Consider the following 71221-nt stretch of genomic DNA (forward strand, 5'->3'; position numbering starts at 1 on the left):
ACAAATCAAGAATATTGTTATTAAGAGAATGTTAAGCAAAAAAATGTCAACAATATCAAGAATATTGTTATTCTCACACAGTAGTTGCTGAAGTGATTGGAATCGTGATTCCACTCATACAAAACCATTTGAGCTTCAAATAGTTCCACTTGTAAATTTTCATTTCCAATTTTGCATGACCTGACTTCTTACAACTTCAACAAATTTCTTTACCTTGAACGTTCTTATTTAATTGATTCATATATAATTACAAAAAATGAATCAAAATATATATATACACCATCAACATAGTTGCTGGCACTTAATGGTTAGATTAGTAGCAAAGATAAATGGGATGATTTTGAAAACACAGTCAAACTTGGTGGATCAAATAAAAGTCTCAAACTCAAGGTAACAAAATGAAAATAACCTCAAACTTAATTAGTAGGAGGTCCAATGTCTAATTTAATCCAAATAATATTTTCTATTCTTTAGCTTACATGAAAGTCATTGATTTATTTTTGAATATCTAATAATTTAATGAACAAAAGCTTTTATTTATGAAATCAGATCCTAAGAGCATCCGCAGCTGAAAATCCCATCCTATCCTATTTTACCATTTCAAAAAGCAACTTTATCAATTATACCATATAATTTTACAACATTCCCAACATCCCAACTTCTATTTTCCTCTTCTACACTTTAAAATAATATATCTACCCAATAAAATAATATATCCCAAATCCATATCTATTCTCTCCCTTCTCTCTCCTCTCTTTGATTTTTAATTCTCTTCCTCCGTCTCTCTTCCACTGAAACCACCACCACCTCCACCGTCCAAAAAGGCCTTTGTCTCTCTTCCATTGAAACCACCACCACCTCCACCGTCCAAAAAGGCTACAAAACTCAAACAAACTGCCCCTGCTTCACTGGCCATCATCCCACCACCGCCAAAACAAAACCCACAAATGACCAACAAAAACCCAGCAAAATCAGACCCATAAATGAACAACTCGCACCATAAATGAACAAACCCATAAGCCGATCTCTGCGCCGATCTCCACACCCAACGCCCAACGCCAATCTCCACATCCCACGACCTCCATGCCCAACGGCGATGTCCACATCCCACGCCCAACGCCTATCTCTACACCCAACGCCGATCTCCACACCACACCCAAACACCGATCACTGCGCCAAACCCCAAATGTCGATCTCCACACCACCACACTGATCTACAATGAGAGGGAGAAGAGAAATAATGACTAGGTGGTGGCTTGCCATGGCCGGTGACAGTGGGTCAGGCCATGGTGTGGTGGCTATGGGATTGAGTCTGAAGAGAGGAAAGCTGAATGAGAGAGAAGGAAGATAGAGAAAAGAAAAGGAAATAATGAGAGAGAGAGAGAGGAGAGAGACAATTAAAAAATAATTTTTAGAAATAAGATTGTGCTACAGTAGCATCTTACTAATAAGATTCTACTGTAGCACAATTGTAAAAATTTTTATAATTCTGAATGTTTACAAGTCCAAATGCTGGGTGTTTTTGAGGTTTTTATGCTAAACCCATCTTACATTTGGCATATCCATGCCCAGGTGCGGATGCTCTAAACGATAAAAAAAAAATATTATATACTTTTGGGTTATTTGGAATCTCAAATGAGAATACAAATCTTAAATTCAGAATCAATACAAAAAATTAATGGAAAAACAACTTACTTAAGCAAAACTTGTTATTTTGAAAAAAAAAGTTACTAATGATCAGTCAACAACGTTTAATTATTTCAGTCTTTGATAGCAATTTCACCCGTGCAATAATCTCTTATGGTTTTTTTTTTTAAATTAAATAAAATTAAATAAAAAAACTTGAATATATCAAGTCATAAAAAAATTGCAAATATATAAAATTTTACAACTTATATGAGTTTTCATATTTCTAAATCATATATTACATTATAGTGATCATTATTAGTTTTTATTATTTATTGTCAATGTAGCTAGATGTGACCATTTTATTTTGTTAAATTTGTATAATATTTATTTATTTTTATGTAGTTGTCATTATTAAAAAAAAAATTAAACTAAAATGACAAAATGCAACCCACTGATACTATATTATTTATTAACCCACACTTTTATATTCATCTATACATAAATATTATACTAATTAAGTGTCTACTTAACCAATCAAATATATCAACAACTGCTAAATTTGCTTTTTTTTTTTTCTTCAAATACATACTAACATAAATAATATACACTAAATGTCTAATTGTTGTTTAGTTTTAGGTTGTACTAATTTATGATTAGGGTGTGCAAGATTTTGGCCAATATATGCAAAAATGTTTTTAAGCATAAAATAAACTAATAAAAATTTATTTTATAAATATATATAGATATATATATATATAATCTCAATGCCTATACTTTTTGAACCCCTGAATACTAAATGCGGCCGCCCCTGATTGCAATAATCTCAATGCCTATACCTTGATGTTTATTTATTTATTTTTTTTTTTTTTTGGAGAAATAAACACACTTTATTTTATATTATACGTCAAATGCATCTGTCATGTGAGTAATAGCGCTGCCAGTGAAATTTAGGCTTTTATTTTGGGCTTGGTCAATGAGATTTGGGCTATGATCTCGTAAATATAGGCATCCACTTGAAGCTAAACTTCTCTAGGATGAGACAAAACCCAAATCGCTTTTTCACTAGAGAACTTTTGATGTAAATATGTAATAGAATAGAATTAAGGTGCAATATCCTTCTTATTCTTCGATTAGCTAGAAAACTGTGAAATGCTTAGCTAATCATCAAATTTTGAACAAACAATTGGCTACAATCCAAACCACTCATAATTTGGCTCCTAGTTCTTGTCCAGAATTTTGTCTCCATAATATAATTTTCTTAGGATCTTTTTCAAGAAATAGGACAAAGGAACCACGATATCTAGACCAAGTAGCACCTAGATTCACATTTATAGACCAAGTTGCACTACAATCATATTATTAATATTAGTATAAATTATGGCAAGTTGGCAACCTATCTTTTCCCTCAGCTATATTTACATTAACACTTAATTTTTTATTTTATTTTTCCTTTGTAATGGTTCTAGATTAACTTAATTGGGTACCCATGCTTCTAAATTACTTTCAAGTGTATCTAGCATGAATCCCTCTTCAGATTTAACCAAATAGAAGGCCCTTCCAATCTGCAACCATCCCTTAAAATTAAATTTATTTCCAAGTATAGCTGCATTAGGTAGTATATAGAATGTAATCAGTGACAACAAAATCTTATTCTATATAATCACCTTAATTAAGATACAAAGTGTTCCGCTGCTTCCCATTAAGACCATCTAATTAACCCATTTAATATTGCACATTACATAATCATGGAACCCTTCTTTAAATTCCATTTAACTAGAATAGAATTGATTGTTATTACCCCTAAGTCATGACATTTTATATATTTTTTTCCCTTATTATTGGTTGGAGTAACTCACCTTGCCTTTTTAAATTGACATCTTGACTTGCAAATGAAGGCATCATGTCAGCATGAAATCTTTCCAATAGATTAGCTCAAATCAAGATTACATTGAAGTGCAAAGAGGAATCAACATGACATTTACATTACGTTTCTTGTGTAGTAACAGGATGAACTTGCAAAGAAGAGTGAAAGAAGAGACATATAGCTGAAATATCATCCATTGCAATTCCCTGCCTCTTGCGCTTCCATGCGTGTGCAGCACACTCAACCAGATGTTTAGCTGACTTGGCTCTGTCTGGTGTTGAAGATACAATTTGTACAGCTTCTTCGTTGGAGATAACATCCCATACCTAAATAAGAGAAGCAATGAAATTTCTTAAGTGTATTTTTAGCAATACCATTGTTCGTGTTGCAAGTCTCTCAGAAACTGAAGTAAACACATTCAGAAATAACAATATGTTTTCATTTGTAATGAAATGTAGATCGGTAGCATATATTGGAGTAATTTCCTTTTTAAGTTTGTACAAAAAGGCTGCTTTTCTTGTTACTTCATCAGCAATAGTCATTAACTTGAACTTTCATGAAACATACATCACAATGATACTTAGTGATCTATCATAATTTTCCTTTTAAGAAATAGAATCACAAAATTAACTCCTCCTTAATAACAGCAATCTCAGTATAGGACTTCATTAAAGCTATATTAAGGTCGACAAGAATGTTAACTTTAAGATGATCCTTTTACAGCAATCACTGAGGGTCAAAAATTTATATTCTTCTGATTGCATAAAGCTTAACTCTATTAAAGTATGTTTATAATACATACCCCATCAGTTGCAAGCACGACGAATTGGTCTCTGCTAGTTATATTCCTCTGTGTCACCTCTGGCACAGAAATTAGTCCAAAGCCCTTTACACAGTAATCACCAAAGGCTCTAGACATTGCCAGTCCTGGTGATTCTTCATCTGGCAGCCAGACCCTGTGCACCCCTGGCTCATCATTTAGACAGAACACTCGCCCTTTGCACTGAACTATCCTCTCAGCCTCCTCTGCAAACAAAATCAACAGAGATGTCAGACCACATTAGATTTCTTCTTCAGAGAGATAGAGAGAAGGCAAGGCAAAGAGGGAGACTGACGAGGCAAATTGGGCTTGAAATCAACAGTGAGCTGAACTGGTACCAAGCTTCCATCATCTGAAGTGGTACCCAATACAGCACGAGAGTCGCCAACATTTGCAACAATAATGAGGTCACCCTGATAGAAATATAAATGAAAAATCAATCCTGAGCAAAGTGTATTAATACCAGTAATCATTCTTTATAGGTACATTCAGTTTTGTCATTTAAGTAATTGGCCTCCCCCTATCCTCTTTTTGCCCAATCTTCGGGTAGTCTATACTGTCCTCATATGGTATCTCCAGAGGAACAGAGGATATAAAGAGCATCAGACTAATCCCTGGGTGAGTGTGGTCCTTCGACCCACACACACTGGGTAATTACATGGAGGAATCTCTTTGGAGTAGTCCCTATGTGTTAGCTAAGAGACTTGAACCCACAACCTCATGCATTACATGAAGATTGGAAAGCACAAGACCAGCCCCGTGGTCCAAATAAAGTAATCCCTGATTAGAAATAAAGGTTACCTAATTTGCATTTTCAATTGACTAATGGAGAACCAATTTTTCACTGATACATTATTCTCAGAATTTGGAATCTTAATTACCTGTCTGACAATTGAGAGGGCAGTTGTCCCGCTGTTGAATGAATCGATTTTACGATGCTGCTCAAGTTCTTTATCGATGGCTGCACAAGTTTGTACGTAGGAATGCTTCCATATATTGAACTGATGATGCTTTTTATCAGATTCCAAGTCACATTCTGGGTCAAGAGAAGTTTGAGCGAGTGTCTCCTGCCAATTGGATAGTAAAGATGGTGGCATCAATTCTCTGACTGTTTTTGCCACAAAATGGCCCCATGCTCCATGCCCATCAAAAACCCCACAAAACATCATGTCTTCTTGGCATCCAAATTCCTACACCACCGACACAAAAATTATTTACATTTATCAATAACATAAGTGAGGATGCTTAATTTGATTGCGAAGATAGGAAATGAAATTGTAAAATGGACCTTAATATGTCTTTTCTTTTAAGTTATTGTATCCAATAAAAGTAAACAAAAATGTAATTTTTCCTTGCTTTTTAGTTCTACAATGTCTAGGCAATGAAAAATGGAACATAAGGTAAGAAATCTGCCAACATTTTAAGCATACCTCCCACACAATGCAGCAATCCTGGTTCACTCCTTTCCTGCCTCTCTTAGAGAAAACTGAGGCAAAATTGTTAGAACCATCAACATTTACAACACCAGAACTACGTAAAATCAATTCATTCTTCTTTGCCTCCTTTACCATTGTCTCTACAGCATCTCTTCCACTACAAATCCCAGAGTTCTTCCCTCTTTTGAAGGGAAACGACCTCGCCAGCCCATTGAACATGGAGGATAAGTGCCCCATCAGCTCCACGATTCAATTTCCACCACACAATGATATGAGGCGTGGTGTGATGCTTCCTTTTTGTAGACTCAGAAACCTGAACATTAAAAATTCATTATAATCACATACGGTACATAGGGATCTTGTAAATAATGAGTTCAAAGAAAAAGAAAATGCTTAAATATTCTTAAGGAAGGAAGCCTTCTCTATATTTTTCTCCGACATTCTTTCTTGAGAAGCAAACAGAAGCATATTGAATTGAGTGTTACTGTAACTAAAGGACATGATCTGACTCAGAAAGCTAAGAACCACGGAATTTATTAACCAGAAAAAAACAAAAAAAAAAAAAAAAATTGCATCTGAAGGACATTACAGAGAGCATTCATATTCTTACATGGAATTCCATCATTGCATCTAGTATTTGTTTAATCAGCAGCCTAGAATTTTCACTAAAATAAGAGGGGAAAAAACTAAAATTTCAAATTTATTTCTTTTAGAGTTTTCTTTTCTTCCATCCTTTGCAAACCAGAAGAATGAGACAAAGCAAACATCTAATTCAATACTTCATGTTTGTTCATTTGCTCGTCTACCAAAGAAGGGTTACCATTTCTTTTCTTTTCTTTCCTTCATTTCCTCAGAATCCAAGCAACACAGAATTCTCTGATTGGTTGCTGTGAAAATGTACAAAAATTTGGAAACAAAAATATTTGAAGCTTCAACCATTTGGAACTCAGACTCTTTTGGAAAAAACTTTTTCATTCTTGAAAAACCACAACAAAAAAGATTAAGAAAATATCATAAGTTTCATTTTCCTCCTGTTCTTCCTAAACTTTCTAGAAAACCAAACAGTTCACAAAGAAAACTTTGATAATTTTTTTTTATTTTTTTTTAAAAGGTTATCTTGAGTTTGCCATCCATCACTGACCACACAAAACAGAATGCACAGTTCATCAAAACTTTCTTTCCCATCCCAATTTTCTAACCAGACAAACAATACCCAGAAGAAAATTCATACAGAAAACACACAAAGCTGAGTTGAACTACGCTCTCATCCATCAAAAAGGCAAACTAAAACAACAACAAAACCCAGAACCTTCTCTTATTTTCTTTCATCTTCACACCAAACAAAAACAGAACACAATCCAAGAGTTTCAAACCCAAAAAAAAAAAAAGAAAAAAAAGAAAAAAAAGAAAGACTAATCAAACATGCAAAAGACCTTGAATTGGTCAAAAAATGAGGGACTAGAGCTCCAGAATCTGACACACTAGCCGGGAAATGGGGTTTCCTCGCCGGAAAGTGACGAAATTCAGAGCAACAGAGCAGAGACTTGGAGTAAACGAAGCTACAGAGCCATGACAATCCATACTAGAGTCTAGGTGTATTGCTTGGCTGTGGTTTTATCTGAGGAGTAGAAAACAATGACAGAGAGAGAAAGAAAGAGATACCCTTTGCGGCATACAAAGTTACAAACATCAGGTTTCTCAAAAAAAAAAAAAAAAAAAAAAGTTACAAACATCAATCACTGTGTACGTAACCTCTCTAAACTCTGTATGAATCTATTAGCTTGTGTAACTAAAAAAAGACTTTGCTTTTAAGGGTTCAAACTTCAAAGATTGTGTTGTGTGTTTTCCTGTTTAACATGTGTATGTGCCTTTTTTTTCCTTTTTCTTTTTTTAAATAAACAGTCAGACTAATTTTGTGTATTACTTTTTTTTTTGGGGATAATTTTGTTTATTATTTTGTTATAAATGTTTTGTTAATTTTGTGTCACAGAAAAATTTTAAAATTATATATATGAATGATGATGAGTTTTCAATGATGCATATCACTTTATTTATTTCTTTTTTCTTATCTTTCTTGACCATGTCTATATAGGATAACTTAAATTAATTGGTTTATTTGGCTTTAAAAATAAGTCATCTAACCCCCCCCCCCCCAAAAAAAAATAAAAATAAAAATAAAATAAGTCATCTAAAAGTTAAGGTTTTAGTGTGCCTTTTCCCTACAGAGACTTAAAATGTAAACTAAAATATATTTTTATCCTTTAAAGGTTGGAATTGTTTTTAATTTAATCATTTTACATTTCAATATTTTCATTTTAACCATTTATATTTGATTTTATTTTCATATTAGTTATATCATCTATTTTCTAAAATAATTAGATCATCTCGAACATATTTTTTTACCTACAATAATATCATTTTTACATTCCATAACACTTTAGAGTTAATATTTTAATAAAATAGTTAAATATTAAGAGTATTTAATCTTCATATTACTAACAAAAATGGTCGGCATAATCAATATAAATAACTAATTAAACATGAGAAGTCAAAATAAAAATATTGAAACATAAATCACCAAAATAAAAAAAAACAATCTCAAATGGTCAAAAGCGTATTTTAGTAAAATTTAAATTATTTTCAGTCGAAGTTTATTTATAGTTTTTTAGAACTTTTTTTTTTCTCGATACAATTTTTTTTTTTTTTTTTTTTTTTAAAAGCTCTCCCCAAATGAATCCTTAAAAAGCTATAAAATGTTGGCCTAAAAATAAAGTCAGCTTTTAAATTTAATCAAGCTAGCTCTTAATGGCTTATCAATGCAGATAGGAAAAATGGGATTTCCATAGTTTCATTGTTGATCAGTATAGGGTCAACTAAGGGTAGTTTTGGGAGATTTTAATTAATCAATAGAAAATTTAACTTCTACGGCTCTAGGTATCATATTGATAATTGGAAGATCGATTCGTATGTAGTTTTATGCCATTGTGTCATTGAGGACAAATAAAAAAGAAAGAAAAAACATGGAAGAATATATTGTTAGGTACCAATTCTAGTCAACTACAGTTTGCCAAATTATGGGATTTACTCAATTAAACACAAATTTTTCAATAGGTTTCTCTATATCATATGTATCATATTGACCAATGCGTTTTAACAATGACCATCTTTTTCAAAACTTTATTCAAGAATTTCATTAGAAACTAAAAAAATTTCAAACTTGTTCAGCTAAACTTCAAATCAAGTTTTGAAAACTGTCTATTTTTTAAAATTTAGTTCTTTGGTTTCAAAGAATGTCCATGCATGCTGACGGACCTTTTATGAAATGTAATTTTCTAAATTAAAATATGACATTGTTTTAGTTAATTTGCAGAATATTAGGGTAATTAAAGTTTCTTCTCAAATGCCGTACCCATATGTTCAACATGTTACTTTAAATAGCCATGACAATATTAAATAGCTAAGCATGTTAAAAGAAGAAAAAAAACCATATATAGTATGACAATATTTTAGTTCCTAGATTTTTTTCATTTTAAATTTTGTTTATACATTAAAGTATTTGGTTGAAGACTTGAAGGTTCTTCTTTCTTCTTTTTTTTCTTTTTCTTTTAAAATTGTTTAGACCTCTCTTCTCTGGTATCCAGTGAGCATTAATGGCTGGTTGTATTTGGTACTTGGCAGACAATTTGGACTTGGAATTCTGGTGATGACATGCAATAATTTTGTGACTTTAGATATTTTGGAGATATTTTGGACTTCGTGGGAACCGCTTTCAATTTTATACCGTACTATTTTAATGAAAGAAATAAGTAGGGCACATATATAATATGAAGAATAACACCTATTATAAAAATTAAAAAAATTAAAAAAAAAAAAAAAAAACCACACAGGTGTGGCATGATGGTAAAAGCGACAACCCAGTAAGGTTCGTGTGGTATACAAGGTATTACCTATTGCCGTCACATGGCATAGGGTCAATAAGCCCACATCGAAGACCTCCTTTTTAATTCAGCTCTAGAGCACGAAAAAATTGTGATCTTTCCTTTCACATTTTTAGTGGATCCTATCATGAATTTAATGAGTGAACCCCTACTATAAATGTGAGAAAAGAGAGTATAATTTTTCGTACTCTGAAAATACCTAAAAATTACTCTAATAAGGAGTGAAACGAGGGAAAAAAAACAAAAACAAAAACAGGGGGTGGAATTAATAACCCACTAAATGACTAAATAGAATGTCGACACCTTAGAATGTTGTTTAATTATAAAATAATTAAATGGGTGATTCTCAAAATAATAATAATAAATAATAATGATAATGATAATAATAATTAAATGGGGGAGATTACGATGCTATACCTTTGTATTATTTTAAATGTATACAGTATACAATTGCAGTACACTTGTAGCAACTTGTTTGCCCAAAATGATTAACTGCTCCTTCTTGCGGACCAACAATGCGAATTCAAGTTTATTAAACAACAATGGCCGTTGGATTAATTTGTATTAGAAAAATAGTACACATTATATATGAATGAATATTTAGCTGGTAACGTATAATAATAATTATTTTAGTAGGCCATGCTAATAAGGTGACGATAATATTCTTCTAAAAAAAAAAAAGAAATAACAATAATGAAGCAAATCATATGAAAACAACTAAGCAGGAGAAAAACGAATTAATGACTTTAAAATTGTGAACATTTTTTAAAAAAAAAAAATTGGAGAAGGATAGCAGAAAAATTAGACGTTATTGAGTATGTGCCTGATTATTGTGACATAATTAAACTCTTTTAATACATATTACAGTGGCAAGGTTATTGCTTTTTTCCCCCCAAATTAATCAACCTCATTGATAGTTTTTGTTAGACATATTATAGTTCAATTATGTAACATAAATTAATTGTAGGCCCATGTATTTATAAAACAAACAAATTAACTTTGGGTTAGTCTATGATTAATTTAAGGTTGCTCAAGTACTCTTTAGTATATAAATTTATATTAGGTTTATTGTAACACAAAAATTTAATAGATATATATATGTAGTCGTCACCGTATATTTAAGTCGTCAAGTCGAGCTACCTAAACTTTTGTGCATACTCTTTTTTCATGCTTTCGTTCCTCATTCAATCATTACTCAATCACACAACAACTTTAACATCACACATTTTTGAATGTTTATCATTTGGCTTAAGTAATTAGAAAAACAAAAACAAAAAAAAGAAAGAAAAAAGAAATACAAGACCTATATAAAGGGCCTAAAATGCATGGCTCTTAGATTTTGTAAATAATTAATTAATCGTTTAATGCATTATTGATCATCCAAAGTACTTTTATAAGCCACAATGGGGGAAATAATTTTTCTTGAGAAAAATAAAATAATGGCAAAAAGGTCTTATAGGCACACCACAAATGGGGAATCTTTATCCCTAGCTCTTTATCATATTCATGCATGGGCGGCCATCTTTACATGCAAAATTGGAACTGAAATGCTGTTTAATTAATTTAGCACACTGTTCAAGGTGAAGGAGATAATAATATCAACTTTCAACAAATATTTTGTGCTATCAGATACTCATACGTGTGCGTCTAGATTAGTGTTTTTTTTAAAAAAAAAATTTATTTAATAATTTAGTTGTTCATGTAAAATTTAATATTTTTTTATTTTCAACTTCCAACAAATAAGTAAGTTTTTTTTAGTATAAAGCTGATCAAAAGGCACGCTAACTAGTCCTCTTAAGTCTTACGTGTTGCTTTGTGTTTAACATGGTATGTTATATTGTATATATTTAAGTTTGGTGAAAAGTGGAGAAGAATAAAAAGAGTGCACTCTAGTGACTCTATAGTCTTAAGATAACCTTACTTCTCTGTTTGTTAGTATGGCCAAAATCAATGACATTCCTATGCTCCATGAATGAAATTCGTACCATCTCTCTGAATCCTTGCAATCAGGCACGTATATAGAAGTTGCATCTTAGAAAGTACGGACACTTTATTTAGAGTGTCATATTCATGTCATATATGTGTTGTACTTGTGTCATACTGATGTTGAACCGAGCATTTCTTACTATAATTTTTATGAAATATTTGTGTTATTGTGTCATACCATATCCATATTCATTCTCATGTTCGTGATTCCTAAGTTGCAACATGAATCGTTTTAGGAATTAGTCACAAAACTTTCAAATATCTCTATTTTCTTTCCCTTTCCTGATATTCCATGCACGTTTTCATGAAAGCTATGGCTTTAATGTATTCACCATGAAATTCAATATCAGTGATGGGAATAAACCCATAAAGGCCAAGAAAGAAATATAAGTATAGTGTACAAGTATTTTGTAGATCATATAGTATTAGTGGATTACCAAGAAAGAACAACTCCTTTACCTAAAGCCACTATCACACACAGTAGCACAAGAAATTTGAGGTCCTTATTGAGTTCTTCAAAAGTTTGAGGAACAACCGTGTCTATGGAGCTAATCGGATAATGATCATAGGGTCCCACTCCCACCAATAATACCATGTCTGACCAGTGTTATGTCTTGGTCTGTGCCAGAGGATCCTGGTATAGATTTTAACTTTCAAGACCCATATTTTTGTGGGTCTATGACTTAGAGAAAGTCTTGGATCCTATAGTCGGCAACACATTAATTACATCATGAGAAACTCATGGCGTGTGTGTATGTTACACACCTTTGCTTTCAAGGTGGTCCATTTGTGAATGATCTCTAACATTGAATTCCAGCACTAGAGGTAGAGGTCCCATTTCAAAAGTGGGAACGTTTCAACTACCTTACAAACAAATTTTCATTAGATGCTCACATTATAAAGTCAGTTTGGATGGACAAAGAGGGAGTGTGAGTAGAGTAAAGGTAATCGAAAGTTAGTTGATCGGAAATTAGTTAATTTTTTTATCAACTCTACTTTACTTTTCTTCCGTTTAAATTGGTTTTATAGATTTTTATGAAGTGCTTATTATATGATCAAATATTGCTAAGTATTTAATTAGGAGATAATCAATTTGTAACTATAAATTAGCTAAATATAATAGAATTAAAAATTCAATTAAGAGAATTCAGATTTAATATTCAAATAGAAAAAATATGGTGATTTTTGGTTACTTTTAACCAATAACTTTCAAGGACTTTCAAGTTACAAGTAACTAGATAAACCCAATTTGGCCAAAAATATTATGGAAATTTAATAGAAAAAGAAATCTTACTAGAAAAATTCTTCTATATATATATATATGTATATATATATATTTTTTTTTATATATACAGTAGAATTTCAATTTATCATACTAAGATACCAATTAATTTTTCTTGATTATTGTTTATAATCATCAGACTAAGACATCAATTAATTTTTTAGTATAGATGAGGATCGAACTCTAGATTTTTTATTTAACGACAAGCAACTTTACAATTTAAATTACTAGAACCCATAATTAATTTTGAGTGTCGGTGAGATTTGATTCCAAATCTCATATTATAAGACAAGAGAGTTAAATAGTTTGATCTAACAATAACCTAAAAAATTTCTTTCAACTTTTTTAAAAGTAAGACACACCTTATGATGAACACCACGTGTCAAGTTATACACAAACTTGAAAAGCTTTAGGCATTGGACATGAGGCACCAAATGTGATCAAATCTCAAAATTTTTATTTGACGACAAGCAACTTTACCAGTTAAACTACTAAATTCCATATTTAATTTTGAGTGTTGGTAAGATTTGAACCCAAATCTCATATTATAAGACGAGAATTAAATAGTTGATCTAACAAGAACTTACAAAAAAATCTGAATTTTTTAAAATTAAAATACACCTTATGATGATCACCACTTGCCAAGCTATAAATGAACTTGATCAACATTAGGCGTTAGGCTTGAGGCACCAAATGTGATTGAACCTCAGATATTTTATTTGACGACAAGCGACTTTATTAAGTAAGTTACTAAAACTTATTATTAATTTTGAGTGTCGGTAAAATTTGAACTCAAATCTCATATTATAAGACAAGAGAGTTAAATAGTTTGATCAAACAAGAACCTAAAAAAAATCTACTTTTTTAAAGTAAAACACACCTTATGATGATCACCACGTGTCAAGCTAAGTATACACAATGTAGAATAGCTTTAGGCATTGGGGCATGAGGCACAAAATGCAAGTGATCCTCCATATTTAGTGTTATATAAAACACATGTTATGCACGTATCTTTTACTCCCAACACTGCGAAGACCACATGATGAGAGTCGGTGCAAAGGTAGAGGGTGTGACTGGTGACTAGTAAGTCCGTGTATGGGTCAGTTTTTGGGGTCCACTAACGTCTATAAACTTTTGGCCAATCAAATGCTGCCATGCAATGGAAAAACAATCACATGTGGGTCGGCGCACTGGATAACGACCTCCAAGGCTTCCAGAGAATGCGTCAAATATACTAAAATGTTCTCTTTTCTTTTCCCATTGGTAGGTATGGACTTGGCCTCGATAAATATCTGACCCTAATTATTCTTATGAAGATTATGTGTAGTTTATTATCAAACTAAGACACCAATCGATTTTTAGTACAGAACAAAATTGAACTCAGATATATTATTTAACTATAAGAAATTTTACCAGTTGAGAACCCACAATTAATTTTAGAAGGCTTAAAGAAATTCACAATTTTTTCCCCTTATAAAGGTGGAAGTAACATAATTTTAAAGTTTTTGAAAAGTTTTGTATTTAATAGATTTATTGATGAATAGTTATCTCCATCCAAAATAAGTTTCCAAAAAAAAAAACCTTATCTACTGTGTAGTGCTTTTTTTTAATTGGGAGGTTTAGACTATAGGCTTTAGGATAAAGAGTGATTATTAGGATAATGAATCCACTATAGTATTTGGGGTGTGCTTGGAGCAACGTCAAATATGATTGACCAATGCACAAATGCCATTTTTATTTAACAAAGTATGAGCAATTAGTCATGGAAGATTGGGTCCCATAAATCTTGACTCATCACGCCCATAGAAAAATTCTCTCTCCTTTCAAGGGCATCCTAAAAGTGACTTTGAATAAGAGATGAGACCTATTTTGGACACAATAGGGTTAGATACATGTTTAGCCAAAAAGAAAAAAAGTTTTTGATGTGGTTTTCTTTCTTAACAAACACGCTTAAAAGACAGAGCTTCTTTATTCTTTTTAAGCCCAAAGGCACGGGTCAATCAATGAGTAAGGAAGAACTTTATATAAATATATATATATATATATATATATATATTTTTTTTTAATAATAATGATAGAATTTGAAATTTATGACTTCTATTTTATAATGATTAGTATTTATCATTAAACAAAAGCACTAATGAGTTTGTTTGTTTGTGATTTTTTTATAATTTTTTTTTCTAAGTCTGCATTTTAGTCCTTTATTCAATGATAAAAAAAAAAAAATAAAAAAAAAATTAAAAAAAAAAAAAAAATTTAAAAGTAGAACCATACATAAGAACTAATCTTAAAGTTAGAATATGCAATTTGACAAATTCTAAAGAGGAATACTGCTAGTAATGGACATTGGCCAAGGGCATCATAATTACTGTGATAGTCTTATTTTGACTTGTTCATATGCGTAAGCTCCACTACTTTTCGTGCTACAAGAATAAATAGATAGATGAGGTGGAGTCCAAAAAACACAATTATGGGAGTAATTAGTGTACAATGATATAACTGTGGTAAGATGCCTAGCATTTCATAAAAAACAAAAACACAGAAAAAAAAAAAAGGTGCCTAGCATTTCACTCTAAGTAGGTACAACACAAGAAGACAAAGCAAATGACAGTAAAAGATAGTTCTAGACTCATAAACATAAAGTGATCATTATTGTAAGGAAAAATATATATTGTCTCAAAGTTTTGTACTTGACCCATCTCCACCAAAAGGCAATGGATTGAATATTCTAACTCTCTCTATCTTGGTGACATAGATAGAAGAGAGACCAAGCCCTAAAATATCAATTTAGTATCCATTACTTTTTTTGGCAAGTCCAATGAACTGATGACTTGTTTTTCTGTGAACAAAAGGAAAATAAACTTTACCTACCCATTAGAACTTTGCAGCATGTGAATGCTTTATTATGATTTTACAATGCTACTATAATTGTAGTTTTGCTTTGCCTAAAGAGGCATTTTCTCCCTATCTTTAAATGCCCTTGCATAAGTTATATAGGTGGACCAATATTATTTGTGACAAACTGTAATTTTCCTTTTTAAGTGAAAGAGGTCCAACCACTGCTATGTGGTGTGTCCCCTTAACCCATGAGCTTGTGGGTAGGTTGGGCTACTTGATATTTTGCAATTTGGACTCAAATAGAGAGAGGAAGTCTTCTTAGGAATGGTTTTTTGACTTTTTCTAACCAATAAAGATTATTAGTTTTATTTTATTTATTATGCTCCCTTTCTTCAATAAAGGAATAAAAAATAAAATGGTACATTACTTTTTAAATGTTATTAAATTTTCAGGCGTGCTTCATTAAAACCTTAAACTTTAAAAATGTTTTATTTAAACCCTCTCTTATTTTTTCTATAAACCTCGTTAACATTATGTCATCAAATGGTTTAATTTATTTTAAAATTTGAGGTCTAAAGAAAACTTCCCAGAAGGTTTAAATAAAATTATGTGAAACTAAGTGTGTAATGGTATTTTGAGTAGTTTGTTTCTCAAAAAAAAAAAAAAATATATATATATATATTATGTGAAACTATAAAGTTTAAATGAACATTTAAAAAAAAAAAAAAAAACTTTAAGGATTGAAAAACACATTTTGAAAGTTGAAGATTTAGATTTAAATGAAATATACGGTACCCAAAAGTCTAAGGTGGGGGAAATGCTGAAGAAAATTTCCTTATCACTATTTCAGTAGAATGAAATTGTAGTGGATGTTTACAAATTTACTAGTTGCTCCAATCAAACTAATAGTGGGTAATGAATGGTTCAAGATAGCTGATGGCTCACGCATGTGGAAGAATGGAGGGCAGTTCCAGCATGTCTTGTGTGGTGTATTTGGAGGGAACGTAATTGACGCACATTTGATGGAAAGGGACTTTCACTGACTAATCTTAAGTTTCTCTTCCTGAAGACTTTTTTCGAATGGGCATCCCAGTCTCTCACACTTTCTATGCACCCCTTAATTGAGTTTCTAGATTCTTTATGCCTTTGATGTTGATACAAAGGCTTTGATATTTTTTGTTTATGTTTTTGTCTTTATTTTTTTTGATACTGGTGTACTCCTGAATACGTTTTTTTTTTTTAAAAGTATTTCAATGAAGTTCAATTACATAAAAAAATTTAAATTAAAATTAAAATTAAAAAAAAGGGGGTTGAGGTTCAAACTTCAAACATACCATGAGATGAAATTTCTTTTATCATGTGAAACTGGAAATTTTATCCTTTTAACCTTAAAAATAATTGTTCAAAAGTACCCCCTTAACACACCTAGCATCACTTTTGTCTTGAGCAGAGGCAACACTGCGATACCCAGATGAGCTTTCTAGTCTCATCTCCTATCATAACAACCCCGCATGATGGGATAAATGATTGGTAAGTTACACGTTAATAGGTAAGTTTTGTAGCCAAGACCGAAGTGTTATTTGAACTAGAGCTCATTGGCAAATTAAGACATTAAAAAAAGGGGAAAATCAATACAGTAACATTACTAGTTCTAAAAATTTTATTTGTTTATGGGAAAAAGAAACTTTTTATGAGAAAAGAAAAAAAGTAATTAATGTTTTTTACGGCTTTCTATATTCTCCATGAAAGTTGTACCAAAACTTTCCTAAAATGATTTATTAACAATTACTCTAAGGGCATCTATTAACATTACTCTTTTGTTTATTTCCATCTTCTATGTGAGATAAGCCAGAAAAGCAAAACAAACTCTACATAATTTTGATGAACAATATTAAAGATCAGCTTAAACGGAAAATTAACTTCCAGATCACAACATAGCACACAAAATAAACCATCTAACTTTTGACAGGATGAATATGGGTTCTAGTTAGATTGCTATGATACCTTTCTTGGTGAAATCTCCAGTTGTATCTTTACAGAACTAAAACTGGGTTAAGTTGTACTCAAGTGATCAGCTTGAAACTGTCTTAACAGCTGTAGAGACTGATGATAGAGATTTAAATCGATGCCATCAACATTCCTACCCACACGTGCCTGCAATATTGCCTGAAAAGAAACAGCTAGTTAGACCTTACAGCTTACTATCTATATATTTGACCGTGTATGAATGTGAAGAGAGAGAGCTGCCATAAGCCTACAACCAATGATGCAAGCATCCTACCTCATCATCAGGTTGGATAAGGAGTTCACCAATGAATTGGTAGATAGAACCGACTCGAAAGCTGAGGTCCCTCAAATGCTGAGTGTTGATCTTCAGCTTGGCATTTCCATCAACAACTATGGCTATGGCTGTCTCAACAGAATACTCTTGCAACCTGTTGGGATACAAGTTATACCAAGAAATCCAATGACATTATATTATTTAAAAGCAATCAATAATAAAGATGATACATATATATGTTGCAATCATCCAGCCACCGATACAATCACAACCAATGAATAATTGCAAAGGTATTACAGAATTATATGAATCAGTTGACCTTTTCCAATAATTAACATCTGTAAGAATATGAGTCCTATATTTAAGAAATTAGCATCAACAAATGGAATAACCATTATATGCAAGCACATGGAGATTGAAGACACCCGTAATTGCTAGCACAGACCAACTAGATCCCTCAATCATAAAGCACACTGATTGGATGGTAATGAGTTACTATGCTGAGAAATCTGTAATTGATTTTCTGATAATTAAAGATCTTACAATCACAATACAAATGACACTACTGCCAAGGATCTTTTTTTTTTTTTAATGGTAATTACACATGCATCCAATAGGCCATGAACCCATGATCCCACCCTCACCTTGCTCTTAAACAGAGATGAGGTGTCATTCGGGCTAGAGTTCGTTGGCAATACTGACAAGGATTTTCAATGCAAAAGAAAACTTCAAAATAAGATCTACTGAGGGATAAGATCTATGATGATGAATCTCCAATTGTACTAGCTTATTTGTTGATGCAGAAGCTCATAGTGTGAAGAATCCCAGATCACCTCAAAAACAGGCGACAATCCACTGTGTGCTGAAGGCAGCGACTGTGTAGAAGGTCCTGATGACTGCTCAGGTTGTTGCTGATGTAATTGATCCGGTGGAGGACCAAGTTGTTCCCTATCTACCTCAAGCTGAAGCGCTTTGATAACGAGATCCTCAAGCCATCAACAGGGCCTCATACTATGCCTTCAGTCACTCAACAACAGCATTCCTAGCCACTGTCTCCTCTCTCAACTGGATCTCCAAAATGACAATACGAGCTTGAGCCTGCTCTAACTGAGTCCAAAGCATGTCACATTCCCTCAACCACCAAAATTACTTTGGTGGGCATAATAGTTTGAGCTATTGGACTGTAATGACATCATCCCTCAGAATAAACTACTGGCAAGTTCAAAAAATCCCAATGCACAAGTTTAGAAAATCGAATTTAACATAATAATGTGATAAAGCTTTCCCTCTGGGTACAAATTTAAAATAATATCACAAATGACTAGTCTGAACCCAAATGGAAACAAACTATAAATACACCGTGAAGAATGTGAGTCATAGATCTTTTAAAGGATGTGAGTTATGACCAAGAGAACCAAAGAACTCCTGGTGGCTGGCTTTGTAAGCTGTTGCTCTATTGCTGCAACATGCTACATTTAGAACCCCAAACAGACTGGAATCATTAGTTGTAAGAAGATCATAGAAATAGTACCCATCTTTTTTTTGTAATATAAGTAAAAACTTTATCAAGAAGCATCAAAAAGGCTAAACCCAATCAAATAATGCCTTCAGAAAGCCTACTTTGATCTTCCCCAGGGACTTCTCTTTGTCTTAAACCCCTCTTGCTTCCCTCCAATCAGATGCTCAATCTTTTGATAATTGCAACTTGCAAGAAAATATTTCCAGCCTAATCCACCTATACAAATAATATACTATTCTACGTAGATCCCTTTTTTTTCCACTATGAATAAAGGCCTAAATGGCTAAATTTCAAAACCCTGGTATCACTTAAGCCTTTGCAAACAATATACCATTTTAGTTAACTCCTTCAGTAATATATAACTGTCACAGCCACCAACACCTTTACCATGTCGAAGCTGCCCCTTCCAGTGATATTGTTGTAATGTCCACCTTGCCACCAACAACAATGCCATTACTGCCACCGTGCTATCTCATCCATCACTATTATAACCACCATCCAACTACCACCATGCCATAACTATCTAGTCTACTGCCACCATGTCGGTCACAAGACAATCTGCTAGGCCACTTCTCCCAAGTCCAATCCCACCTCACCTCAACCATCTCTACACTTATAACACCACAACTAAACCAATACCAGCACCATCACCGTCTCCTCTAATGCCACAACCAACATCTCTCCAAAATCTCTATTATCACTCCAGTTCCATTTCACCTTTTTCTATAAAACCACTGCTACCAACCTCATCACCTTTATGAACACCTCCTCAATCAATGCACAACTTCTCCTGAACCAATATTGCCATCCTCCACACATTAAAAATTTTCATTACCTAATTTACCATCATCTCTCAATTGTTTTATTTGTAAGTTCACATGCACAAGGTCCGCTTTGTTCTTACAAGGGGAGGAGGACCAAGAGCTGCCATTTCAGCTAGAGCTCTTTGGCCTCAATTTTCCTTTCTTTTCATTTCACAAATCCAATAAAGAAAACAATAGAAGAACACCAAAATTTAAATTTTGTATTCCATAAAACAACAATCCACAGAATTTAAAAGCCCCTAAGAAAACCTCAGGTAGATCCTGATTCCTGTTACTAATGCTTATGAAACTTGGAAAAGAATATACCACAGGAACAAGATACATATGGAAAGGAAACACTAGATGAAGAAGATACATATAAAATTTCAGACAGATAACATACACAACCCTCTAATATAGCACTTACTTTCCAGTAACTCTAAGTGATGCCCCTTGCTTGAAGAATGGAGAAGACTGGTGTAAGTCTTGTAGTGACACTAAAGCCCCAGATTTTATGGCAGATGATTCCATTAAGCCAGACCCTTGGTTAAAAAAGCATTAAATCCTCCCTGCAAGTTGAAGACATGCAATAACACATCAAAATGTACAAATTAACATTTAACATTGATATATTATCCATAATGAGCAACACACACGCGTGCCCGCATAGAGAACATTTAAAGATTTCTTTTGGCGAAAGATATGCAATCAAGAAAAAGCAAGGTAGACACAATAATGCCAAAATCACATGTTAGAAGTCACATCTAAATGGTTCATTCTAAACATGTAGAGAATTTCTTTGAAAACTGAATTACAGTTCATGAGAGGAAAACATAACTAATATTCATTTTTAAAATAATCAAGCAGTGGAAAATCAGATTTGAGCATCTCTCCCTTTTCACACTTCCAAATATAAATCCAGTACATAATTCTAATATAGGATTCCTGCTAAAAATCCTATCAACCATATTTCTCAAATATACAGGTCTAATGCATAGCTAGTCTACAATGACAGCCGTTAAGCTCTAAATCCCAAAGTCATGTTTATGAAATCAAACACCCTTCTCCACTCACCTAGAAGTCTGGGAATATTATCTACTGATCCAAAGTGCCACAAAAAACCTATATCCATTCATTCAAAAAATAAATAAAAATCTCTATCCATGATCAAGAGTAAGCTTCCAGTGATTCAAACAAACTATAAATATCCTCATGTTCCTCTTTCATCTCTCCCCAAAGCCCAGATACAACACTTTATGCATCAATTTTCAGCTGTGACAATGTAGGAAAAAGAAAAGAAACCAACTTTTAACTCTTTAGATATTCAAAATTTGCACTTTCTTTTCCTGCCTCTTTCTGAGTCTCTCTCAGCAACCAAAGGAAGTGTTGAAGGCCTCATAAAATCACATGCAATGTGTACTCAAACCAAGCATCTCAAAAGTTGTAAAATGCACAAAACAACAATGGACAACAACAGCAAAAAAGAAAAAAAAATCTAGTAATAAAGCACCCAATCTCCAAAAAAGCATGAGATACAGAAACAGGTACCAACAACAACTTTTTAGCTTCAAACCCATATTTTGAGCTTACATCTCAGACTGAACACTAATCATAAAGCACCAATTTTTTTTACTTAGAACCAATCACCCAATTCAAAATACCATGAAATGCAAACATAGGTGGGCATAAAATTGACAAGGCCCAAATGCCCAGATGCTAAAATCCTAAGTATACAAAGAAATTTCAAAGTTACGTGAAGTATGTACCTCTGTCTCAGTTTGGTCGGATGTGGGAGGGATTACTCTGTGAGTGTCGCTTAATTGGGATTACTCTCTTTTTTCTTTTCTTTTCTTTTATTTGTTTATGAACAATCTTGGGGATCTCATTAGATACTCTCTCCCGCCAAAGATATTGTGCCAACAGATCAATTTGATCGAATTGGGCCTAACAATGGGGTTGGCTTGGTTTGTTGGGCCTTTTTAATCAACCCCCTTGCTACAAGTTTCATATTCAGATGACTCAGATCCATCATCTTTTAGACCAAAGTGTGTGTTCTGAATATCTTAGTTATACTTACAGACAAGTTATGAAGTTACAGTCCTAGAGAGGGAGAAAGAGTTTTAGAATAAAAAATAATATTAAAGAATGAGTATTTACTGTTGATGTGTTTGGAGTTTGGATCCCGTTTTTTGTATCAAGCCACGTTAAGTGTTTATTTGGATGGCTTATTTTTTGCCAGTATATTTTGCTATTTATCTTATTTTTATTATTATTTATGGACTCCACTACATTTTTCAATATAATTTATGAATCTCACTGTACTATTTCAGCTAACTTTTACATTTATCTATAATACTTTCAGCAAAAGTTTTCAATTTTAACAAAATAAGCAGATCTCAAACATCCTCTAAATTGAAAACAAGCCCACACAATGAGTAAGCCCAAATCATGAGGGCCCGAGAGAAAATCAGAAGCCTAAGTCGAAGTATTGGCATAAAAGATCTCAGTACATGCAAGGGGGCTATCGCATAAAATGATATACACAGCCAGTGAGTCTAATTGGCAACCCAGGCCTGTAAAGGAGCCCAGTTCATTACTAATGAACCCAGGGAGGTAAAGTAAAGGTAGGAAAGGGAAGAAAAATTTTTGCCAGTCATTGTGGCCAATTCATTGGTAGCCACCTCCAGTAGTTGATGGCAATTTGTTTCTTATTAGTCAGTTTTTTACTTTTTAGAAGAACCCTACTGCTCTTGGCAATACTTAGCATTAGATCATCAACAAAAAAAGTTTCTTTAAAAAAAAAAAAAAAAATTCTTACCTTGAAGAATCAAATTAATAAGTTAGCTCCGTTAATAATCCTGAGTTTTTTTTTTTTTTTTTAAAGAGATAATTACAACATGTTGTTAACCCTGCAACTTGAATCCTTTCTCCCCTAAACTCCCAAGCATTTTGTACATGGGGAGGTGCCAATTCAGCTATAAATTAACAAGTTAGTAATCCCGAGTTAGTATAACAAGTTAACAACCATCCAATCATACTTGATTCTAAAGTATGATTGAGTGGTTGTTTTAGGAAGATTTTCTTTAATGTTATATAGTTTTACTTAAGTTCTTAACCATATCTTATACTTAGGTTCTATTACAAACAGAAAGCTTACCAACATTTACCAAACCAAAATGACAATCTTCTTATGAGCACTAACCAATAAAATTCAAGAACACATTAGTACTATAGGAAGTTTGAAGTTCACATAAAATAAATAAATAAAAAGAAGTTTGGAGTTTGATGGATCATTTCGCAGAGTGATAACTCTAGCACAAGTACGTAGAATAATAAAAAATGAAAAAAACTTATATATGATTGAATATCTTACAAAGAATATGTTCACTCTTCAAGAATGAAAAAAAGAATGTATGTACATTTTCTTTTTCTACAACTAGTAGTTGTAGCTGTACAGAGATAGCCAATGTGGCATTTGAGTAACTTTACATGACACTCACACATTTCTAGAAATATTATCAGTGCCATCAATTTTCTGTTAGTGGTTTCTGTTAGTGCGTACATGTTTTCTCTCCCATAAAGGAATTATCTACAATGGTAGCTGATTTTTTTTTTTGTTGCTAACGAGAGTTTCCAGAGCTCTTTGAGCACTTGATTATTCTTCTGAATGTGTGCAGTACCCTCACCCCACATACACCATGTACTTACAGGGAGGAATCCCTTGGGGTTCGCCCCCTTATACTTAATGAAATACTTGAGGAGCTGCATAAAACTCACTCTCATTGAATACTGGTCTCATGTTGTTTTCTTGACACATGAAATCTAAAGGGAAGGAAACAAGAAATCCCCTTATAGACTTCAATCTCTCCAATGGATCTGTTAACTTGAGTTCTCCATGCTCATAGGATTCCAGCTTCTCAGGGGCTATTCCTAAATCAATAGTGGTATGGCCAAGTTTCTCCTTCCAATGGGCCATGCTTTGCCTGAGAGCAGCTCTGTGTTTGATAGCAAAATTATACAAAGTTATAAACATATGAGAGAGCAGATGGTGCAGTAAAAAGGAAAGAACAATCATGGTTGTATCTTACCTGGAGTGTATGTGATCATTGGGAATGCAAGAAAAGACATCTTGGTAGATAATGGTATTTTCCTGTCAAATATTATAGCATGTTCATTAGGTGCATGAGAAGCAACATAAAGCAATGATTGAGACTGCCTAGTGTCCCACATAAAGATTTCTTACAGTACATATAGCACAAAAGAAACATATCTTGCAATAGAAACTACACTGTAAAGCTAGAAGTCTTATTTCTTCCATGAGTTGCATGGTGAATAAAGTAGTCATTCAACCTAGAAAATGGCTTTTGCTCCTTAGAAAATATGAAAGTTCCTACCACGTCAAGGTCAAATTCTGCCAGAAATTTTCAAATAAAATATTTATGTAAAGCTGTACACATGTGCCTTTGCCTGCACACGTGTGTATATGAGTATGATTACAATTCACACATGCACATCAGCATTAATATAATAATGGATGGTTACAAATACAACACAAAATACAACAAACACCCCAAAGAAACTAACAGAATCTTTTTCCCAAAATCTGGCCAATCTCACCTTTGCAGTTGCTAGCCACAGATCCTTGTATGTTGAGTCTGCTACAGGATCACAGATTTGACTGGTCTGAAAAAAGAGAGCATATAGTGTCAGTGCACCATATAACATCACAATGTAATTGATGAATTATAAATATATGCATAAACTACAAATGATAATAGAGTTATTTATAGTGTAAAGGATAAAGAATCCGGTTCAGTTTTATCCGCAATTAGGCCTTCAAATATTGCGTACAAAGTTTTGTGGAATCAAGGGAGTGTAGAAACAGTCATATTTGGTCAATGTTACTAACCTCTCCAGCCGGGATACCAAGGTGCTCAGACCACAGGGAGCACCGAAGACTATATGCAAATTTTCCAGCCTGCCAAGGCTCTCCATTCATAGATGAATCAAGAAATTCTTTATCCTCAATAACCACCCCAATCTGAAATGGCAATGTTAGAGTCAAATTTCCTTTCCTTTTCTTTCTGACAAAATGAGGAAGTAATCAAAGGATTACGTTGACACCTTCATATAAAAGAATTGATGAGACTTAACTTCTTGTTTTAGAGATTATTGAAGTATTATTTTCTCCAAATTGTATCTAACAAAACAATATTCCTGATAGCATTTTTTAATTCATGCTGCATATAGAAGAAGATATCTTCCCACCCCACCCCCCTAATTTTTCCAATAAATGAGGCAATGGTATCGGCTGCATAATCCAAAAGAAAGTTACTTCTATATAAAATAAACCAGATAGATTGCTAGGAGAAACATATTCCTTCTCTAAAAAGAACTCAAAAAAAAAAAAAAAAAAAAATCCTTTTACTATATTATTCTGACAAAAAACCAGTGATATCACCAATGCTATTTTTTTCCACAGTTATATCTATTATTTGGATTTTAAAATTTTAAAATGATAAAAATAAAAAAACTTGCATTTTTGTTTAATGATTTGAGTTAACAGATGAATGAAGCATCACAGCTATCTGGAATTTCTATATCTAGAGTAACAGCTTTATTCTTGTCATAAGTCAACAAGGAATAACTCTAGCAAAGACATTTCAAATATGCACTCCTTTATATGATCAGAAAAGTAGTCCTTGAGTCTAAATAATACCTCAGAGTCTCTTGATCCTAACAAACTCCTATCATTTATATTGGACGATCCAATCAAGGCCAGGCGGTCATCTATTATCATCAATTTGCTGTGCACATAAACCTGCATAAGAATGAGAATCTGCAATGAAAAACAAGCTAAATATTTGTGGGAATCATAACTGTTTGAAAAAGAAAAATGAAAAAAAAAATCTTGATTTGAGTATTAATCAATCTAGGCCTTATTTGTTAAGTATAGAGGAGCAGTTTTGGGATGAGACAAAACCTCAACCCATTACAAGGATCATAGGGACAGAGTCTGGAGGTTCTATAATTGATTGGTGGTTCAGTTGTAAAGCATCCTACACCACTGGCCTTTTGGTCCAGTTGCATCTATACTGCGCTTAATTGTGGGAGGTTTTGGAATCCAAATAAAGAGGTTATCTTGCCTCAGTTGGTCTGTGGTAACCTTTCAAAAAAATAATATATGCATGTAGCATTGCCAATGGGCTAGACCAGGAGACAAAAGGCTTCATAAAATGGAGGCATGTGATGCTAGACATTACCTGACTTGTAGCCACAGGACCACCATCGAAAAGTCTACCATATGATCTAAGACCACAGAAAGAAATATAATCATGGGTTTTAGGACCAAGCAAAACGTTTAGATGATGCAGTATTGAGTGCTTTTCTCTAGAAATAGTACGATATTGCCAATGCATTAAAGCTCTAACAGTTGCTGCATCACTATCATCCAGACCCCCCTGTAATGAAAATTCACGACAGAAGAAAAGGCATAAGTATCTAAATTTATTATTAAATTTTAGGAAATAAAACCAAGAAGAAGTACCTGGAAGCCAGGTAAGAGTGGTGTGACGACAATGACCCTGAAACACTCTTGTTCTTTGTGTGCTTTCGCAATGCGCTTGTATAATGCTTCCAGGACACGGTTTTGAATTATCTCATCTCCTGAAAGACCTGATATGAAAAATTGATTCTGGAAGCAAGAACAGGAATGATTGTCAAATGCTGTCTGTAAAAGATGATCAAAGGGTTCCACTGACTACCATTTTTCCCAATATTCCACCGGTTACCATATCAACATGCTGTGTGCAACTTAAAATTTTAAGCAGGACCAAGTTGTATATCTTAGGTAGGATCATGGGAGATACAATTCATTATTAACTCAGTCATAATTAAAAAAAAGAAGGTGGTCAATATTAGACAAAGTTTTGTTACCTCAATGTAGATAAAATGCTTTGCTTTCTCAATGAGAGAACAATAAGCACTATGAATGCTATCTTCAGGTTGACTTGTTCCAGCAGACCATTGGCTGACACTTCTGATAACCTGTAGCCAACATATTCATTCAATAAGAAAAAAGATTAAAAAAAATATATGTGTTGGGGGGGGGGGGGGGGGTGATTGAGATACATCAGGATGAAAGTAGAAAATAAAAATACACAGGCATATGCTTTGACTTCCTATCACGAGACGGTCTTCTATTCCTGTTTTGTAGGTTATGGTGTTTTGGTGGTGGTACAAAATGCTATGCATATAGTGCGACATTTTATAATATCTATCATTACCTTGCATTGACAATGTTGATATTACTACAAACAGGATACAGATTTGACTAGTCTGCATGAAGGAAAAATATTTTGATGCTTGGTGCTTTGCAGAAGTGGATGGCTAAGACTATCCATGAAATATAATCTGATCTCCTACTTCCTAGAAAAATTCACTTATACATAGAATCCATGAGGCAAAGCTAACCTGAGCACAGCATGCAGTACGTGGACCAATACAGTCATCATGATCACCTTCATTGGGACTTTCCAACCCCTCATCTGACATGTTCATGCTATATTGTGCCACCACATCTGAATCCATTTCACTTTGAAGATGCATAGAGTCAAGGTCATCTGCACTTTGTGAATCTGGAACCAATGCTTCAAATTTTGGCTGATCAAGAAGATTCTGATTCATGTCCGGGCCATTTAACTTTGAGTCTACATTAGAAGCTGCTAGTCCATCAGCTTCCTGAGGTAAAAGCAATGGAATATCTTGCACTGGTGAGGTAAAAGAATCCTCCCTTTTGATGCCTTTCAGGTTTTCTTCTGAGTTCTTGTGTTTGATATCTATATTTCTACTTCCCATGTAATGAGGGAGGACCATGTGGTGGTGAGGCATGAGTAGTGGAATTGTTTGTTCATTTGGAGCTTTGTTTCTCTGGATAATTGCTTTACCATGTCATTTATACCCAAAAAAAAAAAAAAAGACAGCAAAAATAAATAGCAGAAGATTAACCTTAGCATGGTTCCAGCGCTGGACAAAGTGCCTAGCAACATCACGACAAGGTGGTCCCCAAAGGGCACAATGGACATCATGCCATGGCATACGAGGATATTTTTTACGATCCAATTCATCTCTCATTGTGTCTTCCCAAGAATTTGGTTCAGATTCTCTACACCCACCCACCAAAAAGGGAAAAAAAAAAAAAAAAAAAAAAAAAACCCCGAAAAGAGAAATGAACATGATTAATAACTTATAAATCACTGACCAAAATCTGTAGCTTCTTAGTATTGGATTTCTCTAATTACTTTAGCCAATGAAAATTTCCTCCCTTCACTATTTTAAAAAAAAAAATTACAATAACAATAACAATAACCAAACCTTAGTCCCAACATAGTTTAGAAGACACACTAATCTGTACAAATTATAGGTCATGTTGAAAGTTTAATATATCACTGGCACAATTGTGAAGATACTTAGAAAATCTACAAAGAGCTACTGCATAATATTTGTACCATTAAATGGGTTTAGTTATTTCATTACAACACATTTTATTCCCAATAATAAAGATTATCATTCTTGTCGTAATCCTCATTTGGTGTACCAAACGTGCCCTAAGTATAATTAGTATTAAAACTTCAACAACAAAATGTTATGAATCATTTTAAAGGTAAGCAGAGAGATAAAATACCTTGGGTTATAGTAGTCCTTTCCAGGCCATATAAGAGGAGGGCAATCACCTACTTTGTGTTCATTTGTGTCGTAACGGCCAAAGCATAAATCTAATCCTCCAATAAAGCAAAGCTGGTAATCAACAATAACAAGTTTCTCATGATGTGACCTGTATGTAACCAGAAATTCTTTATGAGCATCAGCAAGAAACTGAACTAATTCTAATTGCTAGGTATAGGAAGAAACATATATGTCAATAAGAATGCTTAGTGAGTTCAATCCATTCACAGCATACCAATAATAAACGCCAGTGGTGATATGGTCTGGATAACGCAGTACTCTCACATTCTCATGAATGTTGAGGAGCCTTTTCTTACTGTACATACTATTGATTTTTAAAGCAATAGGTACCTCCTTGTAAAGAAGAATGTAAATCTGAATAGACATAACTTAGAGTTAGCTCTTAATTATGCTTAAATCCACACAAAATAGGCAGAATGTATTACGGAATTAGGAAGAAAAAATAATAAAAATATAACAAAAAAGGGAAAATAGGATGAATTGAAAAAAATAATAGAGAAAGATATCAAACATTGAAGTTCAGCTTATTAAAGTTGAATCATAAGTGATAAACTATTTGTCTCAAAAGCTTAAGCTATTAGAAGGGTGAATTTAATCATGTAACCATTATTTTAACACTCCTCCTCATGTGTGGGTCCAAACCATCCCTTGGTAAGTGGGGCCCAAAACTTGAGAGTTTTTAACTTTTTAAATGGGAGAGAGTGGAGATAGGATTCTAACTCAGGACCACTTGTTCTAATACTATGATGAGCTACTGCTTGTCCCAAAAGTTGTTAGAAGACGGTAAATTTAATCACTTAACCATTATCCTAACAATGATGAACCTCAAATAGTCATGGTTGCAAGCATTTGCAACTCATAGTCAATGAAGAAAATCAGTGTATAACACATGAATGCACTAAATTGGAGAGGATAGATGACTACAAAAAGAGTTTGTTCTAATACCATTTATACATAGTAAAATGGCAATAAAACCAAATACTAAAATGCACATAACAACTGAATGTTATCAACTCTAATATGAAATTAATGACCGGACAAGATTACATCCAACCATCATCCCTTCATAACAAAAGCAGATACTGACTGATGCAAAAATGCTTTCTTTTACAAAATTCATCCTACTTTTAAGTACTTTTCTCAAGAACAATATTTACACACACACAAGCACTATAAGTTACATCATCCTGAGATGCAGCTTTTCAAATAAAATGGCCTGGGTCTGCAGTTTGATTGTATAACTAAAGCATAATTTAAAACCCTAATATATATTTAGTTTATATTGATTAAAAATTTATGAGAACCATGATACAATCAATGCTAATTTGTTCCAGAAATTTTTTTGGCTTTATATGGGACTATAGCAAAATTATATGTATTAGGAGAAAAAAGAACAAAATTATATTTCCAGGTCCTAAAAGTAGACATAAACATCAAGAACACCCCAATACCAAAATACTACATTATCAAGAATAAGGAAGAATTATTTGTGTTTGCACCTGAACCCCTTGCTTAGCTTTTTCTTCTAGTAATGCATCAAGCCGGGAGGAAGGATGACTAGGGAAAGGGCGTTTTAGATACAGTTCTGGGCAAAGCCACCAGCCAGTAATGAATATCTGCATACAATTTTAAATTCTGTATAAAGAAATAGACACTAGAATGAATTGAATGCATTCTGTGTTAATACAGAGGAAAAATAAAATAAACCTCTGATTTTGCATTCTCTATCGAAGAAGCAATTGCTTTAAAGGCTGCTTGCCCATCTATGAACCATTGAGCTTGGCTCCCATCTTCTGTCAAGCCTCTTTGAGGAGCAAAGGAAACATAACGGTGAAAATGACACCAACCCTCCAGAGGCCTTAGACCAGCATCATTGATTGATGTAACCCATTCTTTAACTTTAGCACTGCTTGAGGTTCTTAACTCTGTACTCCGACCTCCACAAGTAACCTTCAATATTTCAAATGTTTATTAGAATCGATTTCTTTAAGGTCAATTGAAACTAACTGTTATCAACAAAATATGTTTCTATATTGTTTATGACACTTCTAAAGACATAATTTAAGAGAAAACAATCAGAAAAATAATGTACATTCAAAACCACATAACCTTATAGATATGAAATTGGCCTCATACTGGTTCAATTTCTTATACTATCTAAATTTGTTGCAGCACAAAGTTCAATTGCTTGAGAAATAGATTACCACAACTATCAGAAAGCATTTTTCATTAGACTAAATAAAAATGTTCAAAAGAAGTAAACCAGAAGCAAATACTGTATCAACCCAAAAGTAACATCATAATTAGAGACTTTAAGAGTTGGAAAAGTAACGATAAAAAAAGCTCACTCACCTTAAATGAATAACGTAAAGGATTACGTTCCTTTATATGATTTGCTAAATGTACTTGGGTTCTCACATTTTCACTGGAGGCTGGCAGTACATCAAAAACAATTATGTCTAAGAGTTTGGTGTCAAAAGGATCATCCAGCAAAGCCAGGAATCCAGGCTTTAAAATAGCCCACACCTGCATGCAGATAAAGCATGTAATAATCTAAATTATAGTTTAATAAGTAACCAGAAATGACATAGGTTGCAGGAAACAAAATTTGATATTATTCTAAGCGGGCTTTATTGCATTGTAAAATTCTTTACATTTTTGGCAAATAGTGTAAACAAATTAATTACTGGAAGCCAAGATCAAGAAAAATATGTATGATTGAGCTGGTACATTGTGCATATAAACTAACCAAGTGAGCTATTTGAAAGCAATTAAGGCTTCAATGTGTAGAGGACTGAAAATATTTGAAAGATCAAATGAGAGGGCGCTGATGGCCCAAATTTTCCATTCTAAACCTAAAGGAACCATTCACCAAATAGGGGAGACTGTTGAAGGGTTAGCTAGCATGTATATATATCCAATGAGGAGGAAACTATGTGGTAGCCTTTGGTCAGGATGATAATTCATTCTCCAATCCCAAGTGCAGTTCCTGTTCCCATTATTCTTTAGTGTAAGATATTTTTGATAAACTATTACTTATCCCAAAATCTTAAGATATTAAGAAATGGTGAATTTAATTATTTATCCATTAGTTTAAAACTCCCCCTCAAGTGTGGGCCAGACTCCTCTTGAATAAGTGGACCAACAAGTGAAGTTTTAACTTTAAATAGGATGTAGTGTGGAGACAAGGTACGAACTCAAGATCATTTGCTCCAATACCATGATAAAATACCACTTATCTCAAAAGCTTAAATTATTAGAAAATAGTGAATTTAATCATTTGACCATTAGTCTAACAATTTTCATTGAACTCTTATACAGCCAGCATACAAAGATCCCAAAAAACCTAATATAAGGTCATCTTCAACATTTGGTGTTGTTAAGTTATATTTGTCATAAAACCTAATAACAAACTTAGTAGCTGTAGCTATAGAGTGAATGCAGACACATCTAAAACAAAAATTCAAAGTGATGACTAAACAACTATAGTCTTGAGCATTTGGTATATTCCAAATTTAAGATGCATTATTTGAAAGTTTTCTAGCTGAGGGACTTATTCCAACAAGTCTGGATTGTTTGTATTACATATGGGATAGGGCTGTGCATCTGGCGCTGCATTCTTACAACAAAACTGTAATCTTAATTGTCATCACAAGCTCCCCCCCCACCCCCTCCAAAAAAAAATAAAAATTTGGTCACAAGGATAAAAGTTCAGCAAGCAAACCTTTTTCCAATTGTGTTGGCACCAACCAAACCAATGCTTACAACAGTCCAAATCTGAGTCAACCCCTGGAAGCTTTGCCATAACATAACCTTCTTTCAACTTTGGGCCATACTCCCGTAAAAATGATAGCTTGGAGACTTCCAAAAATTTACAGACCTACAATCCAAAAGCACTTCTCATGATAAATGCTATAAGCAGCCAGTAAAGAAACATCAATGGACAAACAACAATAATTTCAGTGGTAATTAAGCGTTGTCAAACTCTTTTCCTTTATTTCAAGTTCAAAAAGAGTGTTGCCTAATCCAAATCCCCCTCCACACACACCCCACCCCATTCCCAATAATAATAAAATAGAAGTCTTGCCAAATCCATGTTCCTAGAGTTTATCAAGCATGGCTTTTGGGGCTTTCTGTAGAAGCAGGCATAACTGTCAAATGACCAAACCAGAACCTGGAAAGGGATACATTGATATGCACAACCCACATTCCTTGCAAAGTAGCTAAGGAGTGCGAATTTAAAGAAATCATCTTTCTGTCAAATAAAAAAACTAAAAGCCAGTAATCATATTCACATGTAAAATATGTGATGTGTAATGTAGGAAAGACCTGAACCTAAAATATATAACATACATTGTTTTTATTGATATAAAAAACCATCAAAACCCCAATAATCTTTCTTTGAAGGTGAATATGACTGGTTATTAGTTAATCCAACCATTAAAAAAGACCATAATCCAAGTGAAAAGAAATTATTAAATGCTCACCTCTCGGGAATTCACAATATCCATATTCCCCAGAAAATGATTCAGATAGCCCTGCATTGCCACCTTTGCTCTGTCTGAAATGGACTGCTGCCCTCCTAGTGCTGGGCGAATTATTGGCAAAGCAGCAAGGGATGGAACATTTCTGCATAATGAACCAAAATCCCAGAAACCTCCTTTTTTAGGCCCCAAAAGAGACACAAGAACAACAACTATAGTAGAAAGGGCTTATATTTGGTTTGAAATACTAAACATAACAGACAATATAGGATTAAAATTCACTTGTTTCTAACACTTTCTTCATTATGCAAAGGAACAGCTCCATCATCAGGTTCCTCATCATCTTGCACTACTGCCGTGTGATCCATTATTCCTAAGCTTTGAAGCCATTCTCTAACCTTTCATGAAAAGTTCAAATCAGAAGTTAAATGATAATCATGACAAAAAAAAGGTACACAATGAAAGAGAATGGAACTCATCAAAACTAAATTCTTACTGCAAATCTACATTTATTGCAAGATCAAGTTTCAAATATAAGGAGTTAATAATGAAAACAACAAAAAATGAAGGGCAAGCCTACTGATCAAGAAATGTTAAAAAATGATCAGGATGTGTGATGTATAATAAATCAACCTGCTCTTGCTTCCCATATAAATCCTCAATAAATGCACGTTTCTTCAAAGCAAAATGTAAATAGAGAACTTGTGATGCCTTCTTCACTAAACTCCACTTGAACTGTTCAATACGAATGCAGTCATTAATTGCAAAAATCTTGCAGCAGGGCATAATCTTATGATACAATATTGAACAAATCATATAGCTCAAATGAATATGAGACTTAAAATTCGCTTAAGATAATATTAAGAGGGAACAAAGATTGCATGAGAATTTTCGTAATAATATAAATGCTTTTCAAAAAAAAAATCTAAACCAGAAGGCCAAAGACTGCACTAGATAAACCAAACTAGGCCATTTCTTTTATTTGTAACTTATAAAATGATTCTATAATGACTAACTCCCGATTCCAATTAAAATCATCACTTTCAAAATTAATCAAACAGTAATTTTTCATTTAAGTTGCATTTATCATTTTTTTTTTTTGTCCTGGAAATTTTTTAAAGGGCAATAATCCCCTGAAGGAAACTTCGCCCAAGTTCTTAAGGTCAATAACAAACCACATTCTAGCTGCCAAGGATTCAAAATCTTAGTCATCTCATTACAACGACAGCAGAGCCAAAGAAAGAAAGGGGAAAAAAGAAAACTTACAATTAATCTAATATGGTCCTATTATAAACCAAAAAAATTGCCAGATTCCCAATTCATCATTGTTTGTCAGTTTTGCAGTTACACACAACCCAGAATTTCAATTCAGCTGATCTCCATTTTGTTGCTATATATGTACTTGTATAAACATACAAAGTTGCCCATATATATAACACACAAATATTAAAAAAAAAGAAAAATAGAAAGCCCCACAATCAATCTATGCCCTCACACAACTACACTTAACTAAACTCAAGCTTTTCCTCATGTTAGACCCCCCAAAAACAACAAAAACCACAAAACAACATAACACCCAGGTACCAATTTTCTGTCTTTACCAACATTTTCTCAGCAAACAAAGCATAAATCCATTAAAGAAGAAAAAACCAGATAGATAGAGAGCCAAAGAGATAGATAGAGATAGAGTTGGTGCTTGCCTGTTTGTACTGAAACTCAATTGTATAAGACAAAAGCATGGGGCTTATATCCCCAGTTTCAGGCCGTGAAACTGACAAGATAGTTGCCTTTGGCAACTCCTCAAAGATCCACACAGCTTCACCACATTGCCTGGCTGAGTGAGACCTGGACATAACTCCTTCTGACTGAACCACACCACTGGCAATAAGCCTCTCCGTTGACATATCAACAACTTTCTTTCACGCAAACACAAACTCTTCACCTTTTGCATGTGCTTTTGGAAGAGACACAATTATTAAGAAAAAAACACACACACAGAAAGAGAGAGAGTTTGGGTTGTGAAGAACGAGAGAGAAGTTTTGAAGGACAACGTAGCGGTTTTTATAGTTTTTCGAAAGTACAAAGGTTCTGACCTGAAACATGGTTAAGATGGCTTTGGTCACATACTGTGACACGGGTTTTCCATGTTGCTTACATATGATGGGACAAGTGTCCAAAGTAATGGTTTTCATAGGTTAATAGAAGTGTTGAATAAACCCATTTTAAGCAAGTTCTTGGTAAAATAAACTTAACTTATTTTGATGTTACGTGAATTTTGAATTTTGATAGTGTGTATGTGACAAGTTAAATGGTTGAATATACAATTTGTGGTTATATTGTTGACGAAGATTCCAACTGTTAATTCTCAAAAAAAAAAAAAAAAAAAAGATTCCAACTTTTACATGACCCTAACTCCAAAGTGAAATGTCTGAATTACCCTTACAATGTTACGTGTATCTGTCCAAAAGTTGGGCTTTTCAATGTGGCACAAATTAGTAAACAAAGTTTGATTTGATTTTCACTTCTGCTAATGAAGTTTTAATCAGACTAATTAATTATTATGTAAGCTTAAAGGTTTTTCCATCCATGGTGGCACATGGGCCAACCTTGAAATGGTCCATCAAAAAGCATATTTTATAGGAATGGACATGAGGGTGATTCGGTCAAGTGGTTAATGGGTGTCACTTAGGTCCCGTGGATGCCACAACTGTGATATGAACAAGGCATATACCAAAGCAGAATCACTAAAAGAATATCCAAATCTTTTGTGCTAACCACTGAGAGAATATGCTAACATAGCACTTGTGATTCTTTGTGTTGCAATGATACCCATCTGTCTAAAATTGCAGTATTAGTTAGCACTGAGAATATGCTGAAATAACATTTGAAATGATACCCATTAACCATATTTCTAAAATTATACTTTCTAATTGTGTGCTTATTATTACCAGTTATCTGACTTGAACTTTGAGTTGGTGACTTTGTACTTAATCCCAAAATAGTGTATTTTAGTTAGTTCAATGGTAAAGTCTCTGATGGTTAAATAAGAGATTTGAGTTCAGTCTCTACCTATACCAAAAACCAATTGATAACTTAGTCTGTGAGACACCATAGGTTGAAATTCTCTTTAAAAAAATAGTTTGGCTTACCTCTAGCACTTTTTTAATTAGACATGTTCTTTTGTTTTAAATATATAATAACAAGTGATAATAGATTTTAAAGTGAATGATCTGACAGATTCTCATTAAATCAAAAAAAGATTTCACTTAAAAAAAGTACCAGTGCTCCAAACCCAAAAAAAAAAAAAAAAAACACTTCACCCCAAAATAAGCACATTAAAAACAGAATAATAATAATAATAATAATAATAAATTATTGAAATCCAATTTTCTTGTCGTACACGACTAGATTATCTAGGTCTTCGTGAAATAAACACTTAGATTATCCAACTTTTTTGTTCAATAAACACCGTCGAATTTGGCCAGGTGGCTTAGGTTTGCGTGTTTATAACATTTCATTTTACTTTACTATATATGGCATGATATTTAGCCAAACTGTTTTTTTAATAAAGTAAGTTATTATTATCTTATTATCAAAATAAAAAATAAAGCACGTTATTATTATAACGGCAACATTGAACTCTTATTGTATATAGACTTTGATATGGATATAAATTAAGGAAGCAATTTAAGAAAGAAAATGTGCTTCTTTCTCCAAAAAAAAAAAAAAAAAAAAAAAAAAAAAAAAAAAAAGAAAAGAAAAGAAAATGTGCGTGTCCCAAAGGAGCAAGACACGGATACTAAGGGTACGTTTGGTATACTGAATGGGGATTACGACAGGAATTGTAATATTTATTACTAGGAATAAAATGTGTTGTAATGTAATAACTAAACCTATTCATTAGTTTGGTTGCAAGTTATAACATTAGAATGAAACTTAACATTTATTTTAGGAAATTTCTTACTCATACAATTATATTTCCTTAAAAATTGTTATTCTTAAATTTAAAAGAGATATGTGTTATTTTTTATGATTTTTTATTTTTATAATTATTAGATGTATATGGAAAGTTTGTTTACTTGGAAATATATTAAGTTTTGAAATTATTGCACTTACTAAGGAATAGCTAATACAACATTTTAAAGAGGAATAGTTATTCCTCATTTTGAAGAATAGCTATTCATATGGAATGATTATTCCTTATAATAAAAACATAACCAAACTAAAGAATAACTAAACCATAGGAATAACTATTACATTACAGCGCCTATTACAGTCTACCAAACATGCCCTAATAGTCTAATATGAACATAACATGACATGACACGTCTTCAGCTTAAGTGTGTTAATTGTGCACACCATTTGTCGCATAAGCATTTTTATTAGTGAGTTAATGCTAGGGATCAAATTGACGGCAATGCGAAAATAATATAAATCAAATTGACTTGCTATTAAGATGTAAAAATCAAATTAACTTTGACTCTAAAATGTATGAACCAAAATAATATTTTTGTGTTATTTTATTATTCGAGACATATTATATGTTTTCAAAATAAACAATAGCTATAATAATATATCAAAATATTTAAAAATATATCTAAAATCAAAGAACTTAAAAAAAAAAAAAAAAAATCCACCCAACATATCGAAGAAATGCATATAGAGTATAATGGCGTGTCTGACACGGACACATCAAACTTTTTTGGAAAGTTAATGATTTTTAGGTGCAGATATATTTAAAGATAAAATTATTAAAAAAAAAAAAACAAAAAAACCATAACATATCTTTAGCATGATGGTCACTTTACAAGTAAAAAGTTTTTATAGGGTAAGACGTAAAGGTTGGGTTCAAGTCTTCAAGGAACTTTATATACTTAAATTAGATTAGTAAAATTTCTATATTGTAAAAAAAACTGAACTGAACGACCAAAAGAGAGACTATTATTCCGCCTACTGAGGCTGTTATTTGCTCAAGCCCCCTCAGGCCTCAGGTTTTTAGCTTAATTCATCATTTTGATAAACTTGAAAGGTATTCAACGTATGGCGTATAAAACAAAATTTGAAAGAACCATGACCTACCAAACTAAAAGTCACTATTTACACCATTTCCTTTATACAATGTATCCTTTGGTATTGGAACATAGGTATAATCCTCAAAATGATGCTTTAATATCAATAAAGAAGAGGATGCGGCATATTAGAGAACATGACAAGGTCACAAGATAAATGGTTGTAAGTAATTGTCAATTGTGACTTAAGCAGGCACAAGTCACAGACTCAAGAGTGTCACACTCAGTTTTTCTGTCAAGATTCAACTGCACATGTAAAGTTTAACTCAAGTCTTTCACTAATATTTTGGTGCAAGGTACTCTTTCTCTTTCGGTCTAAATTTGATCTACATAAACCCCAAGTTTCAAGGGTCAGTTGTTGCCCTTGTCCATAACCAGTAGTACATAGAAAATGAAAAGACACCAGCTTCATGCTTGTTGATGCTGCATCCGGAAGCAAATAACAACTTGGTAAAGAAGAGTCCTATCAGAGAAAAAAAAAGAAAACTTGGTAAAGAAGAGAGTCCTAAGAAGGATCTTAATTTGTACTCAAATTAAGAATGGCAAATTTCCAGGCTCATGCTTGTGGACATACTAATTATGGCCTGGATATTGAGAGTTGAAGAGGCAAAAAAAGAAAAAGAAAACTAAGAGTATTTAGTTAATTTCACAGTTTGTGTATCTCTTGCTTTTAGTTTTTGAAGCTGAGTTATGTCATTATCCTCTAGTCTATGAACCACTTTAAATTAAGAATAGATATAGCAGCAGTACAATCATAGCCAGTAACCACTCTGAAAGATATGTAAACCCAACTCCAACTCCAATTAGAAAATCAACAATTTTCCTGCTTATTTGCAAGTTTGGATTTTTCTTGACTTAAGCTACATTTTAGTTGTTCCTGTACTTGTTAGAAGACAGAAACATTAGGAAGGGAGACCACAAAGAATAAAAGAGACGTTGGAAGAGGAGCAAGTTGGAATTTGTTAATTAGCAAGTACTAGTTTACACCTGCAAAATCTTGTCTCTTTCTCTATGTCTATATCCCCCCCCCTCCCACCCACACACACGCATGCACAAAAAGGTATGTCTTAAAAATCTCTCTTTCTCTATGTCTATATCAAACACAACCACCTCCCCCCCCCCCCCCCCAATGCACACGCATGCACAAAAAGGTATGTCTTAAAGCAAAGTTGTAGGGGCACAAAAAATTTGTGCAGCAAGTTTCTTCACCTATATTGCAAGCAAATTTCTAAAAACCATATGCTAACCATACACAAATATTTGAACAATGCATACGATATTAATTATCTAATCTAATGTCAAGTATCTATGACCGCTAGGCCAAGGAACAGTTATATATTTTTTTCATCATAAACTCAAATAAATGACAGAAAACCAGATTTTGCTATGAAAATTTCCCAGCCGGGCTGCTAACAAGCTGAAAACCCTGCCGGAGACAGTTGTATGGACCCAATATATATGACCAGTGCTACATGGATCTATATCCTATACTACTCCAAATCAATGTAAGAAGGAAAAAGAAATCTAATTTGAAATGGAAATTTTTTAATACATTTTTTCTTTTTAGATTGTATTAATGCGTAACTGGTGTAAACACCAGATGCAGCCTCCGATTTGGCTGGATGATGGAGACCCACTGCCAGTTGAGCCTAATTGATATTTGTTAGAACTTATTTAATTTAGGGATTTACCTTTATTTGCTTTTAATAAACTATCGCTACTATTAAAACCTTAACTATTAGAAAATGTTGAATTTCTTTATATAATCAATATTCTAGCACCCGCTCTCATGTGTGGGCTTAGTGTTGGGGAGATAAACACCTTAGGGAGCTTCCTTGAGTAATTAATATAACATATAGAGACACACTTTAACCCAAAAGGCCTAAACTCAATGGGTATGTGCTCAATTATGTTATATTAACCACTCATTCTTCTCATCTTTATTCAATGTGGGACTTCACTCACACGTATAACCCAACAATCTCCCCCTCACGTGTGAGTCTCTGCTTCTCTGTAGGCTTCAAGACCTCTCTATGGGTCATGAACAAGTCCTACTCACTCCCCCTTGCCTAATGGGCTTTTCACTTCATCAATGCATCATCCATGAGTCTCTCGTACGCCATCCATGGGAACCACGTATCAACCCCGCACGTTCATGTCCATGGGAACCTTGCATCATACCATTATTTAGCACCATTAGCAATATTCATTTGTTGGGCTTTTTTTCTTCTCCAAGATCTTTATGTGTGGGCCGTTAAGGCTTTCTCTGTCCCCGCTGGGTAGGGACCATGAACACCTCACCACCTTCGCCGCACATCACCATGGGCTCTGATACCACTTGTTGGGGAGATAAACACCTTGGGGAGCTTCCTTGAGTAATTAATATAACATATAGAGACACACTTTAACCCAAAAGGCCTAAGCCCAATGGGTATGTGCTCAATTATGTTATATTAATCACTCATTCTTCTCATCTTTATTCAATGTGGGACTTCACTCACACGTGTAACCCAACACTTAGAATCCCCTCAATAAGTGGTACCTAATATGTGGAATTTTTAACTTTTAAAAATGGGAAGTACAATGGAGTCAAGTGAGAAAGTTACTTTACGTCACTTATGTATCTTGGGGATCCTATTTAAAATTTAAACGCCCCAAGGTTCAGTATTATTATACTTGACTAGACTAATAAAATATTGTTGGAATTTTTCCAATGGCTTGGTACCGATTCAGGGTAACTCTAAATGCTGATTTATAATTTTTGTTTTGTTTTTATGTTTGTTTTTACCTCCCACTTGGTGCTGAATCCTAAGTTTGTCTTCTCTTTTTGAGTTTTTGTTCTATTTATTTTCATAAATTTTCTTGACAATATTGTGCTGCATTAACTTTGGTATCAGATCTTATTGTTCTGCATCACTAACTAAACTCACCTCAACAAAGCCTTAAGATAAATATTTGTTAGTAGAACAGCCAAACTTTTGAAGAAAACAACTTCAAGCATCAGGCAAACTTTTTAGTTGGAGCTCCAATTTCGACAAAGACAGTGAACCCTAGCAAGTGAAGCCATATAATCATCAGACCTGAAATAAAAAAATGCTATTAGATTCATCTAAGTGTATGGTTGGATTACTGAGAAATGTTCATATTCTGAATTCAAACCTCTGCCCGTAAGGAGATTGGCATGCAGCAAGTATGTGAAGCTTGGCCGCATCAGCTTTTTTCTGCACAGATTATAATGCTGAACTGTGGTCAAATATCCACAAAAGTAACTAAGCTTAAGATGAGATCAGAAAGTGACCTTCCAAGCATTCACCCACAATTAAAAGATAGCATCAGTATAATTTTTGTAAAAAGTTGTCAATAAGCTCATCAGTAATCATGTGCCCTACATGATAACTCAGTTTACTCTTTTATTGTAATGTCAAGGGGTCATCATAACACCAAGGTTAGAGAGAACGGAAAAATAAATTCCTGTTACTAAATGAAAATGGGATCAATTCCTTACTCCAAGTTATCACCAAGAATTGCTAATATAAGACTGCAAAAAATGTCCCCAATCTCCTTTCATAATCCCTTTTTTTTAAATTTTTTTACCACATGAAAAAATGAGTGCTAGATTAATAATTCCATGGAACCTCAATTTTGCCAACTCAGTTCACCCTCATTGATAACTTCCCTTATGGTGACTACCTGACATAACTGATAAATGAATTAACTTAGGCTACTGAGGGAGGCTGAAGGGATGTAGGTGATAAAAACTACCCCTTTAGTATTTAATAGTAATAGTTACACTACTTGAAACAAAGCTCCTTTGTATTTCTTTTCAAGGAGAAAGGAATTCATTCCCACAAGTTTGCAGAACAAACCTGAGGACTTTGTCTACATCCAAACATCCCCCAAAAAAATGGACCAAATGACATATATATGATTTTACTTCAATCATCAAGAAAAGTACACACTAATCAGTCAATCTGGCCTTGTTTCCTTTTGATTTCTCTTTTAAACCAGCAAAGGGGATTTGAAGACATATTTCTCTTGCTATTGAGCATAGAACCAATTTCATTATAGGAAGCCCATCATAAACCCATATTTTTCCCTATTAAGCATAGAGACTCAACATCCAACTAGTTGAACCATAATCTCAAATATCAGCTTGAAAACTAGGAACACCCAAGTTATAGTTATATATATATATATATATATATAAGTGGGAATACGCAAATTATATTGACCAACTATGCATTCGATATGTCTACGAATGTTAATAATTAATTGCCTAACTGAAATACTGAAGCACAAAATAGCGAGAAAGGTTTAAATGCTGAGAACAAACCTCAGATTCATAATAAAGCCCAGCATACAAAGAAGCATAGAAGTACTCATTCCCCTGGCCATTAGAAAATGCAGCAACAATCTGTGCAGTAAAACCAATATTTGAGTCAGATGAAGTTCTTAGATTATATACAACCATAAAGACCTTAACGGGGTAGGTTTTAAGTTCCAAACATGCTTAGGTAGACGAAAAGGAAATCAGGAAACAAAAGAGAATCAAGAATTTTTAAGTCAAAAGCATTAGATTACACCTTTTCAGGATCCCCACCAATTTTGAACAAGTTATAAGCTTCCTGCATAACTGGTCGTGGGTCTATGCCAACCTGCATTCAGTAAGTGATGAAATGGATTTTACTTATCTTTCCACAGTTCACACAGTCACATGGAAGTTCTACTACTATAAAATGGACAGAAACATCAAATCCCCTCCAATAAGTCACTTTGTTCCGGCTACCAGGACCTTTACCTACGGATACCGATTAGGCAGTGAAATTTATTCTTAAATCAGAATGTAGCCTATTCAGCCCTAAAAATAAAATCATAATGTAACCTACTTTACCATGTCAGGTTATGGATCACCTAATCAATTTTGCACAGATACACACACATTTACATATATTTCAGTGTCTTATGCATAGGGAAATACCCATTGGTTGTTTAGCAGGTGATTAAGTCTTCAAAATCAACACATGTCGGCTATGGCCTAATTCAGGTAATCCTATTACATTTCAGTAAAGTCAGTGATGGTGTTCCTTCTTTAACAGTGAACATTACCTCAAGAAATCGCTTCCTTGCTTCAATAACTCCATATAATTGAGCTTCACAAAGAAAGCACCATATGGACTCCTCCGTGTCATTTGGATTTTGTGCAACATCTATCCGGAATTGCTCTGCCCCTTCTTCAAACCTATTGAGAAGTGAGTAAAAGCAACATGTTTTTTTCTTGATTCTAAATTTCTACTTGTTATTTCTTTGCCTGAATTTTCTCAACAACCAAACACAGGCACAAAGTAACTAGAACCACTAAAGAATTAGTACCTATCAAGATAGTACAGTGATAATCCCCTTTGCCAAAGATCTGAAAACAACAATCACCAATTCAATCTAATCCAAATCAACAAATAATACAAATACAAATCCAAATCACAAAAATGCATTATAAAAAAAATTCCCTACAACCTACATGCCTTTTGACGAGGGTCCAACTCAATTGCCTTATCAAATTCCGCTACAGAACCAAGAACATCACCCTTAACAATAACAAAACATTCCAAATTACACAGACCCAAAATACTTATAAACCAAAAGTACATAAACACAAAGATAGAAACTTTAAGAACTAAAGAGTGTAAGTACATGAAGCATAGCATTTACATATACCTGCCTAAAGAGCAGCATTCCACGTCTAATGGCAAGTATGGCTTCACGAGCATTGTTACCACCAGTTATGGCGTCCCAGATGCCAGAAACAGAAGGTAGGAACAATCTTCTAGACAGTGTTGTTGGTGGTGGAGTTTGGTGACTGTAAATTCTTGAAGGAATAATGGTGGTGAACAAGTGTGAGTTAGAGTGGGTTTTGAATGGAGATGAAGGTGAGTGTGTAGAGTGAGTGAAATGTGAATAAGGAGACATGGAAACGGTTGGTTTAAGGATGTGGGTCATGGCCATGAATGAAAGAGAGATAACCTTAAAATGGGTAACTGAGAAATATGAGATTGGGAGTTGAAACTTGAAACTTGAGCTCAGTGGGAGTGGGACATGGGGACCAGCAGTTAGGGACATACAATTAAGTGATAAGGCGCCAATGAGAAACAAATCTATGGAATAGAGTAATTAAAACAATTTTGATGATTATATTGATAAATTCTAACTCTAAAGCCCTTAATCCTTTTACCTAAAACAAGGATTAAAAAAAAAAACTCATTGGATTTTAGTATCTTTTTTAGAGTGTGTATTTTTAAATTTGGATGGAATTTCATTGCATTAGAAAAAGAATTTTTAAGTTGCATGCTATTAGTATTTTATTTTTTTTAGAAGATATTAGTCTTTTAATTGAAGTTATTATGAACTATTGTTTGTATAAAATTTATTTCTTTATAATTATTATAATTTAAGTGCTTACAAAATATGTTCTCAAAAAAAAAAAAAGGTGCTCACAAAATATTAAAATATGCTACCCATTTTGGGTTATATTTTTTAAATATATTAAAATGTGTGGTATGTATGTCAAGTGTCAACTCAATATTACCCATTTATTAAATAAATTGAAATTAGATATTTATATATCCACCAAACATGAATGTTAAGCATGTTACATGAATCATGTCAAGTCAATTTGTTTAATAAATACGTCTTGTTAAAATTGAGGAATTTTGACTTAGTTATTAACAAGTTAGGATTTGTGTGTGTGTGCGCGCGCGCGTGTTGGGGAGATGGAAGATAGAAACAAGTTAGGATTAAGTGGTGGTAATAGTATAAACATAGCAAACCCAAACCCACAAAGTATAATGGATTTGTTAAGTGTTCTCTACCTATCAATTGAGGCCCAACAATGATCCCTGTCTACCTCGTTGGTTCAGAATCAATTTTAATACTGCTACGAGGCCCAATAAGATTAACTTTGCTGCTACTTCAAAATCATATGGGAAAGATCACATCTGCTTAGATTAGTGTGAACACTATTATGGCGATCGATCCTTATCTTTGAAAGCGATTCCTTCAATGTCATTGATCTCATCTTGTACTCTGCAAATTTCTCCACCCTAATCTCTATCCTCCAAATATTGGTGACATCAATATTGGAGGTGCTATCTCCATAACATTTTCACAACAAATCATAGGTGGTTAGCTGTTATTGATTTAAATTTGAACCTAGTACTAAGATTACTTTTTTATCCCAACAATAACAACCAGTAACAACTTGTCACTTAAAATTTGTAGTAAAAATATTGTGAAAATATTGTAGACATATCATTTCTCCATCAATATATATTGCTTCTAAATCCTTTCCCTTAATTTTGTTCTTCCTTTTCACATCTAATAATTAGAATTAATGAATAGTGTTTGGACTCACTTTTGTACCAACATTTCAGAGGGAAGAACAGGAAGAATATGGGATGGAGAGATTAAATGATGTACCTATATCCGGATATCCCATCAATTTGTACATATTAAGAACGCCAGAGACTTTGCTGGGTCAAAGTCTAAGCCATTCCACGTGCTTAATAATTCATTATACTACTAGCATTATAATAATGGATATACGTTAAGATATTAATGGCTTCGTGTGGAAAGAAAAAGTAACATAGTCCAAGCCCCAAGAGGGGTGGCCCAGTTGGGAGAGATCCCACATGCAAGCACAAGGTCCCTTGTTCGAGTCGTGACGGGTACCGTGTGGGAGGAGGGTGTCCTAGTTTGCATTGTGCCTCTCCTGTTGGCTCTCTTGGGGTGCTAGGGTGAGGTCTGTGGCGTCCCAGTCACAGTAGCTATTGGTCAATCCAACATTCCCTAGCGGGGGGGTGCCCCTATTAGGTCACGCCCTGAGGGGTTAGTCACAAATGGTCGCCCCCGCCCCCCCTTTTGTTCATCAAAAAAAAAAAAAGTAACATAGTCCAATAACAGCTAAAGCAATGTCGTCCACGATAAGTTTTTATTTTTATTTTTATGGTTTTTCAAGTTTTGACCTCATTTGATAAAAAAAAGAAAAAGTTTTGACCTCATATATTTAATTATTAAATCAATGGGTAATCTAATATTGGCTGATTAGTGGCTACAGCGGAAACCGAATTAATGTTTGATATTTGGTCTAATATGGTTGATTACCTCGATCGCTAAATTTTGTTTGACACTTAAGGTCCGTTTGGATTGAACTTATTGTTGTTGAAACTGAAAATTGAAAACTGAAAACTGAAAATACTGTTGTAAAATAATTTTTAAATGTGTAAATATTACCGTGAGACCCATTTTTAATATTTTTTAATACGTGAACAGTATATGCATAATACATAAACAGTACATACACTGTTCATAACAGTAAATGCTGTCTCTCAAAGTCAACAAATACGGAAAAAAAAAAAGGAAAACGTAAAACTTTGAAAACGCAGACGCCGGATTCAGTGGAATCCAAACGGCCTCTTAGAATGTGCTAATCTAGCCAACACGTTTGAAACTTTTTTTTGTCAATGAATGTATACATCACGTTTGAAACTTGGACCAAAAAGAATATCAACTTGAAGCTTTTGTAAATATATATATATATATATATATATATATATATATATATATATATATATGATATATGCATTATCCAAAAACACACACATAAGTTAACAATTAAGAGCAAGAAACCTGAGAAAAGGACTTTGCTTTTGATTATCAGCTTTGGCCGGGTGTTGCATATATATATCATTGCTAGTACCTTCTAAGATTGTTATGTCAAACTCAATGGGAGGATTTATTGACATGTTGCCAAGAGATTGTGTATCCAAAATTCTTTCTTTCACCTCTCCTGCAGACACATTCAGATCTTCAATGGTGTCATCCATGTTTCATTCTGCGGCGGAGTCTGATGTTGTTTGGGAGATGTTCTTGCCAACTGATTATATGGATGTTATGTCAAGGCTGATCACTCCTTTGACATTTACTACGAAGAAGGAGCTTTTTGTCTGTCTGTGCAATCCTGTTCTCATAGATGTTGGTAGAAAGGTAGGTTTTAAATGATTTCCAAACTCTCCCTTAAACGTTTCTCATGCATATAGTATTGACATGTTAGGCAAATAAGTTACTTGATAGAATTAGTTCTCACGAGTATATTCTATTAATTAAATTGATAAAGTATTTTTCAATCGAACAAGTAACTTAGAATTGAATTCCACGTACACCAAAAATATTAAAAAAATCATATCTTTTTCTTATGGTAAAAAAGTCATAGTTATTACGAATTCTTTGATAAAAGATAGATTAACTTAAAAATTGATTCAACATCACATGGCATAGTTAATTCATTTTTATTTTTTGTTTTATATTCCCAAAAACGCAGAGCTTAAAGTTAGAGAAATCATCTGGCAAAGTATCATATATGTTGTCAGCAAGAGAACTTTCTATAACATGGAGCAATGATCCAATGCAATGGAGCTGGAAATCAATACCTCAATCAAGGTTACTTTTTTCATGTTCTTTAAAATCACCTAGAAATTTATAGTATAAGAGTATGATACATATTGTTCTACATGGTAACTTCAATTTTTTCACTATTTATTAGTGACAAATTTTAATTGAAACATCTTGTTCATTTGGGCCCATAACTGACCCTACTTATATTATGCACTAATTATAATAGAGTATATTGATGGTATGAAATTTTTTGTGTTATTAGATTTATATATTGTTTCATATGATTGGACAAAAAAGAGAGAGGAAAATGAACTAACCAAATCTTTCAACTTTTTCAAATTTTCTTCCATAGGTTCTCAGAAGTGGCTGAGCTTAGAACAACTTTTTGGTTAGAAATTCATGGCAAAATTAGAACTCAAATTTTATCACCAAACACAAGATATGGTGCTTATCTTATAATGAAAATTTCTAATCGTGCATATGGGCTCGATTCAATACCGTCTGAAGTGTCAGTTGAGGTGGGCAATGAAGTTTGTCATGACATGACTTATCTACGTCATGAAGATAGAAAGAAGCAACAAATGGAGTGCATGCTTTATAGGAACCGCACAGAAGTGTTGAGTAAGAGAGTGATAGAGGGCACTGAAGGAATCTCAAATGAAAGAAAGGATGGATGGATGGAAATTGAGCTGGGAGAATTTTTTAGTGGTGAAGCTAACGAAGAAGTGAAGATGAGTTTGATGGAGGTTAAGGGTTATCAATTAAAAGGAGGAATCATAATTGAAGGAATTGAAGTAAGGCCTATACATTAATGAAGGAATGTTTGCGTTAAAGTGAGGGACAAAAAGTCAAAAAGAGTACAACAAAGATGATACTAAACAAAAGAAAAAGATAAAGGTGTTTGCTTTTCCCAGTTTATGTGTGTATACTAGATTTGATTGATCCTTTCATTTGTTTTACGTTTTAAAGTGCAAATGTATAAGGTGAAGGAAGATAGTTGAAAATAAAGGATTTTAATTGTAGAGAATACATAGTACAAGCCACACTGTATAAGATCTCTTACTAATTAAATTTCTACGGACTCCATTTTCTCGTGGTCCATTTCCCTTAAAAGGGATAAGGTATCCCATAGAATTTCTTCCTTATTTAAATGTTATATATTTATTTGATTTAGCTAGTTGCTTCAAAAGTTCTATTTCTTTCAAACTTGAATCAAGCATGTGTAAATTTAGTTAAAGGAACCAATATTTCAAAATGAACTATTTATTTGTACTGTGATATTATGATATATGATTAATTCATTATACAATTTGACTATACTCTAGACCCCGCTAAAAGTGGTTTATGTTGACACATAAACTAATTTCTTTTGAGACATATACAGGCTTGCACATAATTTTTTAGTACCTAACATAAACACTAAGTATTTATAGAAATATTTCTTAGGGTGACCTCAAGATGCTTGCTATACATATAGAGGTTTTGAATGGAGTACCTTATAGATATCATGAAGCCTTAAAAACCATTAGATCATTCTTTTGGGGATAATTTTAAGCAAGGCCAACTCTATATAGTAGGCATGTGAGGCAATTGTCTAAGGCACCCAAATATAAAAAGGTCCCCTAGTATTAACCAATAATAATGATATATCTTTACTTGTAAATGTGTTCATTAAGCCTCTATTAGTCAATAGACAAAAAATAATATAAAAAAATGAAAATGCTAAAGCAAGTACAATTCTTATCAATCATCTAATAAATGATTTGGCAATGAATGTAGTTGGTACCCCTAGATCCTAGCAAATGTTTTGTTTGTATGTTTGTTTGTTTGTTTTTTTTTTTTTTTTTTTTTGGGGGGGGGTTGGTGACATGCATATATCACTTTAAAAAAAAAAACAAACATAGAAAAATAAATTCTCTACATTTAATGTATAACAGACGGTTGGTTTTCTTTATGTTAAAGTATAGAACTCATAGTTTTCCACACACAGAAGCTAGAAAATCACTCATTATCTCTTTTTCTCTGACAAAACATAACTGAAATCAGCATATTAAAAAAAAAAAAAAAAAGAGTAAAGAGTTGCTTTTCTCTCTCTTGAGAACGTCTTCAGTTTAACCAAGCTTTCGACGGCGCCTCTTCACTGTGGCGCTCTACCCCATACCCTCCTTCTCCTTTTCCCGATTATTTTAGTCTTCCTTTGTTCCTTTCTATACTCCTATCACCTTCCTTCTATTTATTTCTTATCTTTCCTCATACTTCTTTTACACTGTTTCAACTACTAGGACCCATCTTGTGTGTGGTGGATTGTGGAAATCTAGAAACACCTTTTACTTTATACCTTTTGTTTATACTAAAAAGTGTAGCTTTTGTTTCAACCTTTTTCTCACCTGCTTCCTTTTGTCCTACCTTTCCTTTCTTTTGACTGCGTGTCTCTTTTTTATCTCGTTTCCTTGTTTTGTTCTCTGTTTGGTATTGTTTGTCTCCTACTTGTGCTAACCATAGGGGACCACTTTCCAGCTAGAGAGTTTGGTTGGACTGAGAGTAGTGGGTCCAAGATCGGTGTTGGTCCCTTTGTGGAGGAATGTGATGCTTCTTCACAAGAGAGTGTGGGCAGTGAAGTGCCTTTTGCTAGGCATGGCCTTGTTTTGCAAGCTGACGCTAAAAACCTTCACATGCAAAGAGATTTTTGGAGCCATTGTGCCATTGGGTTCATCTTGGATTATCGAAAATTCTCCGTACATCATCTCCAACAAATAATCAACTCTACATGGCAGATTAGAGGGGTGGTTTCAATTATAGGGCGTGATTCCTTCTTCTATCTGATACACTTTGAGGTTTTAGAGGATTTAAACCACTTTTGCTCAGAGAGGCCTTGGGCAGTGGATGGAGCTTTTCTGGTACTGGAGAAATGGAGGCCAAATATGGTGCTTAACAGACTACAGTTGAACTTTGTCTCTCTATGGGTTCAACTGCATGGTCTTCCCTTAGAATACCAACATCCAAAGTTGGCTGAGTGCATGGGAAAGATTATGGGTTTTTTGTAAAAGTAGACTGGGAGGATCAAATACTTAGGAACATTAGATTTATGAGAATCAGAGTTCGAATTGACCCTTGGATGCCACTGACTGTAAGCTTCATGCTCTAAATGGATGATGGTTCGAGGACCTGGGTACAATGTAGATATGAAAGGGTCCATAAATTATGTGTCCGATGTGGTTTGATTGGCCATACTAGAAGCCAATGTAGTGAAAGCATGGATGAGATAGAGAGGATGCTCATTAGACAACGCAACCGAATCCAATGCGTTCATCAGGTGTAGTTTGGATTTGATTCTTTAGAAGCTCACTTCCTTAGTGAGCTTCGAGCTTTTCACAATAGACAACGTCGATGGACTACCCAAGTTAGGTATGGAATCCTTCAAACCTCTCACCATTCCTACCTTCACAATCCAAACCATCATCTTCATCAAGCCCCACCTCAATCCAACTCCTCCTCTCATTCTCAGGAGGATGATTAATAGGTGTTTCCTGGCCCTAAGACACCCCACATCCCTAATCCCTCAAGTATTCCCCCTTCCAACCTGTTTCCCCCTACCTTGAACTTTGAAAACGAACATGCATCATTAAATTCTGGCTTTTTTCCCCTATCCTTAGGTACTTCTATCATCCCCCCCCCCCTCCTTTCAATTCCTTTATTTCATTCCCTACTTAAACTCACACCACGGATCACCCTCCCAACCCCTCACTTGATCAATCCCCCATTGACCCCACTGACAATGTCCTTAACACTGAGAACACTGCTACCTTTACCATGCAACCTCTTGGGGCCATCCCCTCTGATTTTTCTCTTCATTGGACTTGGGTAGCTAATAGAGGACCTTTTATAACAAATGGTGTTTGGCGAGATAACTCTAAGGCTAGTTCTGAAACTGACAGTTATGAGACAGTGGTGATGTTCAACCTTGATAGACTTAATGAAGGACGTCTTGAATGGGTACGAAAGGATGCATGGGGAGGAGGGCAATTCTTGAGGACCCTGAACCCCTTATTGAGGCTTTGGTCCAACGGGTGGATAAAGACGGATTTAGATGGGAACTGGGTGGATCTAGTGATGGGCCTCAAATACACAGACTTCAAACAATTGGCCAAAAGCTTAATGGGCCTCACTTTTTTGTTTGACCTTGACCTACATCACATTGTTCATAGTTACTCAGTGAGCCTGGATACTAGGCTCAACAACATACTACCCTCTGAATCGGTTGACTTTGGCCGAGGACCTCCTTATTCACCTTCAATTGCTTCGGATCCTGGTACCTCAACAAATTTGCTCTGTGAGGAATGGTTGGATGGGAATCAAGCTTCCTCCAAGAAGAGAGTTAGAGCAGAACTGGGAAGGATTAGAAGGAATGGAAGGAATATAAGACAGAAACTCCTCTGTGGATTCTTCTCAAAAGAAGGTAATCTTAGTGCATCACTTGATTCCCCCTGTTACTTTGTTGAAACTTCTGTTTGTTTTACCAATGGAATTACTCCCTCATATCCAAATGGGTGCTAGGAAGCTGACCCTAAATAGCTTCCCCAGCAGCCATGAGGATCTTGAGCTAGAATTGCAGAGGTTTGGGTAATCCCTCTGCAATTTTTCAATGTCAACTAAAAGCCCGCGACTATAAACCTGATTTTATGTTTCTTATGGAAACCAAATTAGTTCAAGGGAAGGGTAGAGATATTTGGCATAGATGTGGTTTCACTGATGGTTGGGAGGTTCCTAGAGTGGGTCTTAGTGGGGGGCTGCTCCTTGCTTGGATGCCTAGGCAAAGTGTTAGTATTATTTTTGAGTCTACTCACCTTATCCACATCAACTTCTTGGATAATAAAGGTTTACCTACTTCTGTCACTTTTGTTTATGGTCACCCTAAGCTAGCTAGAAGGGCAGAAGTTTGGCATCAGCTATTAGCTCTTAAAACTAAAGCACACCCCCAATGGATTTGCATTGGGGATTTTAATCAGATCCTGACTAGGGAGGAGAAATTCTCTTTCACATAGGGGAGTATTGCTTGTGCCAATTTACGTCAACAAGTTATTTCTGAACTGAACTTATGTAGCTTGTCTGCCTCTGGACAGAGGTACACCTAGATGAACAATAGAGATGATACTAACCTTGTTATGAAAAGATTAGATAGGGCTTTTGCAAGTATTGATTGGCTTAATCAATACCCTTCCTACTCTCTGAGGAATCTACCTATTGTTCGATCGAATCATGGCCCTATTATCCTAGATTTTGATTACCTCATTCCCTTTAGGAAAAGGCCCTTTAGGTTTGAGCATATATGGACTACTCATCCTTCATGCAAAAACATGGTCCAACAAGCTTGGCTATTTCAGTCTCATGGGTCTAGAGCTGAACAATTATGGAAAAAACTTCTTAAAGTTAAAAAGATAGCTTTGGCTTGGAATAAGCAGGTGTTTGGGAAAGTTGAGAGAGTTATTAGACAGAAACAAGATCAATTGCAACAAATTCAAAATTCCATTTCAACAATTGAGGATGTTAGGTTGGAAAGATCTCTTAGGAATGATTTAAAAGAGCTTCTAAATAGAGAAGAGTTGATGTGGGCTTAAAAGGCAAGATCAAATTGGATTCTCCAAGGGGATAGGAACACTAATTTCTTTCAGACTGTGGTTGGACAAAGAAGGGCTCGAAATAGAATCATACAAATCAAGAATGATCTAGGGTGCTTTACTGAAAATCCTAATGAAATTGAGGCCATCTTCATTAATCACTTTAGGTCCTGCTTTCAAAATCCAATTCAGTTAAGTTTTGATAGCATCGTTCAGAAACTTCAATCCCTCCCTATTCCTTCTCTCTCCCCTCAACAACTTGCTTCCCTCAACAAACCCATTACTGCTTCAGAGATTGAAGAATCTGTTTTTCAAATTGGTGTCCACAAAGCTCTTGGGCTTGATGGCATTCCTGCTTTTTTCTTCCATAAATATTGGGGCACTATCAAAACTGAAGTTATTAGTATTGTCTTAGCCTTCTTTCATTCAAGTTCTTTGTTTAAACCCCTCAATCAAACTTTTATTACTCTCATTCCTAAAATACCCTTTCCAGAAGAGGTTTCTCATTTCAGACCTATTAGCCTCTGTAATGTTGTTTACAAATTCATCTATAAGGTTTTGGTTAATGGGTTGAAGCCCTTGATGGATAGCATTATCTCCCCTTACCAGAATTCTTTCATTAAAGGGAGAAACATTTCTAATAACATCCTCATCTCCCTTGAGATCATTGATACACTAAGAAGGGAAAAAGGGAGGAAGACCAGTTTTGGAATGCTCAAGATTGATATGAGCAAAGCTTATGATAGGGTAAATTAGACCTTCCTTAAGGCTGTCTTAACAGTAATGAAATTTGAGGACAACTGGATTAAATGGATCATGGAATGTGGCACTACAGTTAGCTACACTATCCTTGTCAATGACAATCTGACTTCTTCCTTTAAACCCTCCCAAGGGTTAAGACAGGGAGACCCTCTTTCACCTTATCTATTCCTTTTCTACACAAACATCCTTTCTATCTCCCTATCTCAGGCACAGAACCTTAAGCAGATGCAGGGTGTGAAGGTTGGTAGAAATGGACTCTCCTTTACTCATCTTTTCTTTGCCGATGACTCACTTCTTATCTTCAAGAAGAATAACAAGACTATTAGGAACTTGCAACTTATCTTGGATTGGTATTGTTTCATTTCTGGTCAGAAAATAAACCTTGCCAAATCAGACTTGTATTGTTCTCCCAATATGCCTGCTGAAGATCAGGAAAGCCTTGCTCAAACCCTTCAAGTTAATCTGGTCCAAAATCCAACCAGATACCTTGGAATGCACTTTAAGCTCAAAGGTAATAGATGCATTTATTTCCAATTTCTGGTGGACAAACTCCAAGCTAAACTCCAAAGTTGGAAGGCAAGATTGCTCTCCCAAGCTGGCAGAACTACCCTTATTACCTCTGTCCTTCAATCTCTGCCTCTATATACCTTTGCTTGCTTTCAGGTTCCTGATACCATTTGTAACAAAATGGATTCTATCATTAGATCCTTCTAGTGGGGGCACGAGCAAGGAGAGAGGAAACTACATCTGCTAAATTGGGATCAAATTTGTAAACCTAAGAAGTTAGGTGGCTTAGGTTTGAAAAAGTTTAAATCCATGAACCAAGCTATGCTTGCTAAACAGTTCTGGAAGTTAAACCACCAACCTCAGTCCCTGTTTGCTAGGACTTTTAAAGCAAAGTATTACCCTAGCTACTCTATCTAGGATTGCTATCTCAAACCACACCATTCTTGGTTTTGGAAAAATATTATTCATAATGATCACCCAGCTTTAAGGGAAGGGAGATGGTGGATTGGGAAGGGGTTTGATATTCCTCTAAACCATTCAAGCTGGTTTCATTGTCCTTCTCTAAACCTACTTGATCCTAGGTTGCCAACAGGCACGATTGGTGACCTCATTGACCATAACACTTCTTTTTGGAGACCTGGCTTGGTCAGAGCTCTATACCCCCCATAACAACAAATGACATTCTCCAAATTCCAATTCCCAAATCCAATTCTGCCCAAGATAAGTTGAAGTGGAAACATTCTAGCAGTGAAGAATACCAGGTAAGCATAGCCTATGACCTCATTAATAGTGAGACCTGGAAAAATTCTAGATCTAATACGTTGGATCAGGTAATCTGGACCAAGGTTTGGAAAGTGCAAGTTCCTCTCAAAGTCAATACTTTTATTTGGAAGTTGTTGCAGGATTGCATCCCTACATTTTGTTGCTTAAGACATAGAGGTATTCCTGTCACTACTTTGTGCCCTCTCTGCAATGAAGAGGATGAGACTCCTACCCATTTATTCCTCCTTTGTACCTTTTCTAGAGCCTGCTGGCATGGCTCCACTCTTGCCATACAGGCTTCAGACTTTCATGGTACTTCTATTCAGCAATGGCTAAGCATCATCCTTAGGAAGCACAACCTCAAGGATGAAGTCTCTATGGAGTACCTGCAAAATCTGTTCACAATCCTCTGGACCATTTGGAATTATAGGAACAAAGTAGTACATGAAGGATTATCTCCTAATCCGATGCAAGTAGTTCTAACAGCTCAATCTTTATCTTGCAGGTACAAGAGCTCATTCACTACACAAGAATCTCTCACCGGTCTCAAACACAGATGTTGAACCCCAATCTGCAGCAGGATCATGACAACTCGTCCTAAAGGTTACTGGTTTCAGGAATAAAAGGAAGAATAGATGTGCATATGTATATGAAGCTGTTAATCTACAGGGAGCATGTGTGCTTTTTGGTGTCAGCAGTAGTGTATCTAGTACAACTCTGGGAGTGTTGCTTGAAGCTGTGGTGGAAGCATGTTTCACGGCATCTAATCATGGTCTTCAACAAATTTTGATTCTAGGTGATAGCAGAGGCCTGCTCAAAGCTTTTAATAACAGAGGAACCTCTAGTTGGCAGGACAACACTAGATTTGCTGATCTTGCTCTTCTGTTTCAAACTGGCTTAGTCTACAAAATGATCTTAGTCCCCCCTTTGCTGGGTTAATCCAACTCTTTGTGACCGTTTGTGGTTGTACTCCCTGTTTGTGGTATCAAAAAAAAAAAAAGTCTTAAACCCTTTTTTTTTTGCATCTATTCTGGAAATTTTTCCACTCTCTCAATTTAAAGCATAAAAATAATTTTTTAAGCTTCTTTAATTTGTAGCTGTGTTGGACCTTCTTCTCCGTTCCTTTTGATTTTGGCTCCACTTCTGATTTGTCTTAAAAATATCCCTCTCTCATTTGGCTATTCTTATAGGTCATGAAAACTAGCTTTACTTTGTATTTATTTTACCCTTGGTAGTGCTAGGAGACAAAGAAAAAAAATCAATGCTTTATTCGGATAAAATAGAGTTATTCAGTCACTCTTGTTTAGCTTAACTTTAACCTTTACACAGATCATATTTATTATTTTGACTGTCATTCATTTTTTTTTGGTATAACTCATTCTGTTAATCATAGTGTGGGGTGGTGTAGCATGGGTTTTATGAAAAAAATAATAATAATATAGGTGGTCATGTCTACAATTCTCTTTCTTTGCCTTTTTTTATTAGATAGAACTTCACCTCTTCTTAAAAAAGAAGAAGAAGATAGGTCTTCAAATAAAAATTAATATAATAAATTAAAAATTAAATTTGAGAAAAAAATTCAAAAAAATATATATCTAATTACTAGTTAATGAATATAATATATTGAAATAAACTAAGAGAATTTACTATATTATTAATTTTAAAAGAAATGTTAAATGACTTGAATACAAAAATTTAATTAGTATTTTTTCATCTAAATAAGAAAGTATAATAGATTTTATATAAAAATTAATATTTAATTGATATTTAAATATATAAAATACCTCAATTTAATTCCCACCTTAGGCCCAAATAAAGTACATGGAGCCATCCTTGATTCTAAGCCAAGTCACAGAGTTAGTATGACTATTTTCATAAAGACTATCATATATATGAATTTCATTTGGAATATATACATTTGAAAAATTCAAATTATATGTAAATTTTTTCAAAAGAATTAAAATATAATTTCTAGGCTTATGAATTTTATTGCTATAAAAAGTAATTTATTTTCAATTATATTTTTTTATTTAGTTAGTTGGAATTTTAGTCATTTACTAAGCTGTCAAACTCAACTCATTGGCTCCATTTTCCATTTCAAATTTTAAAGAGTAGCAAATTTGGGACTTTTGTTATGGTTGTATTAAATGTTAGACACATTTGTTTAGTAAGTTTTGGAGGATATATTTTAAATTGGAGAACTTTCATGCCAATTAACTACAATCTCCTTTCGATTTTTATTAGCTTTTGATTTATAGGTGATTGGATAGAATATGTTGGCCATGTTAGCTAGATTGGAGTTGTTGATGAGAATGAGTTTGGTCTAGCTCCAATATTATTTTAACTGGACATGTCCTTTTGTTTTAAGTATACAATAGCAAGTGGTAGTAGGTTTTAATCTCTATTTTTTATTTAATTAGTAGATGATATGACAGTCTCTTATTAAAACTAAAAGAGATTCCTTTTTAAAAAGTACTAGAGATAAGCCAAACACGATGAAAATAGTCGATAAAATTTTTCTTTATAAGGCATTTTTTTAAGGGTGTGTTACCGTTGTCACATACTTAACTCTTACTTTTCAATTTTGGACCAGACAATCTAAGTGATCTATTTGTTAATTGTGATTATAAATTATTGATGTAGATCAAAATATAAAATTTAATTCTCATTGATATTAATTTTTTATATATATTTATTTTTGAAATTTTCAGAAAAATATAAGGACTTTTTTAGGAGTATTTTAGTTAAAATTCAGTCATTATATGATAGGGTATAAATTAAGATTTTTTTAACAATATCTTATTTGTGATTTTCCCACATTTAGATTATTTTATAATTAACACAAATTAGTATTTTTTAGAGTTCTCTCCTAAATGTCCTATGAGTTCAATAATTATATATATATATATATATATATATATATATATATATATATATTAGTGAATTTTCCTCTTGGGAAGGAAGACTTTTAATTAAAAAAGAAAATTAATATTATAGAGGTTTTCCTTTTTATTTTTTTTGTGGATTCAAAATTTCTTTTTAATCCCCTCATGGATTTGAGGATTTATTCTTGACACGTGTTCTATTTCTAGGGTGAAATTAAGGTTTTCTCCCTTTGTCAATAGTAAATAAGATCAACCTCATATATGGGCACACCAGTATCATTATTAATGGCATACATGATACGTCCATACTTGTAAGAATTGCCAGGGTTAATTCCTAATTAAAAAGGGAACTCCAAGTTAGTTATCTTCAATTTTAAATCGAAAATTACAAAAAGTTAGGAACAAATTAGTCTTGCTCTATATTGATATAAAATATTACTGACTCGAAAAGATTCATATGCCTCTCAAGGGTTTAGATCTAAGCTAAGCATAAGTAACTCCATGGCATGCTCAATAAAAGATTCATATGCCTCTCGAGGGTTTAGATCTGAGCTAAGCATAAGTAACTCCATGGCATACTCAGTAAACCGATGATTTAGTTCCTAAAATTGAGAATCTATTCCTGCATTAAAAATATCCACTTTTATAATAATGCTCATTTCTAAAGTCCTCTTGTTGATGATGAGCTCAACCAAATTTTGCAACATAATGAACATTCATATCAGGGACATCTATACCACGTTCCTTACGGAATGATATCACAGTAGCAAGTAAGTTATCCCATTTCTCATCTCTAAATTGATGGATAAGTTTTTTAGTCGATGAAACTAAATGCATAGAATTGAAAATGTCTTGTGATTGGTTTTGTAAAGTGATCCCTATAGTTTCATTAACAGAATGCAGGATGAAGACAAATTCATATGAAATTAATACCTTATTAGCGGACTCTGCTTCTACTTTTTTTGAAGAATTTCCTTCATCCATGATTTTCAGTAGAACTTCACATGTTGGACTAAATAGCTTTATCAAGTTAGAAACTGATTTAATGTGAACCTCAACGAGTATCTCTAGGTCGCTGCAAGTGACCATCTAATTAAGTCCTTTCCCAGTCTCAAGCTCTTCAATATCAATCAAATATGCAATGTCAGAAGCTCTTGCAATTTTTAATTGCTCAATACATTTGCATAAAGCACAAATATTATTGATAACCAAAATCAATTTACTGAAAAATCTATTAAGAGGGACAACTGCTTTTGATGCTCCTACTAATGCCAATTGTAGGAGCATATGGGCAATCATTCAAAATCAAAGCTTGTAATTCATTCTACTCACCCCAAATGTTGCATGCACCATCATATCCTTGTCCTCAAATGTTTTGAATATCTAAGCAATGATTGGAGAATAAATAATATATCTCCTTTTTAAGGGTCAATGCTGCAGTGTCAATAACATGAACAATCCCATGAAATCATTCTCCCCCAAAGCCATCTATATCAACATATCTTAAAACCACAATTATTTGCTCTTTCATGGACTCATCACGCGCTTCATCAACCAATATGCAAAACTTTGCATCACCAATTTCTTTCCTAATTGCCTTCTTCACTTTGGTTGAAATAACATGTAGAATTTCTTTTGAATCCAAGGTGATGTGTAGGTGGCATTTTTTGGAGCTTTTGTCATTATTTCAACAACATTATTATTATAGCCCACCATCAAATCCAATGTCGCAAGAAAGTTTCCCTGATTGGTTGAAGTAGCTCTTCCATCTTGACCCCTAAAAGAAATAGCTTGCAAGGCAAGATGTCGAACAACATCAATTGAAGCCTTCAATCACAGTCGATTATTTGCAATTTGTTCTAAAGTGAAATTGCCCACTACCCTGTCTATATGTTGAGATTGGTTCATCAAATCTTAACACGCTTTATAGGCAAATCTATGAGTGGAGTTAAGATCTTCCCCATATGAAGACTAAAAGAACGACTTTCGCCATTTCTAACTTTCTTCCAACTCTTAAATCCGTTAGTTGTAAATGTATTTTGTCTATCATGCCAAGTTGGCTTATGAAAGAGAAAGCATGGTAGACAAAAAGCGGCATCATATTTAGGAGAATATTCAAGCCATAACTTAAAGCGATCATCTTCATACCAAGAACCTTGAAAGCTTTGACCCTTTTTAGATTTTTAAATTTTTTTTAAAAAGAGGTTGGTATGGACCCAACTTAACGTGATGTCGTTGAAACTCATCTTGTTGATCGGCATGATAAGTATATATTTGACTACACAATCTGGGATCGATCACGTTGTAATTGCAGCAAACTCATATCAACCTTTTAGAATTTTGTTTGAGAATTTTCCTTAATAGGGACGTCAAGATTTTCCTTAATTGGAACATCGAGATTTTCCTCAACTAGTTCATCAAGATTTTCCTCAATTGTGATGTCGAGATTTTCCTCAATTGGGATATTAGGATTTTCCTCAACATTAGTGGTTGGCAATGTTGCACCACTAGTATTACCTTCTAAACCATTTGAAACTTTTCTTTTGAAAAAAAAAATCAAATATGGTAGTTGACTTTTTCATAATCTACAAATAAAATATAATTTGAAATTATCATGTCATTATATGGTTAATAATCTATAATCATTACACACAATAGACAAGCATTATGCACACAAACAGTCAACAACTAACCAATAAATTTTAAAGTTGTAAGTAATCTCTTTAATTATTTACCCAAAAGAAAATATCTCTTTAATTTTTTAAAAGACACTAGTAGACAAAAACACTAACAGACAAAACTACAAATCTATCATAAAATGCACAGAACTGTCAGAACGTCACATGGCATGGGTGTTGTGTTATACGGATTCAGATCAGGTGCAATACCTAAGTATTGCACCTGATGCAATAGCAATACACGGTTAAGATTGAAAGTTTAAAAAAGAAACATTCAATCTCAACCATTGAATAAAAAAAAGTTAAAAGGAAGTTGAAAAAGTTAAAATTAAAAACTGAAAGTGGTAAAAATTAATGTGAGTGGGTGTAGTGTAATTGCAACCGGTGCATTACCCTAGGTATTGCATCAGATCCAAATCCTTGTTATACAATTCACATTTGTTAGTCACTAGAGACGATAAGACACCACTTGACTACCATTATTTATTAAAAAAAATATAACTTTTAGGCCCTATTAAAGATTGAAAGAGAAAGATGGAGTCAAAGTCTACCTCTCTCTTTGAGTGTTTCTCTTTAGTCTTTTCTTCTATTTTCGGATGTGGTGGAGTCTCTCATCTCTGCCTCTCTTTCAATTTTCTTCACAACACTGTCAACACATATGATTAAATCTAGGTTAATCAACCAAGCATTAGAGATTCAGATATGAGAGAGGGATAAAATATTAACAAGTTTGGGCGATGCTGGCTACTGCGGTGGACTGGTGGTGCATTGGTGACTGGTCTACCTTTGCTACTACTACACTGCTATTCTGCTGTAGTGCCACTGCCCAACTCCCTAGGTCTAAGGCCTTCTGCCATAAATAAGGTTTTTTTTTTTTTTTTTTCTTCTTTTGAGTGCCATAGAAATCCCCTTCTTTTTCCTTTTTATTATATGTGTGTCTTGCCGTAAGTTGGGTGTTCTCCTACTCATAGGCTAGTTAGATCTCTAGTTAGAATTGACTTTTATTTTTTTTGGTTTTTTGCTTGTGTTTGTTTTGGGGTGTAGTTTGGGCTTAATTTTTGTCTAATATTTTTTTTTATAGCTTTTAAAAATATCAATAATAATTTTGAGGGGGCAAAGTGCAATTTTATTGAAACAAATCGCTAAAAACAATATATTATTTATATACTAATTTTTTTTTAAAAAAAATCTCCCCCCCACCCCCTGTCCAACAATGGCTTCATCCTTACTGGCTACTCGCTTGTGGGAGAGAGATGTTTTATAAAACTGTTTCATAGGATAATTTTCCTTTAATTAAAAGTAGGAGAATTCAATATGATCTGAGATTAATTTTGTGTTAACTTAATTCACCCGAATGATTCAGTTCATTAGTTATCTTTAAGACGGGTTGATGTTTATATGAGCCTGTTTAACCCATATTAATAAATATTAATTTTCTTTTCCTAAACTTTCCTCCCCAAAACTGTAAATATCATTTTCATCTTATATAAATTTGAATTTTAAACATAAAATTGAGTAATTAAAACAATTTTGATGATTATATTGATAAATTCTAACTCTAAAGTCCATAATCCTTTTATCTAAAACAAAGGGGGAAAAAATGAACTCTTTGGATTTTAGTATCTTTTTCTTGAGTGTGTATTTTTAAATTTGAATGGAATTTCATTGCGTTAGAAAAAAAATTTTTAAGTTGCATGCTATTAGTATTTTAATTTTTTTAGAAGATATTAGTATTTTAATTGATGTTATTATGAACTATTGTTTGTATAAAATTTATTTCTTTATAATTATTATAATTTAAGTGCTTACAAAATTTTAAAATATGCTAATCATTTTGAGTTATATTCTTTAAATATATTAAAATGTGTAGTATCTACGTCAAGTATCAATCCAATATAACTCATTTATTAAACAAATTGAAATGAGTTATTTATATATCCACCAAACATGAATAAAGTTAAGTGTGTTACATGAATTCGTGTCATGTTAACTTTTTTTTTTATAAGACATGTTAACTTGTTTAACAAACATATCATATTAAAATTAAAGGATTTTGACACAATTATTAACAAGTGAAGATTGAAATGATAGAAATGGTATCTAAACATATCAAATCCAAACCCGTAGTCCATGGAGCATAATGGATTCGATATATGGGCTATCTTCTTATCAATTTAGGCCCAACAATGGTCCCTGTCCACCTGGTTGGTTCAAAATTAATTTTAATACCATTGTGAGGCCCAATAAGGTTTACTTTGCTGCCATGTTAAATAATTTGGAAGAGATAGACACATGCTTAGATTGGTGTTGACTATTATTAGTATCTTTGGAAGTGATTCCTTCAATTGTCATCGATCCCACCTTGAACTTTGCACTTGCTTCACACTAGTGACTAGTCTATATCCTCCAATATAGGTGACATCAATATTGCTTCTAAATCCATTCTCTTTTGTTCTTCCTTTTCACATCTAATACTTAGAATTTATGTATAGTTTAGCCCACACGTTAATTGTTGGGACTCACTTTTATAATTGTCTTGAGGCTTGAGGCTCTTTCTACCGATATTTCTCAGGGAAGAAAAGAATATTGGATGATGTAACAATAGAGACGCGATCACAATTTTTTTCACAATTATGATTACAATTTGTTCATGTGATAAGTTGTGAGTGATAGAATAAAAGTGATGAATCCATATAAGTTCACAACTCTACCACTTACAATTTATTATGTATATAAAATTTGTGACAAAATTGTGGCAAAAGTTATACTCTTGGCATTAGTTTGTACTCTGTACCATATTCCATCAAAAAGTAAAACATGTAGCTGCTTATTTTGTAGTTGACCATACGTATTAAACACGCCAGACTTTGCTTGGTCAAAGTCTAAGCCATTCCACATGCTTAATTGATTTCACTATTATTAATTATAATAATGGATATACGTTAAGACATTGGCTTCATGTGGAAAGAAAAAGTAACACAGTCCAATAACGAATATTGCAATGTGGTCTAAGACAATTCTTTTTTCGGTTTTTCAACTCTTGACCTCGTTTATTTTAATCAACTCAACGCCTAATCTTTCCCTCCAAAAAAAAAATAAAATAAATAAATCCTCAACGGCTAATCTAATATTGCTAATTAGTGATTAGTGACACCAATTAAGTTCATGTTAAATACATGGTCTAAAAGTGGCTAATTAGTGATTAATTACCACCACTAAGTTGTGTTAAACACAACTAAGTTATGTTTGACATTTAGAATGTGAAAATTATAAATCTAGTAGACACGGCTGAAACTTTTTTTTTTTCAATGAATGTGTACAACACGTTTGAAACTTGGACCAAGAAGAATATCAACTTGAAGCTTTTGTGAAAATATATATAATAAATGCATCATCCAAAAACACACAAGCTAACAAATTTAAGAGCAAGAAACCTGAGACAAGGACATTGCTTTTGATTCTTTACTTTGGCTGGTTTTGCATATATACATCTTTGCAAATAGTTTTTAAGATTGTTATCTCAAACTCAATGGGAGGATTAATTGACATGTTGCCAGGAGATTGTGTATCCAAAATTCTATCTTTCACCTCTCCAACAGACGCATACAGATCTTCAATGGTGTCATCCATGTTTCATTCTGCAGCGGAGTCCGATGTTGTTTGGGAGATGTTCTATTATAAGGATGTTGTGTCAAGGCTGATCGCTCCTTTGACATTTACTACGAAGAAGGAGCTTTTTGTCTGTCTTTGCAATCTTGCTCTCATAGATGGTGGTAGAAAGGTAGGTTTAAAATGATATGCAAACTCACCTTTAAACATTTCTCACACATTAAATATTGACACGTTAGGTAAATAAGTTTTTTTTTTTTTTTTTTTTTTTTTTTTTTTGAGAATGAGGTAAATAAGTTACTTGATAGAATTAGTTCTCATGAGTATATTCTATTAATTAAACTCTATTGACGTTTCTCAACAACAACCAAAAAAAAAAAAAAAAAAACCCTATCGATAAAAAATAATATCTTGTTCTTGTGGTAAAAAAGTCATAATTATTACAAATTATTTGATTTAAAAAAAAGATCCTTTCAAAAAAAAAAAAAGATTTAAAAAAAAAGATTAATATATATATAGCAAACTTATAATCTATTTTATAATTAATTATTATGAATTATTCCAAAAATATGTTTGAAATAACTTATTGGTTAATTAGCTTATTTATTGAATCTAATTTTAAGTTAACCTTTATATATATATATATATATATAGAGAGAGAGAGAGAGAGAGAGAGAGAGAGAGAGAGAGAGAGAGAGGTTGACATAAAAATAGATTCAACATCACATGACATAATTAATTTTGATTTTTTGTTTTATATTCCCAATAACGCAGAGCTTCAAGTTAGAGAAATTATCTGGCAAAATATCATATATGCTGTCAGCAAGAGAACTTTCCATAACATGGGGCAATGATCCAATGCAATGGAGCTGGAAATCAATACCTCAATCAAGGTTACTTTTCTCATGTTCTTTAAAATTGCCTACCATTTGATAGGGACAAAATTGCCAAATGCTCATTTCGGGAAAACTAATTAGCATTTTGCCCTTCTTCCCAAACTAAATAGGGAAATGCCCCTCTTTTGAAACTCGACTTTTTCAAAATCGAGTTAAGCCCTATAGTGACGTTTTTAAGGACCTATAGTGGCGTTTTATAACTTGATACTCATGAAATCGAGTTATAGGCAATAAAATTGCCTATAACTCGATTTCATGGATATCAAGTTATAAAACGTCACTATAGGTTTTTAAAACGTCACTATAGGTCCTTAAAAACGTCACTATAGGGTTCTAGAATTATTTTTTTTTAAAACTCGATTTTGAGAAAATCGAGTTTCAAAAGAGGGGCATTTTCCTAATTAGTTTGGGAAGAAGGGCAAAATGCTAATTAGTTTGGCTAAAAAGGGCAGAAGCCCATTTTGTCCCATTTGATAGTATAAGTGTATGATATATATTGTTCTATGGCTATGGTAACAACAATTTTTTTTCTTTACTTATTAAAGTGACAAATTTCAATTGAAACATCTTATGGTTCACATGTGCCCAAAACAGTAAATGTGCCTGTGACTAACACTACTTATATTATGCCCAATTTATATATAATAGAGTACATCGATAGTATGAATTTTTTTGTGTCATCATTAGACTTATTAATTGTTTTATATGGTTAGACAAAGAAAAAGAGAGGAAAATGAACTAACCAAAGCTTTCAATTTTTCCAAATTTTCTTCCATAGGTTCTCAGAAGTTGCTAAGCTTAGAACAACAAGTTGGTTAGAAATTCGTGGCAAAATCAATACTCAAATTTTATCATCAAACACAAGATATGGTGCTTATCTTATAATGAAAATTTCTAATCGTGCATATGGGCTCGATTCAATACCGTCTGAAGTGTCAATTGAGGTGGGCAACAAAGTATGTAATGGCATGGCTTATCTACGTCATGAAGATGGAATGCAGCAACAAATGGAGTACATGTTTTATAGGAACCGCATAGAAGTGTTGAGAAAGAGAGTGATAGAGGGCACTCAACGAACCTTAAATGAAAGAGAGGATGGGTGGTTGGAAATTGAGTTGGGAGAATTTTTTAGTGGTGAAGCTAACGAAGAGGTGAAGATGAGTTTGATGGAGGTTAAGGGTTATCAATTAAAAGGAGGACTCGTCATTGAAGGAATTGAAGTAAGGCCTAGACATTAATGAAGGAATGTATGCGTTAAACTGAGAGACAAAAAGAGTACAGGAAAGATGATACTAAACAAAAGAAAAAAATAAATAAAGGTTTTTGCTTTTCCCAATTTATGTGTGTGTACTAGATTTGGTTGATTCTTTCATTTGTTTTATGTTTTAAAGTGCAAATTTATATAAGGTGAAGGAAGATAGTAGGAAATAAAGGATTTTAATGGTAGAAATTACATAGTACAAGCCACATTGTATAAGGTCTCTTACTAATGAAATTTCCACTCCCCTTGACGTTGTATTAGCTTCTGGTCCATTTCCCTTAAAAGGGATATGGTATCTCATAGAATTTCTTCCTTATTTAAATGTTATAGATTTATTTGATTTAATTGGTTACTTCAAAAGTGTCTATTTCTTTCAAACTTGAATCAAGATGTGTAAATTTAGCGAAAGGAACCAATAAAAACTTGTCATGTGTTTTTTTTTTTTTTTTCAATTTTAAATTTTGGTTATTTTATAAGGAAAGTTATATTAAATACATGACAAGTTGTGATTGGTGAAACATGAAGTAAAACACAAAAAATAGTACAAAAGATTTGTATTCTAAGCAAGCACTCTATTTTAAATAAGCGTGCAGATATTATTGATGAGGAACAAGGTACAACAAGCCACCAAGAGGGTTGATCATACTAGAAGACTGAAATTAACATATTTACCAGCACCAACTAACACCGAAGGATAATAAATACCAAACATCAATCCACACACACCAAATACTAAACCAGCACATAATCTTAAGAGTTACATTTACGTAGTAGGCTTATTATGTAATACTCCCTCCGTCCCACTTTATTTGTCCTCTATTCCATTTTGAGATGTCCCAAAATGTTGTCCTGTTTCTAAAAATAAAAGTTATTAATTTACTAATATTCCTATTATACCCATATTAATTTACTAATTCAATTTTTTGATAAATTTATTTAAGGGTACTTTTGAAAACTTATACATTTTTAAAAGGTAGACAAGACAATAAATGATGTTCCCTTAAAAATATTGACTTTTCAAACAGAACAAACAAAGTGAGACGGAGGGAGTAGTACTTCTTAGGGAGGCCGTACAAATATACGGTCCAAAAGATTTGACGACGCTTACTAAACTTCCACACCCATTGTTGACCATATATTAGTTTATGGGATCTATTGTCGAGGAAGGAAGATAGATCCCCCAACTGTTCTTACAATTCTTTGGCAAAGTAGGACGACCAAGAGAACAATTAAGTAGGACCCATTCTAGATTCCAATAATCTGTTATGTTGGCACAGAAGCGTATCTCGAACAAGTTAGATATCTTCAATCATAAATAGAAATTACAAGAAGTTAGGAACAAAGTCTCTCCATAAATAAAAAAAAGATGTATACAACTTTTACTTTTCTGGGCAAGCATTGGAAACGGGTCAAGTTGCTGCACCATATCAACAGTGAGTGCCAAGTAGTCATTTTGACTTCGGAAGAAGCGAGAGCCATGCTTGTTATATTCAGTGTCCCAAAACCCTTGATTATTATTTACGCTCGTTGTTAGGTTGAGCCAGTATAAATTCAAAGCTCGCACGAGCCATGGGTCGTGTAGTAGCTGGAAAAAAATGCGCAATATTAAAAAGATATTAATAAAAGTTTAAATCCTAACCTAATGTAAAAGCCCACTTTTACGCTCGTTAATACCAACTTAATCGGGCGAACTCTAGGTTGAGTAATAAAACTATGACGTATTGGGTTTTAGCAATCATTCATGCATTTCCTCTCTTGGGGTTATTGAACTGGGAGAATTTAATAACCTCTTGAATTACCCGACAAGCACTTGCCAAATCATCAAAAAAAAAAAAAAAAAGAACTTGCCAAACCATAATATTACGAAGTGTTGAATAGAGGTTACTACACACACAATTAAATCGCATGAATCCAAAAAAAATCAGTAAAACCCAAACCCACGTCGTTCTCCTAAAGAACAGCAGAGCCGGGAAGCCGCCAGAAACCCACACCAGTCTTTTAGCGAAAGGCCATGCAACTTTTCAATTTTCAGTTCTCACGAGTTTCACACTTGGACTTGGGAGTGTCATGTGAGTGTAGACAAATAGCACAGCCTTCTTCAGCAGGGGCTACAAAAAAAAAAAAAAAAAAAAAAAGCATAGTCTTCTGCCTTCAATCTCACAGACATGCATGTAACATTGAGTTGTCATTATCAGGTGGCGGGGCGGCTAGGTTATATACTGAACACCAAAACACCATGATAGTATGACATTGTTTGTAACATAGAGTTGAATCACAACTCACTGCAACCATGCAGAACCAAACCAAACCTAACCAAATTGATGTCCGTTGGGGCAACCATTTATCGTTCCATATGTCAAGATTCTGCCCATTCCCGACCTGCCACCAATGACCTTGCCGAACAATTGACTGAGCTGCTAAAATACTCTTCAAAGCATACGAAGGGTGGTTACCCAGTTCAGTCGAAAGATAATCCCCGTTAGGAAAATATCGTGCCTTGAAGACCTTGTGAACTAAAGAATTGGAATTCGTTTGCAACCACCAACCTTGCTTGGCCAAAAGAGGAAGATTGAATGCCTTTATATCCTGAAAACCCAATCCTCCTTCATCTTTAGATAAACACATTTTTTTCCCAACTTAGCCAAACCATTTTATTTTTTTCATTAGCTTGACTCCACCAAAAGTTGCGAATCATACTTGTCATCTCATCACACAAGGTGTTGGAAAGCTTGAAAAGGCTTATAATATAAGTCAGAACAACCTGAGCAATAGTTTTGATTAATATCTCCTTACCAACATTATATAGCAATTTTTCTTTCTAACCTAACAGTTTATTTAAAAAATAAATAAAAAATGATGAAATTTTAAGATTAATAAAAATGTGGAATTAATTTTCAAATATTGACAGTTTTCACACCCACACAATATTAATCCCTAGTGACTAGACTGAAATTAACCAACGGATGAAAACTACCAAACTTCCACACACCAAATACGTACGTACTAAACCAACATATATATCTTAAGAGTGACAGCTTATTTTTGTAGATATTTTTAAGAGCCATTTGTGACCTTTTATTTCAGCTTATTATTATTATTATTATTATTATTATTTATTCAACATTTCAATATTTCAGCTCATTAGTTTTCTTTGTTAGCTAACTTATTACTTTATTGTTATTTGAACGTAGTGGTTAATTTAATGGAAAAAACTTCATGTTGCACTCACATTAAAATAATTTTCAATACAGTTTAGTCCCCCTTAGGCAGTGACTTGTTCTGCTGACAAAAAGAAAAAGAAAAAGAAAAAAGAAAATATGGAACGCTCTCTCTCTCAAGAAGAACAAGATGAACTTGCCCGGAGCAATAAAAAAGTTAAAGATGTTAGACACGCTGGTTTCAGTGATGTGCAGATTTCGGGTCCTTCCTCTCCTAGTCATAATAGTGGTCATTGGAACCATAGTGTATCTTTTAAGTAAAAACTCGTTGGAGATATTCCTGGAGCTTACACACAAGCTTTTAGCCTTGGTGACTTAATGGAAGATGATGGGGATGCGGATGAGGAGGTCGAATATCTCAGGCAAGGGTTTGTAGGTGTGAAACTCACGAAGGATTTCAAACAGAAAATACGTGGACCATGGGTAAAAGCTCTTATTGTTAAGGTTTTTGGCCGAGATGTGGGATTTCATTTTCTCCGAGATAAACTCCTTGCGATGTGGAAGCTTGCGGGTAGACTAGATTGTGTGCATTTAGGGCGGGGTTTCTTCCTAGTTAGGCTGTCGTTGAAGGAAGATGTTGATAATGTGTTGAAGAAAGGGCCATGGTTCGTCGGAGGTCACTTCTTGTCCATTAGGCCGTGGGAGCCAAATTTCAGAGCATCGTCGGCAAATGTTTCTTCGGTTGCTTTGTGGATAAGGTTGAATGAACTACCTATTGAATACTATAATGTTGAAGCCCTTCACCTTATTGGAGGAGCGATAGGAAACGTTTTGCGAATTGATACCTTCACTGCGTCTGAAACGAGAGGACGTTTCGCTAGATTATGTGTCCAAGTAGATGTGGGAAAGCCTTTGGCAACCACGGTTATGATTGGTAAGCTTGAACAACC

The 71221-nt window shown here is 33.7% G+C and overlaps 6 protein-coding genes across 12 annotated transcripts; 2 read left to right on the forward strand and 4 right to left on the reverse strand.

Moving 5' to 3' along the window:
* Positions 1-3532: 3532 nt before the first annotated feature.
* Positions 3533-7437, reverse strand: LOC115980113 (probable protein phosphatase 2C 34). 2 transcript variants are annotated; one of them, XM_031102389.1, is made up of 6 exons: positions 7183-7437; positions 5744-6062; positions 5195-5503; positions 4609-4726; positions 4296-4519; positions 3533-3819 (listed from the first exon to the last, which is right to left on the reverse strand). In XM_031102389.1, exons 2-6 carry the CDS (start codon positions 5984-5986, stop codon positions 3613-3615), a joined length of 1101 nt encoding a protein of 366 aa, XP_030958249.1. In that variant the 5' UTR covers positions 5987-6062; positions 7183-7437; the 3' UTR covers positions 3533-3612. The 2 variants fall into 2 exon arrangements, with proteins under 2 accessions (XP_030958249.1, XP_030958250.1); XM_031102390.1 differs by lacking the exon at positions 7183-7437 and adding an exon at positions 6570-7105.
* Positions 7438-15272: 7835 nt separating this feature from the next.
* LOC115979570 (CST complex subunit TEN1) lies at positions 15273-22399 on the reverse strand. 2 transcript variants are annotated; one of them, XM_031101625.1, is made up of 5 exons: positions 22163-22399; positions 20824-20965; positions 18075-18228; positions 17798-17959; positions 15273-15378 (listed from the first exon to the last, which is right to left on the reverse strand). In XM_031101625.1, the coding sequence occupies exons 2-4, from the start codon at positions 20925-20927 to the stop codon at positions 17846-17848; spliced, it is 372 nt and encodes a 123-aa protein (XP_030957485.1). In that variant the 5' UTR covers positions 20928-20965; positions 22163-22399; the 3' UTR covers positions 15273-15378; positions 17798-17845. The 2 variants fall into 2 exon arrangements, with proteins under 2 accessions (XP_030957485.1, XP_030957484.1); XM_031101624.1 differs by lacking the exon at positions 15273-15378 and having other exon boundaries at positions 17649-17959; positions 22163-22398.
* A 1335-nt stretch (positions 22400-23734) lies between these two features.
* Positions 23735-35784, reverse strand: LOC115980107 (phospholipase D zeta 2-like). Of its 3 annotated transcripts, XM_031102379.1 has the most exons (20): positions 35326-35784; positions 34259-34360; positions 33908-34023; positions 33629-33770; positions 32866-33021; positions 31494-31667; positions 30849-31091; positions 30641-30757; positions 29356-29495; positions 29080-29229; positions 28404-28560; positions 27870-28325; positions 27333-27443; positions 26944-27090; positions 26660-26857; positions 26116-26217; positions 25306-25437; positions 25014-25079; positions 24485-24546; positions 23735-24391 (listed from the first exon to the last, which is right to left on the reverse strand). In XM_031102379.1, the coding sequence occupies exons 1-20, from the start codon at positions 35527-35529 to the stop codon at positions 24139-24141; spliced, it is 3228 nt and encodes a 1075-aa protein (XP_030958239.1). In that variant the 5' UTR covers positions 35530-35784; the 3' UTR covers positions 23735-24138. The 3 variants fall into 3 exon arrangements, with proteins under 3 accessions (XP_030958239.1, XP_030958240.1, XP_030958241.1); XM_031102380.1 differs by lacking the exon at positions 35326-35784 and having other exon boundaries at positions 33908-34018; positions 34259-34359; XM_031102381.1 differs by lacking the exons at positions 34259-34360; positions 35326-35784 and having other exon boundaries at positions 33919-34007.
* A 2996-nt stretch (positions 35785-38780) lies between these two features.
* On the reverse strand, positions 38781-44783 carry LOC115980108. Of its 3 annotated transcripts, none has more exons than XR_004089336.1 (9): positions 44407-44783; positions 44210-44276; positions 44065-44104; positions 43801-43933; positions 43278-43349; positions 43028-43108; positions 41854-41932; positions 41625-41774; positions 38781-39117 (listed from the first exon to the last, which is right to left on the reverse strand). XR_004089336.1 is itself a non-coding variant. In XM_031102383.1 (8 exons), the coding sequence occupies exons 1-8, from the start codon at positions 44692-44694 to the stop codon at positions 41708-41710; spliced, it is 810 nt and encodes a 269-aa protein (XP_030958243.1). In that variant the 5' UTR covers positions 44695-44783; the 3' UTR covers positions 41687-41707. The 3 variants fall into 3 exon arrangements, 1 of the variants encoding a protein (XP_030958243.1); XR_004089335.1 differs by having other exon boundaries at positions 38781-39157; XM_031102383.1 differs by lacking the exon at positions 38781-39117 and having other exon boundaries at positions 41687-41774; positions 41854-41915.
* Positions 44784-47469: 2686 nt separating this feature from the next.
* LOC115979519 (F-box protein PP2-B15-like) lies at positions 47470-48950 on the forward strand. Its single transcript, XM_031101573.1, has 3 exons — positions 47470-47730; positions 48065-48183; positions 48491-48950. The coding sequence occupies exons 1-3, from the start codon at positions 47470-47472 to the stop codon at positions 48948-48950; spliced, it is 840 nt and encodes a 279-aa protein (XP_030957433.1).
* A 15926-nt stretch (positions 48951-64876) lies between these two features.
* On the forward strand, positions 64877-67090 carry LOC115979725 (F-box protein PP2-B15-like). Its single transcript, XM_031101788.1, has 3 exons — positions 64877-65128; positions 65731-65849; positions 66631-67090. The coding sequence occupies exons 1-3, from the start codon at positions 64877-64879 to the stop codon at positions 67088-67090; spliced, it is 831 nt and encodes a 276-aa protein (XP_030957648.1).
* Positions 67091-71221: the final 4131 nt, after the last annotated feature.

The sequence above is a fragment of the Quercus lobata genome, chromosome 3, assembly GCF_001633185.2.
Source record: "Quercus lobata isolate SW786 chromosome 3, ValleyOak3.0 Primary Assembly, whole genome shotgun sequence".
Taxonomy (NCBI): Eukaryota; Viridiplantae; Streptophyta; class Magnoliopsida; order Fagales; family Fagaceae; genus Quercus; species Quercus lobata.

Coding starts and splice junctions, on each gene's coding strand:
- LOC115980113 (XM_031102389.1), bottom strand. CDS start 5,986: ATGGGGCACTTATCCTCCATGTTCAATGGGCTGGCGAGGTCGTTTCCC. Junction 4,520..4,608: donor TTTCAAGCCCAATTTGCCTC/GTCAGTCTCCCT, acceptor TTTTGTTTGCAG/AGGAGGCTGAGAGGATAGTT. Junction 3,820..4,295: donor TCGTGCTTGCAACTGATGGG/GTATGTATTATA, acceptor TCTCTTATTTAG/GTATGGGATGTTATCTCCAA.
- LOC115979570 (XM_031101625.1), bottom strand. CDS start 20,927: ATGGAATCATCTGCCATAAAATCTGGGGCTTTAGTGTCACTACAAGAC. Junction 18,229..20,823: donor TCACTTAGAGTTACTGGAAA/GTAAGTGCTATA, acceptor GTATCCCAACAG/GTTGCAAGAGTATTCTGTTG. Junction 17,960..18,074: donor TTATCCAACCTGATGATGAG/GTAGGATGCTTG, acceptor GTTTCTTTTCAG/GCAATATTGCAGGCACGTGT.
- LOC115980107 (XM_031102379.1), bottom strand. CDS start 35,529: ATGTCAACGGAGAGGCTTATTGCCAGTGGTGTGGTTCAGTCAGAAGGA. Junction 34,024..34,258: donor TATATGGGAAGCAAGAGCAG/GTTGATTTATTA, acceptor TTTTCATGAAAG/GTTAGAGAATGGCTTCAAAG. Junction 31,092..31,493: donor CTTTACGTTATTCATTTAAG/GTGAGTGAGCTT, acceptor GAAATATTGAAG/GTTACTTGTGGAGGTCGGAG.
- LOC115980108 (XM_031102383.1), bottom strand. CDS start 44,694: ATGGCCATGACCCACATCCTTAAACCAACCGTTTCCATGTCTCCTTAT. Junction 43,934..44,064: donor TCACTGTACTATCTTGATAG/GTACTAATTCTT, acceptor ACTTCTCAATAG/GTTTGAAGAAGGGGCAGAGC. Junction 41,775..41,853: donor CAATCTCCTTACGGGCAGAG/GTTTGAATTCAG, acceptor TTTTTATTTCAG/GTCTGATGATTATATGGCTT.
- LOC115979519 (XM_031101573.1), top strand. CDS start 47,470: ATGGGAGGATTTATTGACATGTTGCCAAGAGATTGTGTATCCAAAATT. Junction 47,731..48,064: donor TCATAGATGTTGGTAGAAAG/GTAGGTTTTAAA, acceptor CCAAAAACGCAG/AGCTTAAAGTTAGAGAAATC. Junction 48,184..48,490: donor AAATCAATACCTCAATCAAG/GTTACTTTTTTC, acceptor TTTCTTCCATAG/GTTCTCAGAAGTGGCTGAGC.
- LOC115979725 (XM_031101788.1), top strand. CDS start 64,877: ATGGGAGGATTAATTGACATGTTGCCAGGAGATTGTGTATCCAAAATT. Junction 65,129..65,730: donor TCATAGATGGTGGTAGAAAG/GTAGGTTTAAAA, acceptor CCAATAACGCAG/AGCTTCAAGTTAGAGAAATT. Junction 65,850..66,630: donor AAATCAATACCTCAATCAAG/GTTACTTTTCTC, acceptor TTTCTTCCATAG/GTTCTCAGAAGTTGCTAAGC.